At 40.3% G+C, this 70,428-nt stretch overlaps 1 protein-coding gene across 3 annotated transcripts; it reads left to right on the top strand.

The window, feature by feature from the left end:
• The first annotated feature begins 10,426 nt into the window (after window positions 1–10,426).
• Window positions 10,427–45,055, top strand: ABCB5 (ATP binding cassette subfamily B member 5). 3 transcript variants are annotated; one of them, XM_052800389.1, is made up of 28 exons: window positions 10,427–10,525; window positions 11,597–11,684; window positions 11,801–11,849; window positions 12,890–13,043; window positions 13,490–13,556; window positions 13,792–13,983; window positions 15,113–15,284; window positions 16,320–16,444; window positions 18,873–19,047; window positions 20,026–20,139; window positions 21,000–21,110; window positions 23,479–23,604; window positions 24,886–25,089; window positions 26,328–26,498; window positions 29,071–29,232; window positions 29,726–29,965; window positions 31,969–32,115; window positions 32,538–32,642; window positions 33,433–33,510; window positions 34,514–34,597; window positions 36,550–36,753; window positions 37,605–37,705; window positions 39,049–39,189; window positions 39,671–39,824; window positions 41,522–41,719; window positions 42,636–42,842; window positions 43,848–43,994; window positions 44,530–45,055. In XM_052800389.1, exons 1-28 carry the CDS (start codon window positions 10,459–10,461, stop codon window positions 44,725–44,727), a joined length of 3,981 nt encoding a protein of 1,326 aa, XP_052656349.1. In that variant the 5' UTR covers window positions 10,427–10,458; the 3' UTR covers window positions 44,728–45,055. The 3 variants fall into 3 exon arrangements, 1 of the variants encoding a protein (XP_052656349.1); XR_008237060.1 differs by lacking the exons at window positions 36,550–36,753; window positions 37,605–37,705; window positions 41,522–41,719; ... (1 more) ...; window positions 43,848–43,994; window positions 44,530–45,055 and having other exon boundaries at window positions 39,671–39,813; XR_008237061.1 differs by lacking the exons at window positions 34,514–34,597; window positions 36,550–36,753; window positions 37,605–37,705; ... (4 more) ...; window positions 43,848–43,994; window positions 44,530–45,055 and having other exon boundaries at window positions 31,969–32,068; window positions 33,433–33,507.
• Window positions 45,056–70,428: the final 25,373 nt, after the last annotated feature.

The following is a 70,428-nucleotide window of genomic DNA, read 5'->3' as shown; positions in this document are numbered from 1 at the left end:
CTAAAGATCCTTTAAAATGAAGTATTGCTTCTTTGAACATAAGTTATTTTACGGGCCAGTTAATTAACTGATGTGCTACCTGAATTTATTCCTATACTAAGTTATTCCGTAGACAATTATGAGACCATTCAGAAGCTTCAAATAGATTTCGGTACTATAGCAGAGGTAATTTGACATCCTTTTGAGAAGAATAAAGAAGAATTAGAAAATACATGGCAGCAGTTACAGTTATTTTTCTCTCATAATCACAGGCACATAAAGTAAGATCAATATATTTCAAAAGCTAGTCTCTGATAGTCTAATCTTTTCTGGCAGTCTGTTGCTAACTAGAAAAGCCTAATCATTTCCTGAATCTTTAAGAGCTATTCAGGTATGTTCTTGTACATTCCTTGGAAGCACCAGCTCCTCCTTGAAAGGAAATATCCTTCATCAGACCTTTTTGATGCCCATGTTAATTTAGGTCCAACCAGAAGTTCATTAGAGTTCTTGTAATCTGTTTAGAAAGTAGTACAACAGGAGGACGGTTCGGTGAAAGCCTAAGCATGACTGTGCAGTGACGCATAGAGAAATGTAAACTTACATAACTAGTTTAATATTGCAAACACGGTTAGAGCTAAAAGTTCAGCACTGCATGAAAACAGTACAGACAGTCCTGATCTAGAGCTTACATCAACAGGACAAAATCCAGGATCTGTACCTCACTAGTCCCCTTAGTTGCCTGAGCAACTCCCCAGTCCATGTGAAGGATTTCCTTCACTCTTCTGAGTGTAAATTGTTAAAGATTATGCTGGGCAAAACATGCTCCTAAGCTCTACTCACCTATCAGCTGAAGGACTGGATTGGGAATTTATGGGAAAAGGAGGCAGTTTTAGATCCCAATCTGCAGAGTATGCACATAAGTAAGGTCAGTGAATACTGTTACTTCTCAAGTGGAAGGAGGAAGAAGTAAAAAAAAGGAAATTGTAGTGATAACTGAGAGTTTACCACATGGTACTTAAAAGGGGAGGATATTTAGAAGATGCCAGCATGTTCCTTTTAAGCCCTGGGGTTTGACTAAGACAGCTTTGGAGTTCTTGCTCTGCTTCTCATCACAAGCTATCGATGCAACAGACAGGAGTAATGCTTTGTTCCTCCCCTCAGCCCTGTCATTCAGTCTTGTTCCCTCTGAACCAGAACTGAGTGCCGTGGTAGCCACCATCAGGACTAGCCACCATGGACACGGAAGCCTGAAATGCAGGAACCACCGGCTGGCAGAAATCCTACTGCTTTTGTTTGAAGTGCCAAAATATTTTTCCTCAGAAGAGAATATGGCCAAGTACACATGAATAGGCTGTCATGGGAAAAAAACAACTACCCTAAGGGAAAACAATATTGTGACCACATAATGCAACTTTATGAGCAAAAGTAACATCTTCTCTAACCCAAGAGATTTAAGCCAGGTTTATAATTAGGGTAATTTATTCTGGCGATCAGTTGGAGTTTGTGCACAGTAGTATAAGGCAGCTGGCTTCGGAAATTTGCCCCATCTCCTGTGTTCCAAGATAATTCCTCATTAATCCTAGGATGCCTTTTCCCATTCATGCTCTCAGGGACCACGTAACTTGGAGGTGACTATGAGGTGTAATGTTACATGATAGCTAGGATTGTCAACAACCAAGGCATGGAAAAAGGATTGGGAACTTCTAAACAAAGGAAAAATATGGTTTTGGAATGAGGGAAGTGGTGAGACCAGCTGCACAAGCAGGTGCTGCAGCTCTCAGAAGAGCTGACAACAGTGTGGAGTGGGGGGAGCAGGTGACTTAGGACAAACTGTGCTCCTGAACCGCACAGTATCAGCTCCAGCCCAGTCCTGATACAGCCACCCTCTCCATCAGTCAGGAGGTGTCCATATATGTTATTTAAACAGGAAGCCCATTTTTATTCATCTTCTTAAGAGTGTTATTTTAGTTAGGGTTAAATGCCTTACATGTATCTTCAAACACCTTCTGCCTCTGATTTTTAAACTTTCCTTTTTCTAGATTAAATAGTATCAGTGGAAGGTCACTGTCTATGCACATCTTTGTAAAAAAAGAAAAAAAAACAACCTCCATTTTAAGCATGGTCTGTCCTGGCAAGGGAAACACTCAGTGATGTGCTCGTGAGAGTCATGAAGTGCATGCTCGGTGAGCCCGGATGTTTACAGTGATTCCTTTAGATGAAAAGAACCACATTCACTGACCCTTGGGAGCATATAAACATTTAATCAGAACATCATTTGGTAGTAAACACATGCTACCTGTATGAATAACATTTGTTTGATTCAGTCATGTTATTTAAATTATATATATGTACAAAATGCTAGATTATTGGAAGGGGAGAGGCTACAGCAAAAGAGAGAGAGGTCCTTGCCCTCAAGATTTGGCATTGTGTTGAGAAATACAAATATTTAAAGGAAAGTAATTGTCACTTGGTAATTCCCCCCAAGAGTCTGAGACTAAAGAATAAATGAACTGAAATTCTCTGTGCTGCCCACACCCTGTCTGGCACTGCGCAACACAGTCAAAATATTGTTCAGGTCAAAGAAAGGGGCTTGGCTGGTACTACCCTTGTAGTAAAGACGTCTCATATTTTCTTCACATTTTCATATGTGAACAGTTGATAATTCACCATCACCTAACTTTTTGATGTGAGATGGGACTGAGTCCTTGAGTAAGACCTTTCAGAAACAGGATATGCAGTTTCTACCCACGAAACTTCATTCATCCCAGGTTTATGTTAGTAAAACACTATGAAATCCTGCCAGTGAACAAACTGTATCAGTAGTTATGTTTACCCTGCTAAAAATATCTAACTCCTGAAGAGGTCCATGGCCTTCACAGTTTCAACAGCTTCTATCCACTCTGCTCAGAAGTAGCCCCTCTGGAGTGGACTGGCCACGTTTCTACAGCCTACCACTTAATCTGAGTTTCCTTTGCATCTCATGTGGTGCACCCAAAACCCTAAGACATACTGATTACTTCTTGTCTTTTAACAGTCCATAGTGCTGTGTATGAGTGCTGAGCTGTGCCACAGTGATGTTACACAGAAAGCAAAAACACGGAGAGATATTTTTATAGTCCAAAGTGAAGGATATGTATTGCACGCTCCAGGATATATCATGACAGTGTGCAGAAATGAGAGCACAAGGACCATGTTCCAGGATTGCAGAAGACTGAAAGAACCCAAACTCTCTTATAGAAATTAGTTCTTGGGAGCAAACTCAGGAATCAACTATTCTCAAAACCAAACCCCACTTTCACCTGTAAGTGAACTAATTGGTTCATTCCAAAAAGAAGCCTGGAAGTTAATATGTACACCACCAAAATGACCCACCCCAGGATACGGACTAAGTAGTAAAGTCACTCTGCCATTTGTCCAATTTCCCATCTCTCACCAGCAGAAACCTTCACCAAAACTGTCACCAGCTGTTCCACAGACTCGGTTTATACCTAACCTCATGCCTTTAATCAAAATACAAGATGTACCACCTTTGTTCCCTTTTGCCCTTCATTAAGTTTATCAGCACAACAGAGAAAATAGAGCCAGTGAGGATCTCAGAAGACAATTTCATCTTTCCACAATCCTCAAGGCCAAATCATCTATACCAAATTTTACCTTATAGACAATTGCTTGACTTGACCTGAAAAAAAAAAGGAAAAAGAGAAGAGAAGAGGAGAAGAGAAAAGAGAAGAGAAGAGAAGAGAAGAGAAGAGAAGAGAAGAGAAGAGAAGAGAAGAGAAGAAAAGAGAAGAAAAGAGAAGAAAAGAAAAATCAGCAATCTAGATGCCAACAGCTCCATCAGTAATCTGGCCCAGTGCTTAACAATTCATAGAGTTAATGCCATTTTCCTAATATCTATTTTTTGTCTTACTGTAATTCAGTGCCACAGTAGATATGGAAGACACTGGATTACATTGGTTTTGCAACAGTCTGTCATATTTTTCTAAAATGAATTGCATGTTTTCCACTACACCAAACCCAATTCCATCTGTCTTTCCTCAGAGGTCATGTCTTTTATACCCCTTCAATTTCGCTTTCTTCCATAATTCCTATCACCCACATCTTTCTTGAAATAACCAAAATTAGACACAGCACTCCAGCTGAGGACTTAACAGTGCTATGCAGAGAAAACACTACTCCATGTGTTTCGCATATGACTTTTTTGTGCTTTTGTGAATTTTGCTTTTTTCACAGCAGTTTGACATTGTTGGCTTGTGTTCAGTTTTCCATCCAGTATATCTCCTAGATGCTATTCTACAGAAAAGCTGCCTACACAGTCATTCTCAACCTCTACTTATTGATAGATTATTCCTACACAAGGATCTTGTGCTTCTGCATGAAAGAATGGCCTCTTATTTGTGTTTCAAGTCCATAACTAGTTTGTATTAATTGCCAACTCTTTTTATCCCCTTTGCCCTTAGACTGCCTTTCCATGAATAACAATAATCCTATACTCAAACTTACTGTCTTTATTCAGTTGTTGTCCCTCTCTTTTTTCTAAAGAATCATGAACTTCATAATCCCTTCACCATCCCTTTCATGCAAATTTTCTTCCTTGATCACATTCTACTTCTCAGGGTGCAATGTAGAAAAGTCCACCTCCAGTTACTTCTCTCACTTCTTGAAAGATAATTTTGTTCCCGGCACTTTCCAAGAATTTAGGAGGCATTTTTTACTTCTGCCCAACAGATGTCCAGGCATGTAATGGTCTCTTTAGTCTTTTCCTTTAGCTAGACTAATGAAATATCATCTTGCTAATACTCCTGGTCTGATGGACCAAAACCCCTTGGTTTGTCTTCCTCCTGATACAGGGAAGGCCTTAGAATAAGTAACTTGCTTACGTAAGGCAGGTCCTCCTCCCCTTCCCTTTCTTTCCTCCCTGTCTTTCTGAAATAGGTGTATAACTTGACATTCAGCCCTGCAAATTATCTCTATAGGTCTTTATAATCTTAAGTCACCATTTTGAAAATATACGAAGCTTTCCCTTTTAAGGTATACAAAGTGTTCAGCAGAATGACTGCCTTCTGTGCTTCGTATGATCTACTTATATCACTCTAGTACTTAGAAGAAAAAAAACGGTATTTTCCCTTCTTTTATAGAAAGCAATGCACCACATTGACTTGACCTTTTTTTTTAAAGGCCTACTTGCCTTTAATTATAGTAATTACTTGAGAAATCTGCAAATTCTTCACACCTACCAGTTAAGTCTCTCCTAAAACAGATGTGCAAACTTTATAGGAGAGAATAAAAGGCATTTCTTTGGTTTTGGTCTTTGAGAAAATGTGTACTATGGAGAACTTGTAAAACCATTTCAGCCTCAACAAATTCTTGCAAGTTGTTCTGGTTAGAAACAATTATGATTAAACAGCTATCTTTGATGTAACTCTGTTTAGTTAAAAGAATCAGACATGTTCCCGCTCCCCAGTTTCCCGAAAAACACCAATGTTTTGCTTGGTTACAGCATTAGGACAACATAGCTCAGTCTTTCTCAGAAAGTTCAAGAAGTGTTGTGACATATTTCTTTACTCTACGTGATTTTTAATTCTTCCAGCACTCACCAGACTTTCTCCACCCATTGCACCAAATCCGTGATAGCTCTGATGTTGCCAATGCTATAGTAGTATACACATAACTTGGTTTTCGTTTGGAGAATTACGACATTTTAGTTAGCTGCTCCCTGTAAAGAAACCAGAAAACTTCTTAACTTCTAGTTTGCAAATGTGATTAATATCCCCAAACTTTTTGACTAGTTTAACCAACAGTCTAATTAAGCTTACCTTAGTCATCGGAATTTACCCCACTCCCGTTGCCCTAGCTGGTATTCTGAAACTGTGGGCTTTCTATTTTGTACTACCCCAGCTAGTTTTAGCATGGATCGCTGTGACAGAGAATGGAGAAAAAACCTATCTCCTCTGAAAGACACAGAAGCCCACAGCTGCTCCACGAGAGAGACCTTTTCATTCCCTGTGGGTACTCAGTACTGCCAGTTTATATAGCCCCACTTGGATCAGGAAGGCAGTGATGGAGAAAACCCTACCTCTCCCCCTTCCCTCAGAAATTAATTAAGCTTAGGCACAATCTTTCTATTCATTTTTATATTTACAAAAGTTATCTATGTAGGATATATTCATAAGTCCCATATTCATAACCCAAATGGCCAACATCCATAACCTATTAGTAAATTCAGTGAAGAACTTTGGGTGATAATGGGCCTCTCCTTTTATGCCCACCAAAATATGACCCTATCTGAGAATAAGGCTTCAAGTACTGTGCCATGACTACAGCTACTACCAGTGGTTATTAATAATATCAGTGTTGAGCTTGACTACAATACATACTTGCCTGTACTACTGTAGATATGTGGGAGTTGATTACAACTAACAGTGACTAGCCCACAAAGCCTACAAGACCTACAGTATCCTTGTTCCGTTTGGTCTTATTTCTGACAAATAAATAAGAAAACAGGACTTGTTCTTTTTATTTTTCTAAGTTATTCTGGCAAGGCTTTTCTGACTGAATCACAGGTGCAACACAGATGCAAAAGTCACAACACAACTGACACCAAAGAGCAGTAAGGAAAGATAAAGGTCTTTTATAGCTCCATCCTGTTAATTACAACCCAGCTGCATGGAAAAAGTAGGGGATCAGCTGTGATTAAAGTAAGGGGTCAAATACTAGCCCTGACTCCCCACATGTGCCTTGTGGGTGCAGGCTAGGTGTCTTGCTGGTGCTCTTCTGGTCTGTTGCCGAAGTCAAAAAGCAGTAAGCAGCTATGACGCCTGTAAAATACAATACACCTTCTTTGTATTTGATTGTTATTTTAAGGAAATATTCCAGTAAAGTTGGGTGTCTGCTACTTTTGCGTACCATACGTTGTATTCTTTTCAGTGTTAATGCTTTGCTGAGGAAATGAGTTCTTATTTCCAGCTTGTGTTTTGGGGTTTTTTTGGTGGGGTTTTTTGTTTGTTTGTTTTTAATAATGTTGTGTTTATGGTTAATGGTTCTTTAAAGTACATATCTTTTCTAGTTCAGTCAGTTATGGCTGGTGTTAATAAATGATACTTGACTGTGTTTAATTTTGCTTTTCCTGTCACTGACCGCTTTTGGACAGATGAACCAAACACATGGAGGCATGGGTGTATATTGTCTGTTTGGAATGGAATACTTTTCAGATGCAGTGAGTATTTTCCAAAGTTACACAAATATTTTTGGATAAAAGAAGAAATAGTATTTCCCCTCTAAATCACATTGTGATATTTTATCACAAAGTCCTGCACCCCCCCTGAAAAAAAAAAATTACGCTACTGTAAACTACCATTTCTTGTGTTGCTTCTCTGCCTTCTTTTATTGATGGGAGTCTTCTCTGCTTGAAACATGTGTGTTTTAGCCCAGAACTTTTGCTTCTGCAAAAAAGCCAGATTGTGCTAATTTATTTTTTATGTAAGCACAGAGTAGTTAGCTGTAATTAGACTATGAGTCCATGTTTCTCAGTAGGTTAGATCAGGAATCTTTCTGCAGGAGACTATTTCTTACTCCTCCTTTCATTCATTTTGTTTTTTAATCTGTTTGTTTATGGTTTGAGTTTTATCCCCCCCCCCCCTTGGAGATGCTCATTAGCCTGCATAGAGTATACCATCACTCCCAAAGAAAGAAATGGGGAAGGGCGGCAAGAAAAGGAAACAACTTTCTTCTCAACAGCCCACGTTTCTCTTTCCTGCACTAACAGTTGCTTGCCCTGCTCACCTCGCGTACCCTTTTTGGACTAACTTTTCTATGCAGGGGAACTCTGAGGCTTTTTCTTACCAGGCATGCAGTGTGTAGAGCAATGGATCTGAGTTGTAATTGACTCTTTGTTGGCACTCTGCATGAATAACTGATAATGAAGCTTTGAAAAGTGAAAGTGTCTGTGTTTCAGAGGTACCAAACACTCCCCAACTGCCAGTAATCCCGAGTAAGATGTGTGGGTACTTAGCAGCTCTGAAAACTGGTCCAAGGGAGTTTTGGGGGTTCCTACCACCTCCATTCTTCTACTTTGCTGTCTATGTGCTCTGTCAGCCCCACACCTAGCATCAAATCCAGGCATTTGCTTTCTAGGTGGGATGTCCCTATGTTTAAAATTTTAAATGCGATGATAGTTTCTTCTGAAAATAACAGTTAATCGCCTGTTTTAACAACAACTGAGACATGGTGAGGAGTTGTTCTTGCTCCCATTGAGATGAATAAGAAAAAACCTGTTGCCTTTGGTGAAGGAAGTACTGCATAGAGCTGTGACAGTGGTGGTGACAGTGAAGAACTTCACCTTGCTGTTCTGTCTCTTCTCCTAAAAATCTGTACATTCAGATTCTTCATGGCAGCAGAAGCCAAAGCTTTTCACTAATTTTCTGGAACAGAGAACACAGCTGTGGATGTGTGTTAGGCAGGCTTAACACTGAGTCTGTAATATAAACCCTGGGTAAATGCTAAAGAGGTAAGAAAGTACTAAAAAAGTAATAGGTCTGACATGTAGGAGTTTGAATCTAACTGAACACACAGGGTCCCAGTGGGCAGGAGATGGTGATGCCTACTAATGCCTTGTCTTCTGAAGTTCTTTGAGGGCATCGTAGTAGCCACCATGTAAAATGCAATCTGAATCCTGTGGGGAAGGCAGAAAAGGGAAGCTTAAATGGGGCTGAATCCTGAACTTGTTACTTGAGAATAACTTCAGCAGAGTAACTAGTTTAATTATCTGGGACCCAGCTTTGGGATAGTGGCATTTGAAAGGATAGGAAAATAAGGAGGAGTTTATTTTTCATTAATACTAAAGGTGTTACTGGAAGCAAAAGATACAGATTCCAATGCGTGCAGGAGGGGAAGCTGAAGACCTGTTACTTTTGGGGTTGTGCAGAAAATCTAATTTGTTTACCTGATCTCTTCAGAGAGGGGAAAAAAAAAAACCCAAAACAAAACAAAGAAAAACCAACCCAAAAACACTCTGGGCTAACCCAAAACAAGAAAGAACCTTACTTTTGCCAAAGCAAAACCCCAGACAAATTGTGGAGAAGAGTTGGGAACTAAATGAGCAAAATGTAACGCTTAGCTTCTCTAAAAGCAATAAGGAATTTAGGTAGCTTTGATCTTCACGTCCTTTAGAAGTGGGAAATGAAAATACTTCTTTTAATACCATTTCTTAGTTCAAATTCACCAGCATACCTCTACTCTTAGTTGCGATTCCCCAAATGTGGCATGACCTTAGAGATCACAAGCCTGAATTTTTCGCTGGCCGAGCGACTCCTCTCCCACTACCCCCTCACCTCTGCTCCTCAGCAGAGTTTCCCAGGGCAAAATCCTTCTCGTTTTAGTAACGCCGAGACTCCAGGTGGGAAGACACACCCTGACGAGGCGGTCGAGGGGGCTGCTGAGGGCAGGCGCCCGCCGGCCGAGCTTTCTCTGCGGACCCCCCTCCTTCCCCGGCGTCTCCCGCCCGCCGGCGGCACCGACCTTCACCTGAAACCCGAGCCGAGGGCGGCGGGGCGGTGCCGGCCGCTATAAAGCCCACGGCCGGGGGGCGGGCAGCCCGCCCCGCAGGGACCCGACCCGACCGGGGCGGTGGGGGGGTTCTGGGCTCCGCACCAGCACCAGCACCAGCACCAGCACCGCGGCGGCCGAAAGGGACGGCAGTCACCCAAACGTACGGGCACAGCGTGGGTTGTAAAGGTGAGCTGAAGTAACGCGAGGGAAAAAAAACACAGCCAGAAATTATCGAACAGGATGTTTAAAAAAAAAAATATTTTTTTTTTTTAACGTCAGGTTGATTATGCGTTTTGCTGTCATTATTGTTTTAGCTTTCATCACATTCATGTGTGGTGGTTTTTGTTTTGTTTTGTTTTTTAAACCTGTTTGTGTGACGCATCAAGAAGAAAAGCCTAGGGAAACTTGGAGCATCAGTCATCTACCGCCTCTAAATCCTGCGTAGCTGGGGTATGTCATAATGCATCCATGTATATTTAGTCTTTATCGTTATAATCATGATCGTGTTATGACTGTTCAATAAGTTTTAATCAAACATAAGATAATGAGAGAAAAACCTCTATTCTATAATAGATTATCCACAATAATTTGTGGATGATCTATTCTATAATAGATCATCCACAATAATTTGTGGATGAATGATCTAGGGATTTGGCATAAAAGACTACTGAAACGGGCTACTGAGTAAGGTTCCATTGTAATGGTTTGTGCTGTTCTTAATATCTCGTTAAAAGTAGTTCTTTATCATGCTGTTACATGGGGGTTTTTTAGTCATTATCTTTAAGTAGGACAATGTTGAGATCAAAATGTAATGAGTCATGGAAAAAAAAACCACAAAGATTTTAATGTGAGCTCTTTAAATATGTAGTATTTTGAAATGTTTTGTTGCTTATTTAATACAGGTTTTGATTAATGTGACTTTATCTCATAAGCATGCAACAAAGAACAACAATGAAGGACTGTTTTGTAAATCCCACAGAAAAGGACCTCTCCGATGCTGGTAAGCCACAGGCATGAAATCCACGTGTGCGTTTGAGGAATATATTCCACAGCTCCAAATCTAAAGGTGCATTATAAGTCCTTCCTGATTACCATAGTGGCTTTATAGGAGATAACACAATGAGTTTCCAGTGAACTAAAGCCACCACCTAGAAAACGTTTATGCATGAATCATTTCACCAAGTTCAACAAAATTCATTTATGTGGGTAAAACTAGTTAGGTGGGTCCTAGCCTGGGCATGAAAATGCTCCTAAGATAAGCTCATTAAGGAGGAAGCACATTATTGCCTTCAAATGGTTGTCTAAACCAGTCTTTATAGACTGACTGACATTAAAAACAGTATGTGGAAAATTCTATTCATAGTGATTCAGCAGTTAAAGTTAATGTAAATGTAAATTGGGGGTGGCTGGTGTGTGGAGCCCTTTTCTCCCCGTGCCATTCACAGCTGGCTCCCTAGTGTGGTTGCTCATCAGTTTCTTTATCCATTTGTTACATCTCATTTTATGCGTTTAGAATCGTAAGCTTTCTGGGGTAGGATTCCTCTTTTGTGTAGATTTCTAAAGCCCCTAGCACAAAGGAAGTGGGACATGTGGCAACTACTGCAATACAAAGAAATAATGAAGATGGTTATTACAGGCAAAGACATGATTCTTTAGTTAACTTGCATCTATTCCGTGTTACCTACAGCAATTATAACCTTCGCTATAAGCAGTTCCACTTATTTCAGTAGGGCTTCTCCTTGTTCGCATTCAGTTGTGTAGGTGTTTGCAGAATTAATAATTCTTGCTTTTAGTCTTTGATAGCCTTTCTGTATAAATATATTTTAATTGTAAAAATGAAGTTTGTTTCCATCTTGGAAATGGAGCTGGAGGCTTTTTGCTGGAGTAGAGGAGATGAACTGAAAAGAAAGGAAGTTTCAAGAAAAATTCACCAAGCTGTTCCAAGAACATGCAAAAAACTAATCTTTAAGCTTTAAATGCAAAAGAATCAGCAGGGAAAGTTGCAAGAAACTGGTACGAAAGATGGGTTGTTATGTTGAAAAAAAAAAAAAGTCTGCTTTTTATTTCACAGAATCTGCAAGCAAGGGATATGACAGCCCTTCTTTCCAACATGATGAAAATCTTGAACAAAGTGACCAGTTAAAGCCCAAGAAAAAAAAGTAGGTGTTCTTTGAACTTAACACGTTGGCTGCTGGTGTGCTGGGGGGGGGGGGGGGGTTAATATGGCTTTTCTAGAAAACACTCGTCTTAATTAGTTTTTTATATTTTCCTCTAGGAAGGAAAATGAGAAGCCAGAGAAACGAGTGGTTGACATTTTTCAATTGGTTGGTGTCCAGTTTGATGGTCTGCTTTATATTTTCTTTTCTATATTTGTCACTGAGTTGTTTATGAATTGCAATTAATAGGCAGTCAAAAACCGGAGAAGAAGCCTGAGACCAACTGATGGTAGACCTCTTTAAACTTTGGCCCGTTAGGTCAGATTCCCCCCTCAGTATATTGGTAGCACTGACAGCAGTTCAACCTTAGTTCCATTGGAGGATGAAGCTCACCCCTGCTGAGACTGATCTAGGACATACATACTGCACAGGCCCTTGCCTTGGCTCTATTTATAAAGGATTTATCCTGTGTTTGCTGAGGGATCTGCTCTCTGAGAGCACCAGCGGTATGGTTTTGTGTCAGTTTGCATACAACAGCTATTCCCAAATAACTCTTACACGTGGACTTGCTTATGATGAAACAAGAGAAGTTTTATTTTCTCTGGTTTATTCCATGTCCATTTACACTTTGGAAGAGGGTTAGGACAGTCAGGAATAAAATGTTCTGATTTCAGATTAACCACATCCAGGAATAGCTATGGCAGTTTAAATTCACATCCTTCTTTAAATGAAACAAATGTTCAAGGGTAGACAAGCCTTAAGATGCAATCTCTGCTGCAAACTTTTTCTACTGGTAGATATAACCCAGGTGCTGGTCAATAACTCACTCTTGTTTACATTTCAAAGGCATTATCTTAGTAAACATGTAACTTACTGGAACACAAAATGCATTATATTGTACAGAGAAGATCATTGCTTAGAAACATGTAGGACATACACTTTGGGGTTTTTTTCCTGCTGAGTTGGGGAAGAACCATGTGTCCTGCCAATATTCCCTTAGCAGCCTTACTGAGTAGTGATTTAAAGATGTATGGCACCTACTACAAAATTCTTATGTTCTGAGTTTACCTTCAGTTGGAGTGTTGCTGCTACTTAGAATACGTAGGTAGAAACAAAGCATGTTCTGTAAGTGTGCTGTACTGTAACAAATATGTGAACTGTCAGGCATAACTTCACTTTTTTTTTTTTTTTTTTTAATGCTCACATAGTTTTGCTATGCTGATTGGGTGGATGTCCTTTTGATGGTAGTTGGTTTGATCGCAGCTGTTGCAAATGGTACTGGATTGCCACTTATGATCATTGTCTTTGGAGAGATGACAAACAGCTTTGTGCTAAGCGGCGTGAAATCAAATGTGTCAGAAGGTAAAAAGTTAAAATCAGACTTCTCTACGTACCAGTTATGTTTTGCTACAGGAGCTAAGATTTTTTTCCCCTCAGACTATGGACTGGTGCACACCTAAACAAGTATATAATGAGCAAGATTCATCCTGCTGCAAATGACCCAATCATTTTAAACAATCTTTAATAGCTAGACCAGGACAAAAGCAGTGCATTGGATGTGGTCTTTATGAATTAACTTCAACTTTGGTGAGATAGAAAGGAGCAGAACCACCTTCTGTATCATCAGTTATCAGGCACTAATTACTACAAGTTCCTTAAAAATAAATGTGTATTTGCCAAATGATTTTGTATTTTGCAAAACCCCACTTGCAAAATACAAAACATTCCCTAATGACCCTAGATTGCCATGATTATCTTCTGCATATAATACTTTCACAAATATTACTACTTTTTTTCCCCCCACACAGATACTTCAGTAAATAGTTCCAGCTGTCCATCAATTCCAGGCATAGATATAGAAGGTGAAATGACAAAGTAAGAGTCTTTATAGTTATTCTGTTAACAGAGTACTGGGGGATTTTCTTTTACTGTGTTATCCCTTTGAGCAGAAGCCAAATGTTTGCCTTCTCAAAAAGGCTTCCCAGTAATATATCATGGGCTTCAGTATTTACTTTGATGGGATAAATGAAGACTAATTGTTGCTTGGTGTGTCCAACTTCTCTCACAAGTTACAGTGGGCATCATATGGGCTTTTGTTCCCTTATCACAGGTTTGCTTACTACTACGTGGGAATTGGCTGTGCTGTGTTGATCCTGAGCACCATCCAAGTATGGACGTTTTTGATTGCTGCTACAAGGCAGACAGCAAGGATCCGGCAGAAGTTCTTTTTTGCAGTGCTCCATCAGGAGATGGCTTGGTTTGATACTACCCAGATAGGAATGCTGAACACCAGACTGACAGAGTGAGGGCTCTGTTCATTTTTTACCCCCATAAGTATGACATTTAAAAGAAAACTGCCATTTATCTTCTATGGAATAACCTATAGAGAGTTAAAAAAAAAAACAAAACTCTACACCCCAAACAAACCCAAACCTAAAGTGTGAAATATTACAGCTCTGAGGAAGAAATTCATTATCCTTTTCAGCATCGTTTGTGCAGTTTCTGCAATATATGCATTGGAAAGGTTTTTGCTGTGAAATGCCTGACACTGGCTTTCTAATGTCCATGAAGTATGTGGCAGACAGTACTAGATAAACAGCTCTGCTGTCTCCAGCTAGTTTACAAACACTGAAAGCTCTAACACGTTATTGAATGGAAATGAGCTTGCATTTACATTCAGCCAGATCTCAGGCTGGAATCCATCCAGTCAGTTAAAGTCTTTGGAGCTTTTCCATAGACTTAAATAGACCTAGGGAGGAGGACTGTATGCCCCAAGATGCAATGGGATTATATGCATGAACACAGGTTTTGTTTTTTTTTTCTTCTGGATTTTAAGGTAACTTTGGACAGAGCTGTGTCCCGAAAGGTGTAAGAGAAGCTTAAATGAAACCATTCTCAGCTCTAATATCTGTATGTGCTGGGAAGAGAAAATGGGGAAGGAAATTTGTACGAAAAAGAGAGGTTCTTCCAAGTAATGGTTGTCCTGATAGAATGGATATAACGCTTGATCTGAGTCTGTAGCCAAAATTAAGAACATAAAATGCATGAGAGCGCTGAGTGGAAGGAATAATTTGGAGATGGTCACAGGAGTTGAGGAGGCTGTTTGGCTGTTTGCTTGTATTGCTCCATTTGGATGCTGGATAAGGAAACTAGGTCATTTATGACCTAGTGACAGGACATAGAAACAACAGAGAATGATGGAAAATACAGAAAATGTGTCCTAAAAAATAGGAGGTTTCTGCTGTGTTTTGGCCACACAGGAGACTAATGGTACTGTTCAGTAGCTGTGGTTAGAAATTTCACTGTGCCAGTTAGAAAATGGCAAAGCTTCTGACATCAGGCCACACAGCATGAAAAGGAGGGGGAGGGAGTTAGAATGAAAGGCATTCAAAGCTAACAAATCTTTTTTTTATTATTATTATTATTTAAAGTGACATCAACACCATCCATGAAGGCATCGGAGACAAGATCTGTATATTTGTACAGTTTTTTGCCACATTTCTGGCAGGGATTATTATAGGATTCATCCACGGGTGGAAGCTGACACTGGTGATTTTGTCAGTCAGCCCTCTGCTTGCTGCATCAGCAGCAGTTTGGTCAACTGTAAGTGTGTGGGATTTAACAAACACAGCAAACCAGCAAAACTTTACAACTCTTAGGCACAGGAAAGGGGGAGAAAGTGGGAGAAACCTAGTGTGGTTTCTAAGTTGGGAGGCTGGCCCCATGCTTACTTTATGATTTCCACTCCTCCTGTAGCTTTTCTCTGGGTTCTCAAGCATGTCCTTGTAAGTCATATTCCTTCTGTCCACATCCTGTGTCCCCGTGCCACGTGGCAGGAGGGTAATCTGCATCAGAGCACCTTCCTCGTACAGAGATTTCCTCGTGCAGAGTACTAGGGAAGCCCAGGCACACGCTTGTGACCCTCACACTTCCCTCTGAACACAAATGCCTTTCAAGCTGTTTCCATCTGCACATATATGATACCACATCTCTTGCAAATAATTTACCAAGTTTCATGCTGTGTAAAGAGTAGACCCTAGGACATATATACAGCTGCTGCATGTATATATGGAGTGGTATGAATTAGTGAAATATCTGGAGAGGTCTCCCTTTAAGATAGGAAAACATTTTTCCCCTTGTGATCCATTGTAGCCACATTAATGGGTACGGCTTGTATTCCTGAGTAGTTACTTGTATATAATACTAGGGGTTTTTTCTACTTGAAGCATTTTAAATAAGCTAGGAAGAAGAACGTTAGAAGCTGTAAAGCGACTACCTTGCTTACTTCAATGTCTACCGGTCCTCTAGTTTCTGAACACCTCAGGTACTCCCCAGAGCAGCTACAACACACCTCCCTGACCCCACACGCATCATAGTGTAGCTCATAGGCTGTCCTTGGCTTGGGAGGAAGGTGGATCAGTCATGAAGCCCATCTGATGCTCATGTAGTCTTTCACTGTAATAAGGACACAATGAGAGAATGAGCTGGATTTGGGAGAAGTTCGGGGCACAGAGAGGAGTTGACCCCTCTTTCCTAAAACCTCGTCTTGTGCCTTGAACATTGATCGTTCTTATTCACCAACACAGCGTGCATACCCTTTCAGCAGGCTGCAGTAACATCTGGTTTTCAACTTTCCAGCTCCTGGCATCCCTAACAGCTAAAGAGCTGTCTGCTTATGCCAAAGCAGGAGCTGTGGCAGAAGAAATTTTGACAGCAATCAGGACGGTTGTGGCTTTCAATGGACAGCAGAAGGCATCAGCAAAGTAAGTTTTGAATAAGAATTATATTTAAAATACGGAAAAGGAGTTTGGCTCTGGGTTGGGTATGTGGTTTGTGGGTTGGGTTTTTTTTTGGAGGGGCAGGGGAATGAGGTTCTCCTTAGTGTCATTTTATCCTTCTGTAAGTGTACAGCTCACCCGAACATAAAGATGTGTAAGTAGACCTAGTCAGTGAATACAGGCTACTTGGTGTTATCACTGCAACATAGACTGAAATTTCTCCTCTGATTGAGATCCGGAGTTGAATTTAAAGTGAAAGTGGTGGGAAGGTTATCTTTACCTAGTAGTCAAATGCAGCAAAGCATGCGATTAATTACTTAACTTCTAGAACATGTGTGCTGCTGTTCTGATTTTGATTAATGAGTTTATATTTAAGCTTCACTGGATAACAGCCTGAAGTAAAATTGCATCACTGGCTTTTATTACTTTAATGATTTGCAGATAACACTTGTAGTTGACCTAATCCAGTGTTGGCCCTAGTCACACGTAAAAGGTGAGGTGGATAGGGCTGAGCACAAATTTATTCACATATGTATTGGATAACTCAACAAGCATAAACAATAACATTCAGTATACAAATACAGGGCATCATCCCATGCAGTTGGGAAAGGCAAACCAGATGACCTGATCCATATGATCCATGAATCTCTTCTATCTTTTACAACTCTCATGTTTGCCCTGGTCTTGTGCAAAATTTCTAAGGTGATGTTAGCCCTAGCTCGGGGTCCTACAGCCTGCTCCTGCATTTGTCTGCTTCCAAGGGTTGAGCTCTGACTATCTTATAGCACTGTATTCTGCTTACTGGGATTTGTCCTTGAGTTGCAACAATATTAAGACCCTTTCTGCTTACACAGTAAAGGTAAAAAAGCCCTAAGATGGCCTAGATCAGTTGTCCCCCTCCTCTCCATCTTCTTCTTGGTCCCTGCAAATACCAGTGTCTGAAAATCCAATGGTAGGAGCTGCTTCAAACTACTTTTTCTTCCTTTTTTTTTTTTTTGAGGTCTAGAGACAAAATAACTGAAACCCAGATAACTCCATGCCAGTAAGGCCTTTCCTTTCCTCTGTGGTTGACCAGTCAGTCTGTTCCACAGCTCCACCTCCATTTAGTGTAAAAAAGACCATGGAACTGGTGGGTCTCTGAGGAACATCTGCTAGGGACAGACAAACTCCTACTAGGGACTGACTAGGTCATTTGCAAACCGTGGACTGTGACTCCTACGCAGCTCTTGAACCAATGGCCTCTGAGTTAAGAAAAGCAACCTTTTACTGCACAGTGCCTCCACTAACCGCAAATGTTTGCACTTGCGAGGGACCTTCAGTCATCTCTTTCTGGCTCTTCCTCTGTAGTTGAGTGATCATGTGTACTTATCACATTGCTTAAATCCAGTTCTCATTTCCCTGGAGGACCTATGATGCTTCTGACTCCAAGGTAGGCCTCGGTTTTAAGAACACAACCAAGCCAAAACTTTTAAATATATTTGAGTAACAAATACAGCATTAATACCATGTGAACTATTTACATGAACAAAATTAATGCACATTGTTTTAAGATTCCTTTCCAGCTGACTGAATTTCATGTCTTCCTACTATGGGGATGTTTTGTATAGAAAACCAGTGTTAGGAAAAAAGTGCAAGCTGCTATGCAGATCACTGACAAGTATAAAAATACACTATTCCTAGGCTATGCTTTCCATAATGAGCTTAAGTAAGTGAAAGCTATTAGCTGGAAACTATAGATGAATAAATACGAACTGTACTTAGAAGAAATAATTCTCACATTGAACTTGTCAGTCTTTATACTGGTCATCTGTGTCCACTTGTTTGCTATATTGCCATGTTAATCAGTAAACTAACATAAGGCAAAGATTCCTGACTTCCCAGAATGGCCAGTAAGAGAACAACTCTGGCATCAGAGGGAGCTCTGGCTTCTATTCCTTTACCTGCCTTCATCCATAGAGCCTGGGTTTGGGGTTTTTTATTTTGCCTTTCTTAAATGTGGAAGACTAAACCTTACCTTTGATAGGTAATGTTAATCAAACTTTTTCAAGGTTTCCTTTCAGGACTAATGCAAACAAACAGCTCAACAGTGGCATCGTGTCTTCCATCGTAATAAAGAAGTCATGCTACTCAATTGTTTGCTAAATATGTCTTCCATAGCAGTATGGCAATGTTGTCAGCATATGTCAGAGCAGATTTATTCAAAGGAATTATATCCCTACTAGTCCCCTGTAAAAAAAAAAAAAAAAAAACAAAAACAAAAAACACCAAACAAAAAAACCCCTGTGTTCTTTTTGTGAGACTTTAATTGCTCTTATGGCAGAAATCCTTTTAATTAAAAAAAGGGCACTGGGAAATATCAATCAGAATGGCATGTGGTGCCTATCAAATTAATGGTTTCCTTATCCACTTTCAGATATGATGCTAACTTAGAGATGGCTAGAAGTGTTGGAGTGAAAAAATCCATTATCACCAACACATCTCTAGGTGTTTCACAATTTCTTATCTTTGGATCCTATGCACTTGCATTTTGGTATGGAACCAACCTCACTGCTGAGGAAGAAAATTATGACATCGGCCGTGTGTTAATTGTAAGTACAGCAATGCGGCTTTGAAAAATGCTCTGTAACTTCAAGAGAATAGTTATGTAAGTGGTGTATATAATTATCTCTATTTTCTGCCAAGTGCTTGCTAAATTAGCTGTTAGAGAGTCGCTTGGTATAAAAGAACTGAAAGGAAGGTATTTATCTTACCTAGCTTTTGATATAACAAGTTTGAACAGGGCACCTTGAATTCCCACTCTAATCAATGTAGAGGCAAAAGTATCTGCACTTTTCTCACTTATCTTATTCATCCTGCCCTACAATAGGGTCCAACCTAGAGCTGGTGGTTAGGGAGCAAAGACAAGTAACCTGGACTACCAACAAAATTCTAGCTAGACACTAGGATTAAATGAATCCCACAGGTGTTCTGAATGTGTACTGGGAAGTCCTCAACATATTTAGCCACAATGTCTTCTCTGCATTTTGTTGTTGTTTACTTGCAAACATTTACTGTACGTTGCCAATATGTCCAAGTTGCTATTCATTTGAGGATATTTAGCTATCTTCTTGCCATCAAAAGTTTGGCTACATGTTTAACTTTCACGCTCAAGTGACTTCTGATGTCCTGATTCCTCAGTATGGTTCTTCACAGCATGTCAAGTTAATTGTGTGTTGGTCCCACAGGTGGGATTTCAGTTAAGAAAATCTGGACTAAATTTTGCAAGGCTCTTAACTTTGGGAACATCTGGAAAGCAACAGAGAAAGATATTTGTTCTATTTGTAGATGATAGGAAATGCAAGAGCATCAAAAAGAAAAGCCATTCAGGCCACAAAAGCATGCATCAGTAGTTACCATTCACCCTGGGAAAATGGAGAGTGGACAGGAGCAACTGTGAAATGGACCTTTCACTTTTGTATTTAATTTTCCTGGGAAGGCTGCACTAGAAAGTCTTGGACATTTAACAGCCGAGCACTGGTGAGACTGTAATCGCTGCCAACTGCAATGCTTCCCTCCGTCTCCTGCAGGTGTTCTTCTCTGTGCTCATCGGAGCCTTCTCCCTGGGCCAGGCAGCTCCCAACCTGGAGAGTGTGGCTAATGCACGTGGGGCTGCCTATGAAGTATATCGGATTATCAATAAGGTAAGTATCTAAGTGGAAAATAAGCCTTTCAACCACACTTCATTTTTTCCCTTTTCTTTTTTTTTTTCTTGAGAGATGTAACAAAAACACTCAAAAGCCCCTAAACCATAAACTCAGTAGATGCCTACCACTGAAACCCATAATATTTCCATTCATATGAAGAAGACTGCCTCTTTATTTGTTATGATGAAAGTTGGGAAACCTGGCGTGTGTGTCCAAGATTTATGGATGGGGTCTTTCTCTGAAATTAGACTTGCAACTCCAGAGGGAAAGTAGTAAGGCACTATACTGTTTTTTTTAAAATGTACGTATGCACAATTTCAGCTGAGCTGTTTTTTTGGGGGGAGGAGGGTGTTAGTGAGGAGAGGATTAATAGTGCTCTTGAAAGCTATAATAACATAAAGCTGCAGTGCTGAGGTTACTATGAAAAGGGGTTTCCACATTGTTACTATCTTGGTCTTGCTGTGTTATGCAGCAATTGGATATCTGTGTATATAAAATATTTTAAACAAGTAAGACTAGAAAGTTCATGCAGAAATGGCTATATCGTTCTTGATGTGAGTATAAAACCCTCCTATATGGATAACTGAGGGCCATGTTTTGGCTGTAAGATAGTACAGTTAAGTTCTGCGATTACAGATTTTCTGCTGTGGATTTTGTTGCATTTGAAAACACCCTATATTCATCAAAGCAGAATTCACAGTTAGATGTTCCCCTGCATTCAGCATCTTGTGAGTAAAACAGTGTACTGCAGTATAAACCAGCAGCTAAGAAAGTAAAGGAGAGAGCAAGGTATCCAGCTGAAATAGCAGTTCCAAAAATGTAATAACCAGCAGTATATTTTAAAAACCTCTCTCCAGAAACGGCTCATAGACAGCAGTTCTGAGGAAGGCTACAAACCAGACAAGCTCATAGGAGAAATTGAATTTAGAAACATCCATTTCAGTTACCCATCCAGACCTGATATTAAAGTAAGTGTTCATTTTAGATTAATCTACTGTACTGAAATTCTGAAGCCTATGTCAGTATTATTTCTATAATCTTGTTATTGTTGTTGAATGCAAAATGCATTCCTATCTTGGGAGATTGTGCACTACTGGGAAAAAAAAATAATGTCCAAAGACAAAGCTCTAGATCTACTGCCACTGGCTACCTGCTCACCATTTTCCTCTGCTGGACAAAGCTAAGAAGAATGTGTTGCTCCTAGTCTGTGTGAACAAGAGCTCTGTTAAACCAAATAAGATTTTTCAAGATCTGTCATTAAAACTTCCAGACCTTACACAGTTAAACCAGGAAGTTGCTCTTTCCAGTCCTTTGCTTGTTCTGATTTGCTGTGATATCCCATGTGAAAAATGACCTGTGAGATAGGCTGTACAACAATATGCCATCAAATGGATTGAAACATATCATCCTAAATATACATTTGCAAGTCAAATGTTATTTTGGGCAGATGTTAAAATTGCTCTTCAATAAACAGATGTCCCTATTCTTTGCCAGTTGAACTTCCCTTAGTAATTCTGTATTGCGCAGTGCTATGTACTTCATGTCATGGTGATCTGCTTTTGTGGTGATAAAGTTGGTTTGACCTCTCTAACATATTCAACATTTTATAGTCTTTTGAAGATATTGACAAAGGTGAAAGGAAAAGGGATTTGCTACTCTTGTTACTTGATGAAGAAAAAGGTAGAAATAGAGATTTCAAATGCCAACAATTAAAAGCTGGACATGCCGCTTAAGGGGTGAGAATGGGGAAGTTCATATCACTGTGGCTATTTCTTCAGCTCGTTCTTCTCACCTCAGTCATCTGAGGTCTGTCCCATCATGTATCAAATCTGTTTCCAGGACACTGGGGCTGCTGAAGGACAGACCCAGAGCTAGGCTTTCTGCCTAACTGAAGTCAGTGCAATGCATCTTCTGTCACTCTTGGCTCAGAAACCAGAAGTGACAGGGCAGACTCTTCATCCTTCCTAAAAACCCCTTTTAGCTGAGCCACTTTATGGGTCTGTAAGACAAATGGGAGGGAAATAAGAAATATTTTGTCATCCTTCCCAAATCTACTGAGTCAGCAGCTCTCCCCACTAAGAATATCAATGTTATTTAATAGAGCCAAAAGGAATCAGCAAAGATGTGTAGAAGTTATCCACAATCTCTCAAGCAATTGATGCAACACTGTGTAATCTCCCCTGTCCAGGCTAAACCAAAGCAAAAAGATCTAAGGAGTCTAGTTACTGTCAGTTTTAATCTTGACAACACCTTACCTGATGAAAGTGAGTTAGAAATAGCCTATCAGGTGGTTGTGACTACTTGCATCTGGACAAAGTATAGTATCCAGAATATAGTTCCTGCTTGATAATGCAGGCACCAGGGTATCAGCTTCTTGCAGATACAAACCATGCTGGATGCAACACAGGGAGAGAAGAGCAATATTGCAACTATTTTAATCTCTCATTGCAAAAACATGTGTAGGCAAAATTATAAATCAGCCTGGTATAAACAAGAAGAGTTCCCATAGCAGCCAAATATTTTGGCAACTACACAGCATTACTCATATATGACATGGATATCTTTTGAGGTAAAATGTTCCTAAATGTGAAAATGGCAACAAAGATATTAATCTGTAACTACTCCCCAGGTTGCTGAGGCTGATAACAGTGAAGGTTGGGATTTATTAAGGACTTTCCAGCAGTTACTTTGTCAAAATAGCCATTTATATTCTAAAAATAGAATAAAGCAGGCTTGTTTCTCAGCATTAATATTTAGCACCTTAGAAATATTTTTCTGTGAGATTCATAACTAAATGTTATGCCATTGTCTAAGCATTGCAAAATGGAGGACAGCATGAGAACCTAAGACCCTGAGCCTGCTACCAGATCACACAAATTGTAGAAAATGAACTACCAAGTTTAGAGTACTGTGGCTGTGTCTATGCTAGTTGAGTGTTCTGGGGAATTTTCCCAGGCACTGGAATGCAATGGTCTATGCAAGGGAACTCTTAAAATGTTTCTTGACATAAACTTGGCCTGTTCCAGTTATCAATCTTCTCAAATAATTCCCAGGCTTAGTTTGGTAGCCAGAAGGATCCAGGGACCATCCCCGAAAGGCAGGTTGCATGTAGCCATCCTGTTTCAAAGGCTAATACACTTCACAAGCATAGATGCAGGCTCTTTCATATCGGTGCCCCAGAATATTCCCAGGTACAATTAAGTTACTAATATTGGCATACCTACAGACTGCACCTCTTACTACTGCCTTGATTATTGCTACAGTTACCTTGATAGACTGTTCTTTAATCAAACTTGCAAAACTAAGATATAATTTTTTTTTTTTTTTCCCTCCCAGATCCTTAAAGGTCTGAACTTGAAAGTTCAAACCGGGAAGACCATTGCTTTAGTTGGTGCCAGTGGCTGTGGAAAAAGCACTACTGTTCACTTGCTGCAAAGGTTCTACGATCCTGTCCAGGGAGAAGTGAGTGCCTGAAAGTGAACTGTAAAAACTGAGAGCTATTGGGATAAGCACGAGTCTCCCATATTGATTGAACCTTGATTTCTATTTTTATTTTTTTTATCAAATTTGAGCATATCTCTGCATAGTTCAGCATTTCCACAATTTAAATTTCAAATTAACTATCTTCTACTGTTGGCTTGACTTCATTATTCTCCTCCTTCTTGCAGTACTATGCCAGAAGTAGTAAATACCACAAATGTTTGAAGAGATGCAAGATCTGAACTTAAAATTATTTTCATAAACCATTGGCTTTTAAGGTTCTGTAAACTTTTTTAAGCAAACAGTGCTCTACTGTATTTTGCTTCCTTTTCACTGAATGTAAACTAAAACCTGAAGAGAGTTTTCCTATTTTAAATGGTTGTTTTCTTGGCTCATTTTTCTCTATCTGCTAACCCACAGCAAAAGTTTCCATCATTACACATTGTATGTCTGCTCTACGACCAAACACTAGATCTGGTCAGTAAATGATAAATGTTTCTCATAAGAAACTTCCAAATGAAAAAAGGATAAAAATAAACAATATATTTTTAAGGAAAATGTTCTTTTTATACTTAATATTTGAAGAATGCTACTTAGTAGTTGTTACTGCTAGTTGGAACTAGGTAAGCATTTCAAATATTAAATGCCGAACTATCATTACATAATGTATCAAAGCAGTTATCTATTATCAACACAGTTGTTTCTTAAATTTAGTGGTTTTGTGGTTGTTCATTCTTGCCCTCATGCCTCAGTTTGCTGTTCCTCCCTGTGCTAATGTCAACGTTTGTAGGACCACATTGCAAATGATCTAGGTTAAAAATAACTTTCCCTTCCTTTTTAGTCAGCTTGGATTATTTCTTTGATCTGGTGTAAAGCACAGCCACAGAGGCAATCATGTAGCTGCAACTGCAAGGGCAGCAAACTGGCACGGGGGCATGAGAAAAGGATAAAAAATATGCAGGGAAGCTGGAAAACTCTTAAGCCAGCTTGGACAGTTTGGTTATGGGGCAGGGGCAGAGGAACAACAAAAAAACCCTGATGTCTTCTCTGTTTATGCTGTTCCTCACCATTTTCTAGCTTGTGCAGTGGATGGAAAAACTACAGTTGTAACTTCTCCCCCAACATAGTTTTCTACTAAAGACAATATTTTTCTTCTTTTTTTGTCCTTGTAGATGATACTTAAGTCAAGTAATAGTAATTAATTGATTTATTATGAACAGAATGCATTTCCTCAACTTCTTTGGCATACGCTTTTCCTCTCAGATTACTTTAGATGGTCGGGATATTCGGACGCTTAATGTAAAGTGGCTACGAGAAAATATTGGTATTGTGAGCCAGGAGCCTGTTTTGTTTGCAACAACTATAGCTGAGAACATTCGCTATGGCCGAGAAGATATTTCTGATGCTGAAATTGAGCAAGCAGCCAAGGAAGCCAATGCTTTTGACTTTATATCTAGACTGCCTGATGTGAGTTCATGAACTTCTTTTGAGTGTAAGAATGAAAGGTCTATTTAGGCCGGTGTCCTGTTTCTGAGAGGGAGAGCATGGGAATTCAAGTTGTAGTATAACTTCCCAAAATATACTTACAGCCTCCAGCAGCTTTCAGTTCAGGGACTTTCTAGACCAGAAATCATGCCTTTGTTTGGCTGCCATCAAAGGATTTGTGCCTAAATCTGGAAAAAAGGTCAATGGCTTAACTCAGGAGAAGGGAAGATTTGCAGCTGTATTACCATCCCTACCCATCTCACAAGGCATGGGAAGAATTGGGCTTCTAAAGAGAAGATCCAGAAATCCAAAACCCTTTGTCAGGAGCTGTCTGCACATTCGGTAGGAAATGGGGGTTGGAAGTAAATAAGTATGCCTTGAACCAAGGCCATTTTTAGCAGCTGGGATCTTGAGCTCTCCCTCTGCCTGAGATTCACAGCTTTGAGCCCTCTCCTAGCAGTAGGTACCTTACTCCTTTCGGGGTGGGGGTGGGAAGTGAGATCAGTCATTCAAAACACATCCTCAGGAACGGATGGTGACATGTTCTTCCTTTTGGTCCTGCAGTTAAAAAGATGCGGAAAAAGTGCCCACATGGGATTTGATGTAAAATTCTTCTACTACCTTAGAGAGCTTGGCCCCATCTCTCAAGCAGGTGCCATTTCTAGCATGTCAGTCTGTTCCAAGGTTTCTTCTTCTCGGGAAGAGTTATTTGATCATATCTACTCTTAAACAGCTATATAATAAAACACTGCAGTGGACTTTGAGACTTGGCCCTTTGGAGTGAGTGACAGTGAGCAGGAACCAAGCCATGGCTCCAAGGGGGTGTCTCGGGTTCAGAGCAGGCAACGTCAGAGGTCCTGGTGGGTCCTTATGACTCCAGCCCTGTTGGAAAGGTAGGCAGTCCTCAGTAAACAGAGAGATGCCTTTTACAGACTTGTCTTGAGAAAACCCAGGGTTTGGAGCACTCTCTGAGCAAGCAGTGAATATCAAGACTTTAAAGAACCGTAAGTTCAAAGTTAGGCATGTAAAGTATGTGATGGGGGTAGGAGGGCTTGGCTAAGGGCTAGATGGATGGATGTAGTAGCATGTTTGCTCTGCCCATGCTCAAGTCAGCCAGATAAAGCTACATCTTGTCTAGAAACTGAGTACCTATGATGGCACAGAGAAGTGAGGATTTCATTTGAGATGTCCCACAACTTTTGTTTTCTTTTCTTTCTCAGAAATTTAACACCATGGTAGGGGAAAGAGGGGCTCAGCTGAGTGGAGGACAGAAGCAGCGAATAGCTATTGCCCGTGCCTTAGCAAGAAATCCCAAGATTCTTCTTCTGGATGAAGCTACATCCGCACTAGATACTCAGAGTGAATCCATAGTGCAAGCAGCTCTTGACAAGGTAGGTGTAATGTTATTGAAGCTACCAGTCGCCATGAAAACGTGCAGCAGCACTTAAGAAAAATTAACGTACAATTTTCAGTGCAGGTTTCCATTGGAATCAAGAACACTGGAAAATGGAATTTGGATAGATGTTTCAATTTCAGTTTTTTAACAGGGAGTTTATACACTCAAAATTTTACTTTGGAATCATGTCTATTTGGGTTTTTTTAGCACACTTAGTCATGTGTAACTGTAACTTAGGTCTCCTGCACTCCCTTCCTCAAATCATGGTTGTTCGTTTGCTGGTGAAATATGGATGACATCTTATCAAGGCAAGGTGTGAGGACTGAATGGCCTTTTTCAGGTAGATTATAGAAATGTATAATATAGTATTTCCAGTATTAGTTCTTCATTGAACAGTTGCTTCATAATTTTCAGAAAGCTCTTGGGATTTAGCCATTTTCTTTCTTCACAGAGACTGAATACAAATCACAGAACAAAAACAGAGCCTGTTACAAATACTGAGTCTCTGCCCCGCTCATGTTTTTTATCAACCCCACAGCTCTAGGATGGGTGCTACTGTGGAGCAGAGCTTTCAGAGCTTGTACCCTGCGCCTCTGTCCCATCAGCTCAGGGTGCCTTCCTCGCAGTCGTCCTCCATCAGCAGTTTCCACCAAGATGTAGTGGAGCCTAAAGGCTTTGGTTAAAAGCAAAATTCATGGTTGGGCTGAAACGTTTTTTCTTTTATCTAATATTTATTTTAATGTATTTTTAAAAGCTGAGTGAAAAGTCCTGACTTTCATTTCAGTAATTATGCACAGAGAGATATGGCTTACAAGTATGGCTCAAGGGAAATACAGAATTTACCACCTTCATTGCCAGTCAGTTTAAACCTGAGGTAAAATGTAGCTGTTGGTTATATTCACATGACTATACTGTTATTATCAGTATTGAGGTAACATGTGGATGCAAAAATAATATTAATCTAATCTAATTTGTATATAAATTATATTATTGTTGCAAAGTTAAGCACTAAAATATTGCAGCTTCAGCCATAATTTAGCTTTCTTCTGCATGTTCTTTAATTCAATGATCAAATACTAATGTTTTCCAGAAGCTTATTGCTTCATTTATTGCATAACATAGAGGGAGATCACTCAGTTAAGGGGACTGTTCTATATACTCTTCCTCATCCTTCAGCACGTTCCCAGAACACACCAAAATGAGCCCTGAATCATAACTTACTCATCTTTTCACAGCTTTTTGAAGTCCATCAGTGTAGTCCCCAAATGGGATTTACAAATTTCTTCTGAACATCCCTGAGTGGAAAAAGTGGTGCTAATATTGTTCGTTATTTTTACAGCTGAGGAGCAGAGATATTAACCTCACAAACGCACACTGTTTCTGAGCAGTCATATGCAGATGCTTGTAGTCTTCTGTCTTTCAGATAACTTTGCATCTTTTAGAGCATATTGCTTGTTCTGATCGCAGCTCCCAGCTGCAGTGGTGAAGGCTCCGTGCCTCTGAGCTTTAGGGCACAGGCATGAAAACTGCACGGAGGTAGACCTCCTGTGACAGGCTTTGAGTGACTTGGTCAGATCCATGAGAATTTGGTGGGAGGTGTAGGGAAGACTCCAAATCTCCATGGAAGCATTCATCTACTGAAACTTTCCTCATCTTCTCCACGCTCCTGTTCCTGTACCCACATGACGTATAACTTCTGCAGCAAGTAACTTCCAGCAGGCTCCTTGACTGCAGAATGTATTTGTTGCGTGAGGTCCCCTTGGGTTTCTCCTCCTGCCCCCAAGCCACTGTCTGCTGCAGGCGTCAGCAAGGAGGGAAGCCGCTCTCTCCAGCAGCTGCAAGCTGGCCTGTGCTCATTTGCTGCAAGAGGACTGTGCACGCCACTGGTCTGCATGTGGGAGCTGGAGAGGGATGGAACATGTAACCTGCAGATTGAGGCTTCAGCAGCTCTCCCTGCCAAATCCCAGCAGGTCCCTGATTTGAGGTGTAGCTTATTTCAAAAGACTGGGAGAGAGCTTTAGGGAGTGGCTAAACCCCATTTCTGACTGCAGATGTGCTCCACTTCTCTATGCTTTCCTGCTAAGTCTTGTCAGAAGTCCTGCTAATGTTATACTTCCAAAAATATGCATGGACAGTATATAAAGAAAATATCCTTTCTTTATATACTAGCTGTCCTAGCTTTATTTTGAGAAAGATCTAACTATTCTCACTGCATTTCCCTCCCATGCGTGCATAGAGATCAAAACACTTCATGGGCAACTTCAGCTCAAACAGTTCCAGTTTGGTAAAAAGTCAAATAACCTTAATTGTAGCCTTTAATACCTGCATTGCCTGTCTAATAAGGTTAATGTTGTTTCCTCTGCCTGAATTAGGCAAGTGAAAATGTCCTTAGACTGTTAAACAAGGGACATGAAACCAGGAAAAAAAATCTTTGATTTTAGAAGAAAGAATTCTTTTTGAAGTTTGGATTTATTCTATATTATAAACGCTGAAAATAACTTTGCTTTATTTCTCTGCTGTTTTCTTGTACATTTTAATGTAAATTGCTTTTGTTGTTTTTCTGTAAGGCTCGGACTGGACGTACCACCATTGTGATTGCTCACAGGCTGTCTACCATCAGGACTGCTGACACTATTGCTGGATTTGAGAAAGGCATTGTGGTTGAACAAGGAACACACAGTGAACTCATGTTGCAGAAGGGAGTCTACTATTCTCTTGTAATGCAGCAAGTAAGGGCAAATTTATTTATTTTCTTTCTCCATTTCACAAAGTTGATATGCGGAGCCATTTTCTCTTAGTAGTTCCTGCATGATGTCCAGCTGGCAGCTGCTCAGTCACTCTAGTCTGGGCATGGACATAGGCTTGGAATTCTTGGGGGTTTTACCCATAAAAGTGTTTCACATTTACACAATCCAATATGTCAAAAACATAAGTGTGTTGAAGGCACAGACTACATAATTATGGCATAACCACAGAATTATTAGATTCCAGGTGGATTCCATAGACTGCTTAAAGAAAAAGAGAAAGGGGGGGAGGGGCGGAAACAAACACCACATCAGGACCAAATAGTCTACTGCTTTGCCATTACAGACTGAAATATATGTGGCCTATAGGCAATAGAGATCACATGATTGAAACAGCAGTACTCATGAGAAAAAAAGTTTACTCTTCCTTCTCCCTGCTCAAAATACCTTGTGATTATATATCCTGAATTCTCACTAGGGTTGTAGTAATAATGTTCAAGATGATGGGACATCAGAAGAAAATGAAGACACAGGGGATGAGGAATATGAGGAAAATGACGGAAATGATCTTGTGGAGGAGCTGACTCTTCAAGATCGTTTTGAAGAATCAGTGATCTCTGGGAGAGGCAGCATTCGAAGAAGATCCAGCAGATACAAGAGCAAGAGGTGCTCTTCTAAGAAACAGTCCTCTGGAAAAAAGAAAAAAAAAGAGCTGGAGGTTGGTATTAAAACTTTAGTTTAGAATTTTAGTAATAACATGTAAGCATAAACACAAAGCCCATAATTTTAATTACTTTTAGATAGCTGACTGCCATGCAACCTTTAGTCTAGTGCTATTACCATCAATACTCACCAGGCTGAGTATTTGTCTTAGGAATATGCGATCACGTACATCTTACCAAAAAACCTCATTTTAATACTGTTGACTTAGTGTGGAGCTGGAAAAAACTTGTGCTGTTCATTTGTCATGCTTCATAAAATTACGTGTATTATTTCAGTGTTACTGATGTTTTAATTCTATCTAATCAAAATTAGTTGAGAGATTTCATTTGCAGGATTTCTTACTTCCTGGTACTCACTGTCAGAAATACTGGTGGATAATGTAATCCCTGGGGTGTGCATACCAAGTTTTAAAGCACTTTGGAACATCATATTACATTTATGTCAAAAGAACAAAAATATATCAAAACCCTAACATTTTGAAGTGTATTGTAAATAAATGAACCATTATTCTCTCTCTCTCAGTCTTAGTATATCCTTTAAAACATCCAGTTCTGGAGGTTTTTAATCAGATAAAACACTTCAGTTGACAAATGTCATATAGAAATAAAAGTCATACAAGAAGATCAGGTTTTAGAACAAGAACTTTGTTTTGTCAAAGTTGAGTAAAACTTGCTCATGGCAATCAATAGGAGCAGACTTCTAGTGGACTCTGGATCAGAGTTTAGGTAGGCAGCTCAATAGAAACTTGATTTTGTTTTTTCCTATTTTGTACGGCTTGAACCACAGCAAATTGGGTTTTTTGCATGAAATGTATTGGAAAAGTTGTTTGGTGGTTTTGGAGTTTGGGTGGGTTTTTTTTTTTACCTGACTTCAGGACCCTTGAAGTGAAGAAATAAAATGTAAATTCTGAAGTAAAACCATGGATCCTTTTAAATCTATAGAAGTTAGGACCTCATCTGTAATACAGCATCCGATTATTTAAAATACTTATGGAAGCCTTAGCGTAATTTGTATTTATCAGTATTCCTTCTCACTAAAATATAGCTTCCAACTCATACATATTTCAAATAGTATGGAGGAGCTGGATCCATTCCTATTGTCACAAAAAAGCCATGCAATTTCAAAAGATACTTTTTTGTCTGTGTATTAATACTGCTTAAGACCTCAGAGGAAGTAGTGGGTGTTCATACTCAAGACTTCAGTATTTGTCACATTCACAAAAAAATTAAGCAATCAAGCATCCAGCAGTTGTAATTATTTCAGTAAGCTCAGCCCACTTTTATGGTTGAGGCTTAGCCACCCTCATTCAGCATCCAAAACATGGGATAAAATAACCAGGAATCAAGAGCAAATTACTCATAATCCTGCCTAATATTTTGTCTCATTTCCAATGTTTTCATTTCTTGCTTTTCCAGAACTCCCCCTGTGGAGGCATAGGCACTTGAATAAATTAGTAAAGCAGAACAGGGCACTTCTTGTACTTTCAAAGGAGATGCAGGCTAACTGACTGTTACATATGCCTCTTTCATGCTTTTGGTAATGATGCATAGGCTATAATTTGCAAAAGAGAAAGATGACCTCTCCAACCAATTGTATTACTGCCAGCCCGCTAGCATTTAGCTGGACCAGAGGGATCTTTTCTGTGCTCTGAACAGTGAGACTTTTACTTCTTTATAAAGACTCAAATGTTAGTTGCCATTCATGGTGACCAGTCCTAGCTGACTTTGAATTAACTGTCCTGGCCCTTCTCTACTCATGACTTGGCCTTTTGTTAAATTTTTTTGCCTCCAAACTTTCACAGTGCAGTTGAAGTTCTAGGACATGAAACAGCAAAGCTGCAGATATCCTGTGTCTTGGCTCACTCTGAGTGTGTAGAGAGGGCTTTCAGTAGTTTACCAAGACCGTTCACTTCTCAAAGCCTAATGAACACCCACTGTCTGGGGAATTTCATATTCTGCAACTTTCCAAGGAAAACCTGCAGCTTTCCCTTTCCTGTAGGAAGAAAATCTCCCTGCTGTGCCTTACTCAAGAATCCTGGCTCTGAACAAACCTGAGTGGCTGTATGTACTGCTGGGAGTGATTGCTGCTGCTGTCTCAGGTGGGGTCCATCCTGCATTTGCTGTTATATTTGGAAAAATCATTGGGGTAAGTTAGGGGGGTTTTTTTGCAAATGGACGTTGCAGTCCTGAGCCTCCCTCATGCTCAGCCAGTTCTCTCTATGTAAGACTCAGGGTGGGATTCAGTGCTATAAATGGATCCAATGAAAAATGGATAAATGTTGGTGAAGTGACCCTCTAGAGGCAGAGCCCAGCGGAACTGCATCTGACTAGCAGAGGAAAGGAGGAGCAATAGTTGAAGCTGAGGGAACAAATTAGTGAGATGTAGGTTAAATGGAAAGCTGGACTGTCTTCTGGCCCTCAACAGAAAGTTGACTGCAGACTGATTTCAGGATCCAGGATACTTGCTAAGAGAAATTGAAGTAGACAAGCTTCTTGAGATGAAGGCTGGTTTATGTAACTGGTGCTCATTGTCTATGTACTCATTTTTGTGTGTTTTTTCTTGCATAGGCTTTTCAAGAAACAGATCCAGAAAAGAGGAATAAAAACACTTTGGTGCTTTCTTTAATGTTTCTTTTACTTGGAGTGATTACCTTAGCAGCATACATAATCCAAGTAAGTGTCACTACCCTGAAACGTTAGAAGTTCTTAACTCCCCAGCAGGCTGCAGGTATAATTCATATCAATGCAGTCTGAGAAGCAAAACACCAATCAGAACTTACAAAAACACGCAGAAATGCCAGGGTTCTTCCTGAGATATGTGGGTTTAATGGATGTGTTTACTTAAAGACATACGTCCGTATTTGCTGTTGGTTTAAACAAGCCACTGAAGACAATGTGGATTCAGCACGACTGAAATCAAAGTTGAGGGTCTGGGCTTAAAAGGCAAAGTTAAGACTGACACTTCTCATTGACAGTCTATAGGCTTTTGCCAAAGTAAGTATAAAATAGTCTCTTTCCATAGCAGATGGTCTTTTTTCATACCATCAAGCAAACTCCATCATTTGCTGTCCTCTTATGACTGCTCCACAGCTTGCAGGAAACAGTTACTGCAGATTGATGTCCATATCATAAAATCCATTGGTATGACTACTGTGAGTGAGTGTCTCTGGTAGCAGTCAGAGTAGGGGGGGCCAAGGACTAGATAGGCTGATTTATCTCCTAGTGCTGCTGGGGCATACGAATAAGGCATTACAACGAACCTCCTGCCTTCTTTGCCATGTTGCTTCCTTTCTGTGGGAAAATAGAGTTTCAGGTTCCATGAATGTGAACAACACTTTTCCCGAGACTTATATATGCACAGGGGGTTGTAGGAGACTTTCTGGTGTCATTGCTTTTGTTGTGCAGCTTTGTAAACAGAGTTAAAACATCAGATGAGAAAATATGACTCTCTTTCCTCCCTCAGGGATTCATGTTTGGGAAGTCTGGGGAAATACTAACAATGAGACTGCGCTCTTTGTCCTTCAGAGCATTACTTCAGCAGGTATGAGTTATGCAGCTAGGGTATCACGAGAGCCAGATGGCTTTTGCAGACCATTACAAGGCACACATTGGGTTTTAATTGTGTGGTCTGGAGAAAAGAAAACAAAAATATGTCTCTTCTACCACTAGCTTAGGAAAAAGTACAACTTTTCTGAAAATCTCCTAATCCATGTGCAATTTGGCTCGGTGCTGCTACTGCAAATAGTTTACTTTTGAAGGACTGTCATTGCAAATGTGCATATTTCTGGCATGCTAGTATGCACACAGTTTGCAGCTGTTTATTTGTAGCAAAAAAGCAATCCGATAATTTTTTGCTGCAAAAAATTCAAATTGCCCTATTGCATCAAGAATTACCCATGAGAAGAATAAAGTTACTTATATTAAACCCTTCCTGCTAATTTTTGCGAGTTCATGTTACTTGCATAGAAGTTTTGAGAATGCATAATTTGGCACCCCACACACCCATTGGGGACAAGAACCTGTGTGTTTATAGAAACATCTGAAAGGACTAGGAGAGGGAAAATTAGTGATTTAAAAAAAAAACAACTGCCATAGCCTTTGGAGGTAAAAGGGCGTAATTTCCTTTCAGTATGTACAAATATAGATGAGCAATTGCTCTTCTATAGTTAATGGAACAGGTAATTTGTAAGAAGAGAATAGTTAACCTCTTCAAGGCCCAAGGAAGGACTGAGTGAAATGGGTTTATAATAAAAGTTTCTAAATAGGCACATTCAGAAGAACATCACAGCTAATAACACTTTGATTGTGAACAATTAGATGTTCACAACAGAATAAGACTTTTTAAGCTTTTTCTTTTAGTTTACTTGGAAGATGCTGACTACAGAGAAAGAATTTTGCAGTTAGCCATCATGACTTGTATTTCCATTTCCCACATGCTACCTGAGCTGGAAATGTTTGTTCATTTTACTAGTAATCCTGATAGACCTGAAATATGGTAAGAACATGTAATTTTTTGAAAAAAAAAATAGTGTATTTTCTTGCAGGAGGTTGGATGGTACGATGATCAGAAAAATGCTGTTGGTGTTCTGCTAACTCGGCTTGCTACAGATGCTTCCCAAGTCAAAGGGGTATGCTGATTCTTTTTTGTGTGCTTTTTAAATATTTTTTTTTTCTTACAAATATTAATTGCAATTGGCAAGGGACACTGAGATTATTTCAGAACACAAGGTAGTAAATCTACCCCACAGACTGGCAGATGCATTTACATAGCATGCTGTTGACACCTTGGAAATGGCTTCCCAGCTGATAATTTATGAGAACTATCAAAAATCCAGCAGATGTTCATGTACCTTTCATTTCCCTCCCTAGAAGTCTTTAAGCTAAACATATAACTGTAGACCACTTCATCATGCAAAGTGAAATCTTCATATGTGCTGGGGACCAGAATCAGTGGACCCCAGGTTTTTACACCCTATGATGGGGTGTCACCTGAGTGCTGTGAAAAGGTTGCATCTGCAGATGGTAGAAACCCTTACTGACCTTAATGAAGAGAATTCTTCTTCCCATCCCCACCAAACGTGCTTCACACACAAGCAGACCAAACAGTAAGAAATGGCCCAGCACTAGTAAAGAACACCAGGGAGGGTGATGGCCAAGGGAGGGAATGACTCAAGGCACTGGTATGGGAGAGGTGGCCACTGGACACTGGCAGGAGAATATGGCAAATTCTGCACAATTCCTCCTACTGCTCACCTCATCAGCAGTCCCTGACCATCTGCCAGATGTCTCTCTGTTTCTTCCCTTCTTGAAAAAAAGAAATCACTGCGGCACTTGTGGAGGAAAAGTTTACTGGTTTGTTTTAAGATGTCTTTGTTTCCTTCAAATTTGTACATCAAAAACCCTTTAATCTCTACATTTTTCAGTCTCTGTAGACTTTTCTTTCTCTCTCCTGTCCTCCTGCCTTGTGGGCTTGTAGTGAGAAAATAGTCCTTGACAAAACTTAGTCATTTTCATCTTTTAAAGTTCCAGTTTCCTTCAGTGGCATTGAACTATATCACCCTGCCAGGGCAGTAGAAAGGAGAGGTGCACAGGGTCCCCTAACTACAAAAGCCAGTTGAGGGCATGAATTGGTCTCCAAAGCTATTGTGTTCTCTGGAGCGCTACAGAGTGTCAGTAAGTACGTACCGTGCCTCACGCTGCGCTGGCTGAAGTTTCCAAATCCATCTTTATGTGCAGCCCCTAGAACATATGGCAACAATTCACCTTGGCATTGGTTTAATTATTACTATTTTAAATTTTATTGAACAAGAAAAGTCTTTTCAGGGCAGAAAAGTCTTTGGCAAAAGAGAGAAGAATTTTTGCTTCCCGCCCAAGGATTTTTGTTTTTTCCATCAAGCCAAATTTTGGAAGATGAACTGTTTCCACAGGGCTGTTTTCAGACCTTTTTTCTGCAGATCAGAGCCCACCCGGAGGCTGGATGCTGATCATCTCTCATCTTAAAAGTTCTCGATGAAAAGGTTATACAGGCTGGGAGGAGACAGGAGTTCTTCAGTATGAGTTCATGTTTCCTGCTCATTATCCCACTGAGATAAAGCATTTCTGCAGGGTGGCCAAATCCAGATTTTTTTCTGAGAACCCAGCCCCAGGTGCAGCAATGTGAGAACTTGAGGATGAGTAGTTTCCACCACTGTTAGTGGGACGGGTCAATGGATGGCTGTTGTTAGAAGGAAGGCCCTCTTGCCTAATGCTGGGCACCCAACCGCCAGCCTGCCCTATGGTGACAGAGGCCACAGTCTTCTGTGCCTCAGGTAGTGTGGGACATCCCAGATATGTATTTCATTTAACAACTATCGTGACCAACTGTTTAGACTACTTTAACCTCGCTTGAAGGCCTGAAGGCTGGCAGGTACAAGGAACGTCTAGGAATGGTTACCTAAGTAGGTGCATAACGTCCACGCACGTGATCGTGCATGGTTTCGTTTTCCAGCTGAACCACTGCCTTTGACTATATAGCAATTTGAAGTGGTGATGTAAGTAACAAAAAGAAAATCTAATGATGGATATTTGGGGGTTTTCTTAGGCAACTGGAAGCCGACTTGGACTGATGACTATGACTGTCTTTACCCTTCTGACTGCCATCGTTATTGCTTTTGTGTACGGCTGGCAGTTGACTTTGCTTATCCTGGCCTGCATTCCTTTTGTTATTGCTACAAATGCTGCGAGAGTTAGCTCTGTGTCTGGTCATGCCGCAAAAGATCAAAAAGCTTTGGAAGAGGCTGGAAGAGTAAGTTCTCCAATTTTAACTACAGGGTTATGGCGTGAGATCACTTTTAAGGACAACACTGTAACTATATTACAGCTGACTCAATTATCCAAGATAAATGAAGGGGGGAGAGGACAGGACAGGACAGGGTGGAGGATGAAGGGAATGTTTATATATCCCCAAGAAAAGCAAAACATAGATAACACAAAACATCTGTAAATTAGACTATAAAAATGCATTTGAAAGCCTCCATAGCGGATTTCTGGGCAGGGACAGCTGTAACAGCAGCAGCCCCAGCACTGGTGTGCCTTGTGCCTAGGGTGAGCTGCGTAGCTCTGCACTGCTCTGTGCTGTGGCCAGAAGCGTTGCAGGGCTGAGCCACCAAGCCCTGATATTGCTACATTTTATTCCATCCCCAAATGCAAACCACTCATGAGCTCAAGAGTTTGAGGGTACTGCCTTCATTCACCTGATAGCGCTCTTCCAGGAGACAGAAGTAGTCTGTGCAAAAGTGCAATCTGTGTCCGGGTGATGGGGGTCTGTTCCTGTTTTATTAAACAGGGTGTAATTCATCAGGATCACAACCCACAGGTTAGGGCAGGGGCTGCTGACGCTTCCTGCGTGCTGGCCCAATGTTCTGAACTCAAATATGTTGTTGGCTTCAGCCCCACCTTGTCTTGTGACCATGGGGTGAATAATATTGTTGCTTTGGGCTTTCCATCACCTGGTAATAGACCTTGATCTCCTCTCTTAAGCAAGCACTTTCTGATCTAAAATAATAAATGCTAGAGAAGAGATCGAGTGTTTAGGAGATATGTTGTAGATTGCAGTTGTAAGGGATTACCTCTTATTTGTTTTATCTCCCAATTTAGATTTCAACAGAATCAGTTGAAAACATAAGAACTATAGCTTCACTGACCAGGGAAGAAGCATTTTATGCAAGATACATTACTAGTTTGAATGGTCCATATAGGTGGGATTTTTTTTTTTAATAATTCTTTCTTTGTATATTTTAGTCTTTCAGATTTATTGTAAATACATTTCTTGCTGTCGTGTCCAACACCCAAAAGATTGGGAAGGATATCAATAGCCGTTTACATAGTTTTGAAATTTGTTCACTTGCTATATTTTAATATACATTCTTAAACGCAGAGTGAAAAAAACATTTGCAGGATTTGCCTTTTCATTATGCAAACACTTTATAAACTGCATGCTCTGCATATGTGTTACAGAATATTGTGTTTGCCTGTGTGTGCCTAAAACATAGGACATATGTTCACTCCATTTCAGTGTATTGCATTGATACTAGTTAACTCAGGAACTGACAGTTAACTCCCATACCACACCCTTTATAACAGAAACCAGTTTTATTCCCCTCATATGACTTTGAAACCTTGAAATGAACTTCATATGTTTCTCTTGTTTGACCTCCACTGAAATGCATTCACATCATCAGGGATGCCAGATTTTTCTAGCTCCATTTTGTTTAAACAAAATAGTCCCAAATCTAATTTGTTTCTTTCTTCCTTCAAGGTAACTAATATAAAAGAAGGAATTGAAAATGATGTATTGTATAATCTGTCCTCAGCCAAAACTGTGTTAAAATTCAGTGTCTGGTGAACTGGTAATACCCCAGATATGGGCAGGATGCTCACCTGGACTGTCAAAGGTCTCTGATTTACAGCTCAGACTAGAAAGGAGATCTCCATTTCCTCAGAGAGCATCCTAAACCATGAAGGCAGAGAGTCCTCCAGACTCTGATTCAGTGTGCATTCAATTAGCTACGCAAAATGAAACTTCTCCAGAGGGACGGGTCGAGAAATAGAGGCTTAGTCTGCATCCCTGCGGGGATACCCAGCAATACGTCCCTGCTCCGAATCAGGATGAGAGGTCTCTGCTTGGATGGGAAAACCTGGTGGAAGCCCACAGGCGGCTCTTAGGCTGGGCTGGAGCCTACTTGTTTTCTTAATAAAATGGGTCATATGTGGTAGTTATTAAATTTTTTTTTTTTTAACTGCTCTAGTGGCCTGCCCTGCTATAAAAAAGCAAAGGGAGAGATTCAGGATAGCATAACTGAGGATGAGAGATCTCATTGCTTTCTGTCCTAAGGACAGTTCCATGTCACGATGCGGGGTGCTTTTAGGGTCTGGCAGGGGTTGTTTGTGTGTGTGCATGTGTTCTGGGCTGATTTGTTTTGTTTTCAGGGGGTAAGCTGTATTGCTTGAAAACTTTAACCCAGAAATCTGGCCATCCCCCAGCCAGTATCTGCTGTTTCTCTTTTACAAGTTATTTATGGAAAGTCTCTTCCTTTATCAGAGATTCTCTGACAAAAGCCCCTTTCTATGGATTTACCTACGGAGTAGCTCAGTGTACAAACTACTTTATTGATGCGGCAGTCTTCAGATTTGGGGCATGGCTCATTGCCCATTGTCTGAGCAACTTTGAAAATGTATTTATGTGAGTATACTTTATAAAATGAAAAAAAAAATTGATACATGAGAGAGTGTTTTCAATGCGTGCACATTATTTCATCAAATTACGGAGGTAATGGGGTATAGAGCTATTCAGGAATTCAGTCTGGTTGGGAGTGCAGTTTGGGCAGAAGGGCTGTTTTGGGGAAAGGTGCGTATTCAGGTAGTGAAGCAGCAAGTGTAAGTGTGTGGCCATGCTCAGCACACCTACTCTGGAGAAGTCTTTGCTGTTTGACGTTCCTTCCAGGCAGAGGGTATTACCTAGAGAAGTGATGTAACACCACTGCTCATCTATAAAGTAGTTATAGGAACAAATAGAATTTCCTAATACTGGGTGACATCTTGGGGGGTGAGGAGCTTCAGAAATGTCATAATCTAAAGATGCTAAAAAACTTTATTCTGAAGGTTTGTTTTACACGAGGCATTGTTCTACCTGAAATGAATGATGCTTTGTCTTTTATTTTTAGAGTCTTCTCTTCCATCATGTTTGCAGCTATGAATGTTGGTCAGTCTGCTTCACTGGCACCAGATTTTGGCAAAGCTAGAATGTCAGCGCAAAGAATCTTTCAGCTTTTGGACAGAAAACCTCAAATTGACAGTTACAGTGAAGGTGAAAAATTGGTAAGGGGGTTTGGGGGATTTTTTAGTTTGGTTGGGGGGAGGCAGAAAAATACTGAAACAAACTAAATTAGTAATGTTTTATTGTCTGCAACTGTATTCATAGCTTCATTTTTTTTTTAGGGTGTTACAAAAGACAAACATTATATTAAACAGTGGTACTAACTCATTAATTTTTTTTAATGGACCGTATTATTTCTTGTTTTCAGTCAGAAGTGTATAGCCTTAAATGTAGTTTTGCTCTGAATGAGCTAAAAAAAATACTTTCCATTCTACTGACCCACATTTTAAATGATTTCAGGAAAACACTGACGATGTCAGTTCCACTAAGAGTTGCATTGTCTTTGTAAGGGTTTACAGGAGAACTAAAATACAAATGCATTTTTCTACTTTTTTTGTAGATGAGACTAGTTCTTTCAGAGACAGAACAGTTTTGCCAAAAGCCATCCTCTTACAACTGTGGAAACTCTTACAAGAAAAAATGTGATCTTGTGAGGTCAAAACTAACTTAATGAATAATCTGTTTTGCTCTAAGGGGCGGGGGTGGGCAGGGAACAACAAGGAAAAAAACAACAATAAGAAAAAGAAAAAAAAAACCCACACTCAAAAAATCCCCAAAAACTTGCCTCTAAACCAAAATTGTCATTAAGGACACTGACCTCAGCACTTGTCAAATTTCTGCATGAAATGTTTTCAGATTACGTGATCTGGAAGGATTACATTTGCACATCCATCTAAGTTTAAAATGAACTTCCCGCGTAGGTTTTAGATGGTAGCCCCTACTCAGGAAGCCATAATCCAGTTTCTATAACTTTAAGCTTATACACAGGATTTTCAGCCTTTAAAGTTATGAGCATACTTACATATCTTCTTGAACCAGGTCCTCTGGCGCAGACGTTGAAAGATTTGGCAGAAGATCCCTAGTAAAATAAAACTTAAATGAAAATATTTCTAGTATAGACTAGACTTGAATACCGGTGATGCCTGTGACTTCAGCAAAGCAAAGCTTTGAGCCCATTAAATTAGATCATCAGCTGCTGCGAGAGCACTGTACTAGTTGTGCTGCTAGTATGTACACAGGGCTGGCTCCTACCCCAAACAGGAGAGACAATAGCATTAGTGTGTGCCCCCTTTCTTCCACTTGAGCTTAAAAATTGACCTGGCTAGAATGGCTAATTAACAAATATCATTGCTTTTTAAAACACAGCTTGTCCTCCATGCCTGTAAATTACCTACCAAAGAATTTAGCTCTGGTATCTTAATAGCTGATCTTGATCTTGTGTTACATTCATTTAAATTGTGCTACCTGCAGTGTGAGATCAGGAAAGCAAATGCTGTAGTTTATATCAAGAGTAGAAGTGCCTCAATTACATGTGTCAGAAATGAAAGATATTTAAGTCTGTTCATTTGTCTAAAGATATTTTTTTCAAAGGTGAAGCGAGAAACAGATACAAGAGATGCAGACAACTCCTTCTCCAGAAGGATCTAGCAACTTACATCTGCAAGTCATCCCATAAATAATGATACTGCACTCAATCCAATATGTTATTTAAAAGAAGAATTTCAAAAGCAGTTTTGAAAACACCCTCCCAAACTTTCTTGTCAGTTCTCTCACTTTAATAACCAAGTCTTACAAGTGTTATTATAGTTAAAGCTAATAAATGCTAATACGAGCACGTGAACTCTCTATTACTTTTCAGAGCAATTTTGAAGGCAGCATTGAATTCAGAAACATCCATTTTGTATATCCAACAAGGCCAGAAGTTCAAGTTTTGCAAGGCCTCAACGTGAAGGTTAACAAAGGACAGACTCTGGCATTAGTAGGAAGCAGCGGCTGTGGCAAAAGCACATCCATTCAGCTCTTGGAGAGATTTTATGACCCTGTGGAAGGACAAGTGGTAAAAATAGACTTGTGTGGCTATTAATAACAATTAAGTCTACAGAACTCTTTATCTTCCAAGGTTTCAGAGGCTTTAAACAATCCTGGCAATACCTCTGGTGAGATGCCTTTTTCAGAAGTGTGGGTTACTGAGGCTGCGGTTCCAGTGGAGCTGTAGACAACCTCAAGACCCCTCTCATTGCCTGCCCTGTCCATTTCCCACACGGACCAGCGCTGGCACCCGTGTTGGCACGGTGTGCTGGCTCAGGGCACAGATGTCACCAGGGAAAAGAATGACCGTGTCAGACCGCATTGCCTCCCCAAAGCTGCTCACAGCCCGGTCACACAGGGGCATAACGTTCATGTCGCTTGTCAGTGTGTTAGTCATCTTGCTGATACGAATTCACACATGAGGGACGTAGATACATGCTTCAGATAATACAGTGTAATCCCGCAGGGATGCTACTGCATCACCGTCAGAAGGTGGCAATGGGCTTTTTGATGCCATCCCCGTTAATGGGTATAGAAAGTCCAGAGAAACCTCCTTGGAGGTTTTAAGATTGAGTTAGAGGCCTATGGCTGAGAATATTTATTGTTGTGTTCAGTTTCTTAGGGATAGGCTTTCCCGTGAGGGTCCTGGTGCTGCTTCTTGTGGTCAGTAGGGCTGGAAGGATTGCAGGGACAGCCTGTGACCTGCACTCTGTCTGCTGGGAAATGGAAGCAAAAACACACACAACATTAAAAACTAATGAAAGGAAATATTTCATCTATACTACTGGTTCTTTTCCATTTTGCATGCAAAATGTACTTGATTTCAGCTGGGAATCTAACACGTAACAGGCTTCCTCTTACAATTTGCATTTCCTGTTTGCAGTGTGTCTCTGTGGATGAGCTCTGTAGTCAACCTGACATCATTTTTCTGCTGCCTTTTCTAGTTAGCAGATGGCTTTGATACCAGAACTTTGCATTTACAATGGCTGAGGTCCAGACTGGGCCTGGTGTCACAGGAGCCCATTTTGTTTGACTGCAGCATTGCTGAAAATATTCGATATGGAGGCAACAGTAGGGTGGTTAGTCAGGAGGAAATTGAAGAAGCAGCTAAAGCAGCAAATATTCATACCTTCATTGAAAAACTGCCAGAGGTAAGAGATAGTGGTCTCTTCACAGTGAGATTAGGTGTTTGGAATGATATAGAGAAATCTAGGTGATGCTCGCTTACACAGATCAAATTAACATTTTTGTTTTCCTTAATAAGAAAATGTATAGAATTTATGTCTAAAAATGTCAGTGTGTTTCAAGCTTAAAATCCTTCTTAGTTTGTTCAAAAAAACCCAATGTTCCAATTAATATAGTGGTAGACAAAGCAGAATATGAGGGGGGGGAAATAAGAGGACACTCTGTACAAATAAGAAGTCCTCATAATTTTTTTGACAGTTTCTTTGTTTGACAGCAGAAACTTCTCAAGTTACTCTCAGAGAGAGGGTTTTTGTTTGGGTTTTTTTTTCCTAAAATAATTCAGTAAAACTAAATGCTCTATTTCTAATTGGATGGGCATGCACAGGGAGTGTTTCTTAACAAATACGAAGGGGCAATAAATCAAAAGTGAATGACATGGCATTTGACCTTCATGCCTGCCAAGAATTTAGTTCTAACAAGGAAAAATGCTTTAATGGTTTTTCACTGTAGTTCTGTGTAACTTGAAAATGATGTAATGATGCTGAAAAATATTTCATCTTCATTACTGCTAATGACATTTGGGATTCTTCAGTCACAAGTAATGCAGGATCAAGTTCTTCGTGCATATGTCAGTAAGCATTAAATCTCTAATTACTCTTACGATTATATGCTCATGAGCAGATATCTGTGGACACCTTACCGCTGTATCACTGGTGGTACCATTCAAGACCTATTCTAACCTTTGGGAAGTAAATTTTCAGACCAGGTATAAATATGTGTGGCTGTATATATAACTGTTTATACTAGAGGTCTTTATAAAACCTTAGCTTTATTAAAACCACTTGCACCATTCTTTTCTTTCAAGATGGAAATACCTAATCGTTTTTATAGCCATGCATAAAACTTTACTTTTCTAATCTTCCTTCTCTAAGAGTATTCATAGGCCTTCTTTTTTAATTTTTAACATCCAGAAATATAATACCCGGGTGGGTGAGAAAGGAACACAACTTTCCGGAGGTCAAAAACAAAGAATAGCGATTGCCCGTGCTCTGGTTCGTAATCCTGCCATTCTGCTTCTGGATGAAGCTACCTCTGCTCTTGACACAGAAAGTGAAAAGGTGGGTAATGATTATTATGTGAAATATATATGTCTATGTACCTGGCTAGCTGATTTCTGTAGAATAAAATCAATGCAAACATGTTGCAAATGCTCAGCTGTGAAACAACAGGGCAGATGTATCCCAGTAGATTTTCCAGCCGCAAGCTATGAATTGAACAACACTAGGAAGCTGTGATTATCTACTAAATAAACAAGTAGAAAACCCCAAAACTTTAAGTGGAAAACACCACGGGGAGCTGATACTCTTCAGCTGTCTTCCTATTAGCTGTATTTGATGGTAAATACTGAATTTGTGTTCTGAACCAAACTGGATGCCTAAGAACCCCCTTCTCAATGTCTCATCCTCATTCGATCAGTCTCGTTGACCTCAGCGAGAAACCCTGAGTTGAGTAAGGGTCTCATGTATGCAGTGACTTGTATATCTGTGCGAGATATAGTCAGGTGATAACAAAGAGTAAGAAATCAAATGTGGTTCCTGTGACAAGTGAAGGCTTTCCAGGTGCTAACAGCATTTTCACAACATCTGTGTGCAGATCGTCCAGAAAGCTCTGGATAACGCCCGGCAAGGTCGAACCTGTATCGTCATTGCTCACCGCCTCACGACTGTACAGACTGCAGACATCATTGCAGTGATCCAGAACGGCAGGGTGGTTGAGCAGGGCACCCACAGCCAGTTACTGGCAAAGGAAGGACACTACTATGCCCTTGTAAATGCACAAGTCTCTAATTAGTACTGTTTGCAGATTTTTTTTATTTTTTTTTTTTCCTGGGAAGTCATGAAAAGCTTACAGAGAATTAAAGTTGGCTGTGTCTGTGCTGGTGGAGCAGGGACCATGTGTTGCAGCGTGGTTGCTGTACCCAGTAGCAGTACCAGAGTATCACGGTGGTTAAGCATCATGGATAAGCAGTAAGCTGGTGCCTGTGCTTGCTTGCCCCTTGGGTTTCTTCACCAGCCAGATGCAGCTATAAAGTCGTCTTAATTAAAGGTGACCATCAATTCTTACTGACTGCTGAGATTCCAAATGAAGGCATTTGTATTAAATTTAGAGAGAAAGTGTTGGATGTGTGGGTTTGTTGGGGTTTTTTTCCCCACTTTATGCCACATATCTACTATTACTGTGCTTCACATATTTCTTGGAGATTCAATATTCTATTTCAGACAATAATTGTAATAGTTACAAGCTTTCCATATAGAGATAAACTGACATAAAAGATACCATTGTTTCATTTAGTATTTTTCAGTTGCTGACCTAACAGAGTTTAATCACTCTTTGCATCCATCAGGGTAATTTCAAAAGTCTTGAAGAGGAGCTAAGCTTGCTTCTTTTGGAGTGGACTCATGTCAGCCATGTAAACAACTTCTCTTTAAAAAAAAAATTAAAAAGTGGTTTTCAATATGAGATCCATTATTTTGAATAGGCATGATGCTTAGGGACATGGTTTGGTGGTGGACTTGGCAGTGTCAGGTTAATGGTTGGACTTGATGATCTTAAGGGTCTTTTCCAAACTAGATGATTCTATGATTCTATGGATAATTTTAAACATTGTTTGAAGTGTTGGCAAAACTCATTTACACATGTGCTTTAATAATTGTTTATTCCTCTGATATATTCCTCAGGGTGCTGCAATACATCCTTCAACAGCTGAAGAATATGTACTGTGGAGTCAGAGTGACTCAGCAGCTGGGTTTTTTTGGCTGGTTAAATTGCAGCATTTTAATTTTCCAAGGCTTTGCACGTGGCTTTGGGTTAGGATTTATGGCCTGGAGCAACCTGCAGTACTTTATAATTTCCACATAACTCTGCTCAATTGCAGCAGACAAAACTTACAGTAATGACTATCTCCTTTGCTCATTTCAATTGTTTTCCGGCATCAGGATCCATGAGGGGAATAAAAAACACAAAAGAAAACAAATTCTAGTCTCAGCTTTGCCAAAATAAATACAGTCACTCTCCCTCACACAGTTTTTCTCAGGGACTGTTGCAAGAGGAGTTATCATTCATTCAGGCACCCCTCGTGTGACCTCTTCGCTTTCTCGTGATGTGCAGACACTGCAGGAGCTGCTGCCCTTATTACATTCCCAATTATCCAATGTGGGCTCCAATGAATTCCCTTTTCCATTTTATGTTTCTGCACTGGAGTTAAAATTACAAACAGTAGAGTTTGATTCTCAGTTTTGAAAATAAAATGTCTTCCTCCTTAATCCAGGCATCTTTGGGGGAAAGAAAGAGTTATTTTGTACTTTTGGGTTAGATGCCTATATGTTTTTCATTACCATTGTGATGAATAATAAATTTTTGTAATATTACAATCCATTACGATCTATTGCAGCAATAATTAAGATGAAGTAAAAATGGGCAATTAATTTAAATATATAAATAGAAGAGATAACAGTCACTAAGCTAAGGCTCTGTAACATAATGAATCATGTAACATCTGGGGCTAATTAATGGACCATCTTTGTGGAGAATACTGCAGCCGCATCCATGCAGATAACAAAGAATCCAAAACATGCTTCCTTCCCACCAGCTTGGAATTATTTACAAGCATAGGGGCAAGTGGAGTGAGGAAATAGGCACTATTTGACCTGCAAGGTGCTGAAAGAGCTGCAGCATGGTCAGCCTAGAAAAATAAGTTCTGTGACTTGTGTTTCCCCTTATTTGACCTTTCAGAGGTCAACATTACCTACCATGGAAAGAAAAGTGATTACACTTGCATCCCTTTTGGCATGTTCCTCACCCTTGTTTACACAGAGCATTCTCATATAATGCAATAGCTGGACAGAGTCAGTACCAGCTACGTATGTTAAGGATCGTTCCTTATGGAAAGGTAGGTGTGGGTTTTGCTTGCAGCCAGAAGGTACAGGTGCCAATGTCGTGATAGTGGGAGCGTGTGTGCTCTGCTCTGGGCTGTGGCAGCCAAGCAGGGAAAGAGCGGTACCTGACAGCTGTGCCTCGGGAACATTCTCTGCTCATATGTGATTAAAAAGGGGAAATGGAAAACACAGTTGAAGTAAACAGTGTTGATTTACTTAAGTTCACAAGTGAGATGTTTTGTAATGTACGAATATATTTTACTGATTTATCTCAATACAAACATACTAAAAGCCACCCATTTCACAGCCCTGTTTAAAAGATCAGCTGGAGACCTGAGAAAAACACCAGACAAAAGCAAGTCCTACCCCACACAAAAGAGATGGTGAGCAAGGAAACAGAGCAAAATTCCAAACATCTGTAAGAATGACAAAAGAGCACACTACTGCATGCCCACTAAAAGACAGACTGAGCTGGATGACTTTACTGACTCTATGAGAGATAAATAGATTAATATGCTCAGCTTGTAGGCACTAATAACAAACTCTATGCTGTGATGGTTTATTTCAGACCATCCAAGTCACCTTCCCAGCTGGATATGCCCATAGAGCTTGCAGACGGGCTGTGCTCTGATTAAAAGCAGACCTAAATTCAGAGACAAATGTATGTTAAAAGCACCTTTTCAGCACCAAACCCTACAATGATATACAGATCAAAAGAATTAGCCCTGACAGAAAAGAAAAGCCAATGAGGATATCATAAGAGCACAGGATTTCTTGGTCCCATGACTCTCTGTCCTGTGCTGCCATCTACCCCAGGTGCCAGACTTAAAAGAAGACTTCCCTATCTGTGCCCGAGCAGGGGCTAGTGTTCTCCAAACATGCCCACAATATGGTGGGTCACTGCTGGTGTCACTGGGGACCTCACCCCTAAAATGACTGCCACGAGGAGGATAGTTGTCCTGGTTTCAGCTGGGATAGAGTTAATTTTCTTTCCAGTAGCTGGTATAGTGCTATGTTTTGGGTTCAGCCTGAGAAGAATGTTGATAACACACTGATGTTTTCAGTTGTTGCCAAGTAATGTTTATACCAAGTCAAGGATTTTTCAGCTTCTCATGCCCAGCCAGCAAGAAGGCTGGAGGGGCACAAGAAGTTGGGAGAGGACACAGCTGGGACAGCTGACCCAAACTGGCTAATGGGGTATTCCATACCATGTGACGTCATGTCCAGTATATAAACTGGGGGGAGTTGGCCGGGGGGGCTGGAATCGCTGCTCAGGAACTAACTGGGCATCGGTCTGCAAGTGGTGAACAATTGCATTGTGCATCACTTGTACATTCCAATCCTTTTATTATTACTATTGTAATTTTATTAGTGTTGTTGTTATTATCATTATCAGTTTCTTCCTTTCTGTTCTATTAAACTGTTCTTATCTCAACCCACGAGTTTTACCTTTTACTCTTCCAATTCTCTCCCCCATCCCTCTGGGGGGGGGGAAGTGAGTGAGCAGCTGCGTGGTGTTTAGTTGCTGGCTGGGGTTAAACCACAACAATAGTGATGAAGGAAACACATCAACCCATGCTTTTCAAGGAACACTAAAGGCCTCATTCATGACTAGACAAGAAGCACTTAGCCCAGACACTTGCTTTATGCCAGCACTGGTCTAAACCTCCTATGGAATTATTAAGGTACGATGTCCAAAAAAGAGAGTGAAGACTTCAGAGAAGGCATTTATAAGGGATTTTGGAGAAAGAATTGTTTCTTAACCACTTAACTCCATTGTAGTATCATACATAGCTGTTAAATTTGATTAAAACTTTGCAATCATTAGTCTAGTTACAATGTTAATTACTAATGCAGACTGAAGCCCCAGAGATGGGATAAGTAGTTGACAGAAACATGTGAACTAGAGAGCACAGGACCCGATTATCTTTATAGCCTTGAAGAGTTAATTGTCTTCTTGTTTGTATGAGCATAGGCGTGCACCAGTCCCAGTGGGTGTGGATGTTTCCCATTCCTGGTTGTGCTATTTCAGTTTGAAATACCTGTCGGCAATTCAGGAATAATGCTGTTTGCAAACCAGTAAATTAATATATTGTTTATCATCACATGTTTTTTCCCAAATGTCTACTTTCCTCTGCAGCCTATAAAATTTCAATTTATATTCATCTAAAATCTGTAAAGTACCCATCCTCATAAAGAAGTTATTTAATAATGCTGGTTGTATGGCAAGAAGGAAAGCTTTCATTGAAATTGCAATTCACAACCCCTGTACTTTTAGAAACTATCTTCTTTTTTTTTTAAAAAAGGTGGGGAGAAAGAACAATTGGATTTTTCTTTAGGATCAGCTGAAATACTAGTTCATCAATGTGTACCTAGATTAGATTTATGAGTTTACTTAAAATTTGAAGAGTTTGCAAAATTCCGCTAAACAATCTGTGGCAGGCAATACCTAACCTGTCCTTTCTTGGCTACCATCAACCCGCATTGTACCGCTGACTTTTTACTTACGTGTTTGCAAGTGGGAATGTGCCTGGCTGAGGGAGAGCTCGGAGGGCTCCTCCTATGGAGCTGTAGGAAAATTCCTGTCACACTTGGGAGCGGGCCTATTTAAATGTTAATGGTTGGTGTTTTCACCTAATTAGTAAGGGAAATGTTAAGAAACTATGTGGGATCGTTAAGGTCTGCTCACCTGACATTGCTGGAGGGTTTGAAGTGAAACTGCTCTCCTGGACTGTGTCTGCTCTAGGAAAATAGCTGCCCTTGTAACACCGGTAAAAAATAGCCAGATCTTGATCTGCTAGATCCTACAATACAGATATCAGTAGGACAGCTGATAACCAAGTGCCGATGGAGTTTGGATTTCAAGGGTTTATATCTTCTCTGGATGAGGCTTGTGCCTCTCCGTTCACGAAGAAGCGTTTTGTCGCAGCAGTGCTCCAGCTTTGCCTGCATTTATGGCTCACCCGCTGCCTGCTACCACGGGTGCTCTACCCAGGGAACTCGTTTTTTCTAAGGAGAAACAACCAAAAGCAGAAGAGTTCATACAGTTTATCTGAAGCCGTGGTTGTGTCTTGCTGAAGAAGGAAATAAAGTGACAGCTTTTCCAAGTTTTTCTGTTTGCAAATGAACTTGGGTTATACTGGAGGAACATGGCTTGGCAGTCACTACAGCTATATCCAAACTGTACATGAACCAGTCAAGACAGCGGATGAAAGTCAGTACATGACCTCTTTCTGTGTATCCATACTGCTGTATGTAGGACAAACTTGACTTCTGTAGAACACATCTTCATGTCTGAGACATTAAGGTGTTTCTAAGATCTTCAACGTAGTTAGGCAAGAAGAGAAATAGCTAGGCAACAAGGCCACAAACCACATATATGTAGTTTCTTCTTGTAAAATATACTAGAGGGGCACATTTTGTTAAGTTCTGATCCTTAGGTACTTGGAAAGGACTGATAGGTTTCCACGCAAAGGTAGAAGAACCCAGTGCCTCACTATTCTTTAGCAACCCCCAGCTGCCCTATTGTCGTGGTTTAACCTCAGCCAGCAACTAAGCACCATGCAGCCACTTACTCACTTCCCCCCACCCAGTGGGATGGGGGAGGGAATCGGGAAAAGAAGTAAAACTCATGGGTTGAGATAAAACCAGTTTAATAGAACAGAAGGCAAGAAACTGATAATGATAATAATAACAATATTTAAATGACAATAATAATAATAAAAGGATTGGAATATACAAGTGATGCATAATGCAGTTGCTCACCACCCACCAACTGACACCCAGTTAGTTCCCGAGTGGCAATCCCCCCAGTCCCACTCCCCCCAGTTTATATACTGGGCGTGACATCACATGGTATGGAATACCCCGTTGGCCAGTTTGGGTCAGCTGCCCTGGCTGTGTCCCCTCCCAACTTCTTGTGCCCCTCCAGCCTTCTTGCTGGCTGGGCATGAGAAGCTGAAAAATCCTTGACTTGGTATAAACATTACTTGGCAACAACTGAAAACATCAGTGTGTTATCAACATTCTTCTCAGGCTGAACCCAAAACATAGCACTATACCAGCTACTACTAGGAAGACAATTAACTCTATCCCAGCCGAAACCACGACACCTACATATAAGCCTTACCACAAATTGCCCATCACCCTGACGTTTTCCAGGGTTATGGCTCGCCCTGACTGTTCTTTTCCAGTTGCCTGGACTGCTTTTCCTCCTCAACCACCTTCCCTAGCACACACCGCAGATGCTGCACCATGTGATCTGATGCAAAAGGACAGACAGAGATGAGAGGGGAAGTGCCAAAAGCAATAGTGATGCAAAAGGATTACTTTCTAAAATTAACAAAAATTTCTCAGCAGAAGACTGGTCATTGCTCTCAGTAAGTGAATCATTTAGACTGGATTGCTTCCATCTGCCTCTGTGCTGTGATTTGTCATCTAGACTGCAGGCAGCTCTTATCTACCTGAGAACCGAGCAGTCATCTTCTCATTTTAGCATTTATTGCCTACCTGGCTCATCAGCAGTTACATCCAGAAACTATTTTCTGAAGCATGTCTTTCCATCTGGAAATAATAACTTGTTGTGCCCTTAGGGAAGCTCACACATCCGCTTGAGTTATCCCCAGCCTGTCCAACGACATCAGTATCACATGCTCCAAAGCAACCTCCTAAGCCTTCCTGTAATTCTCCTGAAGATGCCAATCTTTATTTTACCGAATGCTTTCACAGAAAGATATTTTAAAGTTGTGTTAGTTTAACAAATAGATTTTGTGGACTTGTTTGGATTGACCATTATATATTCCCTTGCTCTGCTATTTCCATAGGAGTAACATCTTCATTTCTTTCTAATCATTATGAACATCATCTGTGACTTCTGCCCTCTCCTATGTTGTCCAAAGCAAAACCACCTTGCAGTTAATCACCACTAGAATAGTTCCTTTTGTTATGGTCCTTGAGATTTGAAAGAATGACCTGAATATGGCTATTTTTGTGGAAATAATTGTTCAAGTTCACCCCTGGTTGCAAAAGGATAATCCTCAGTATTTGATCCACCATGGGCAGCATTCCCAGAAAATGCACATAGTATTCTACCAAGAGGGAAACGAGGAGGAAAGAGGCACTGCCATGGGACACTTACCACTCAGCTGCAGACATTTAGGGCTGAAACAATCAATCAAATTGCCTTTACAGCACTCTAGGATATGACTCATCTGTTTCCAAATGTCCATCTGAGCATACAGTGAACTGCACCAGGGAAGTACCTATTTCTTACCACAAATCTAAATGGGGAGTCTCAGTTTTTGTTCAGATGATACATTTACTAGGTGAAGGGAGTTCCGCTCTGAATGTTTGATCTTTCTTAAAGAGATTGCTAGGTTAGCTTATCAGTCCTGCAAATAATTTTTGGAGGTCCTGACCAGAAAGGCTCTGGGGAGCGCACTCTTGCAGACAAGGAGTGCTTCGAGGAAGAGGAAAGGCCTCTGCAGTGCAGGAGGGTGACGTTTCTTTGTCTAGGTATTAGCAGTGCAAGAAGGTTGGAGTGAAGGACAACCGTTCAGGAAACAGGAATTATTTATCCTGAATATGTAAGGTGGAAAAGAGCTTTACGGATTGCAGAAGCATCCAAAATGGCTTGTAATAATGAGTGAATTAGCAGAATCTGAATTTTTTTTCCCTCTTGAATGGCATGAGGGGAATTTTAAACAAGGAGTTAACATTTTCAGGGATCAGAATAAATGGTGTCTCTCTGACAATCCCATACATTGCCTGTTTTTTTATGAAACCACACTAAAAATGGTAAGTGGAGTTCACGTTTTCACATCTGCTATTCATATGAACATACACCTGGCAATGTAGTGTGCATGTTGCTTCAGGGGAAACTCAACCACACAACTATCACTTTGTACAGCACTAATGGTCTTGGTTATAAACCCAGTACATGTGTTTTATTTACTGTAAATGAAGTGTATGTCAGCAACACTGAATATGAAAATGGAATTTTAATGGGCCACTTTTGTGATGGTAGAGCAATGTGAAGAGACATCTGTAATGTGGTTTACTTTTTAATATTCAGTAATGTAGTTTTAGTTGGAATAAATAGGGTTCCCAATAAAGACTCACATGACTATTTTCTTCAATTTCTTATTTCACACATACTTTGAGACCTGGAGCAACTTTTTCCATGAATTTTTGCCAATCCTTTTGGGACTCTTCCAGTGTTATGTTTTAATGTTTTCTTTCTCTCTCTTTTTTTTTTTTTAATATCTTAGTACCTTGCTATAATTATTTTACATGTATACATTTAGTTGCACAGTGTGATAATGTGTATTGATTCTGATAAATTTGTCTCCATCCACCATCATTAAAAAATGTTTGCATCTATCACTTCTTGTTTCTCACAAATAAACAGAGTTATGGATGTGCTTTTTCTGAGAGAAAATGTCTAATCTGCCCCATTTATGGAAGAAAGGAAAGCATACACTTTGCAATACATATCAGTATACTTAAATTACTTGAAAATGCATTTATAGTTTTATATTTATAAAATATATATTTGTATATATTTAAATACATTAGAGATTGCTTCATGATGAGAAGTTTGGAAAGAATCCAAACAAAAATTCAAATGAATCATGGGAAAATTCCATTTGCTTTCAGCATTTTAGTTCAATCTTGCAGAGTCAAAAGTAGCTTTTTCTTCTGACAGTCATCAAGCTTTGATGATGCAATTTCTCTTTTCAGTTTAGTCAGACACTTAAGCCACCGCTCTTGACTCACATACTGCACTTGCCCACATGATGTTAGTTACTCACGCATATTTATTCCATTTTTCAGTAGATAAACCTTTGTTAGCTTTTATGTCTAGGCCTTTTAGCCGTACCTCCTGGGAAAGCAATTAAACTCCTTGCACTTGAAAAGCCCAGACAGCTCATGCTATGAAAGCAGCAGCCCGTCTGTCTGGACCCCAGAAGCTGCCCCCTGGCTTCCATGAGAGATGGTATTACGAAAAGCTACACAAACCAAACCAGCTTCTCTGCAAACACTTCTTACAGCAAAATTAAACCTCTCCTCATCTCACTCCTTTGCCAGAGGCTTGCTTTATTCCAGAAAATATAGCTTTTCTGTGAAGGCTTCATATTTTTATTCTTCCCCCAGCCATCCCACAGTTGCACATCGTTCTCAGAAAAACACAGGGACAGCAGTGCACTGCCGCTGCTCTGGACCCCAGACAGTGCTAAGAAAATGCTCAGTGCAGAAGGAGCCTAGAAGTGCCACCCACCACCCTCACATTGAGTGTCCTTAAAAACTATCTCAAGCCAAGAGGAGCACAGCTTATCCCACCCTAGTCATCACTACATAGCTACTGCCAAGCATCAGTAAAGAACTGTATTATGTGGGTGACATTTAGAATGCATTTCGTTAACGTTCAGCTTTTGCCACGACTTCTTTAGCTTGTTTTCATCTTTATGGGGAGTATAGTACATCTAAAAATTTATTTTATCCTCTTTCCTGTTAAGAACACTCAATCATAATGCCACCAGGACTGGCACATTCACATATGTTTATAATAAACTGTGCTAACACAACTCATATTTAAGCTGAGTCTCATTTTTTTTAATAAAAAAACCCAGAAGCACAAGGAAAAGAAAACAGGCATTGATAAATGGTTTTTAATGTTGCATATAACAGGTTGTGTTATTTGACTGTGTGCTTTGTAAATAACAGAATATTGTTTAAAACTATCTACTGCATATTTTTTTTTTTTACATCCATAGTTCTATTTGTTTTCCCCCAAATCTGATGGAATTTCCTTCACGCCCCCCATTTCTTCTCAGATTGCCCCACATTTTAGTCAATCTCTCAGCTGCAAACACTGCTATAGACAAAGAAACGAAGCTGCCCTGGTAGCTCCGTCCTTCACTAAGACTAGCAAGGGCCCACTTAGTGAGACCACATTACCTGAGGTAATGTTTCCCTGGAAACAGAGGTACACAAAAAGTGGCTTGCTGTGTTTCATTTACTGAGGGGGAGATAAAGATGGCCAGACTGACTGTTAGAACTGGAAATGTCTGGGAACTTCCAGTACTGACATGCAGTTACTGCATGTAATCCCAGTTTGGTGGCAAGTCAAAGTCAGCAGGGGTTTTACTATAATTGTTACCATATTTATTATTTAGACAATTGCCTCTAAAATGTGCCGGCTTCTTTCTGATGAGGCGGGGAGAATCCTGTCCCCAAATGAGATCAGTCTAGCAAAAAATAAAGCAGGAAAAAACCCCAAACCTTAAACACTTGGAGTACATGGTTAGATGAATACACACAAGCAGAAACAGCTCCAAATCTTTCCTCAGGACTCGGCACTCTTTTAACCTTCCAAAACACTTGGCAACCATTAAAGGTTGAGCTGAATGATAGTCAGATGTGTGTGTTTTCTGGAAATATTTCATGAGGCTGGAGGGGTAAAGGATGTTCTACAAGGACATTAGCCATACGTCTTTCATGTGGCCTTCCCTCTTTCAGCTCATCTCATTCACTTGTCCTATCTTGCTCCAGATTAAATGGCAAACCTGTCAAGAGAAGGGGAGGTATTTCCCCGAGTTTTTTATGAAATGACTAGCACCGTTCAGCTTCAGTCCTGCCTGAATACTTCCAAGCACATGAAACACAATATTAAAGTGTCTCAATCAAAGAATTCCTACACATGAAAAGGGTAAGCAAACTCCAGAAGTGGTGAGTAATGATGCTACAGGAAACTAACAAAAGACAGAGGATTTCTGTTGGGTATGGTTGTTCTCTGGGTGATTAGTAGTAGAGATTTCAAAAGGTCATATTTTTCTAAGAAGCCTTGTTATGCTCAGATCACAAGACAGGGGATTTTCTCCATCCAGGGACAGCTGAGATAAGCCATCTGTCTACCCAGTCCGAGGTTTCGAAGCGTAAGGGGCTGTCACAGCCCCCCGAGACTACACCAAGAGAGCCTTGAGGAGACAACAGGGAGGGGAGCTATGTCTGCAGGACCGGTTACTTTGTTAGATATGCCAGGATCAGTGCCAGGGTATGTATCAGACGGTTTCCAAAACCTGCTCAGGGTCTTACCTGACGTTGTTAAATTCTGCCACAGCAAGTTCCTGTCTAGCAAATTGCAATTGCAAAACCATTGCAAAGATGTTGTCCCCCAAATTGTTTTGAGGGAAGCCAGAATGAAAACGCATTAATTAAAAAATTATTTCAGATAAGCCAACAATTTTGAACATTCATTCAAGCAGAAACTGAAAGTATTATTTCTGTTTTTAAAATCCTTTACTAGAAACAATTTCTTCAGGTAAAAATCAATATTTTTGTTCTAGAAATGTTGAGATGAAGAGCTTTACCTTCTCAGCAACTTTTCCTGGCTAAAACCATTGTCCATACTTAGCTGTGAATAGTTTTAGCTAACCTCTGCTGCCCTTCTTACTGAATAAAGTACACATCCAAACCAGATCCCCTAGTCCTGTTTCTAACAAACTGGAGATGCAACTCTGGCAGATGACTCCTGTGACGACAGGAACCTGTTGGGTTGGGAGGCTGAGGAGAGGAAAACCAGATTAATTAAAAGAAAACAAAAGTTGTTTATGTTCTGGTTATGCTCTGTAGTGCATCGCATAGCGCTGCCTCACACCCTGAGTGAGGCTGCTCTGTCCCCAGCTGTGCCAGCCTCATCCAGGGAAAAGCGTTTGGCTTAACAACCTGGGTTGCACAGGAAAGTACTTGAAGAGCCCCCGTTGCACTGGGGAGGTCGGGCTGGGGCCCCAGCATCTAAAGTTGGCAGCAGGAAGATCTTCTGCGCCTTGCAGAGCCCTTCTCGTTGAGCTGAGCCGCGGAGCACCTGGCACCCTGACGGTCACCCCACCTACGCTCACCAAGTTGCTCAGGCAGGATGGGAAAGAAAGATTTATGGAAAATGGATGGAGACAGATGTGTGGAAGAGGAAAGGGAGGACAATGACAGGAAGCCACAGCTTCTGGTCCCCCGTGCTTTGTCCAGTGCTGCCCTGACCTCTGGCCGTGGTGGCTGACAGCCGCTGCCCGTCCTCGCTATGCCTCTCTCAGCGCTCGCCACACAAACACTTGTTTTGGTGTGACGAGCATGGCCATGCCGCTCTGCACCTGCCCAGCACAGCCACCACCTGTGCCACCCCAGCAGACCCCCTAAAGCCCTGTCCCAGGTGGGACACCCCTTCCACACCGCTTGTCCCATGGGAGATGGCTGGGGTCCAAGGCTGCTCGTCGTGCCCTGTATGGGCCTTCTGAGCAAGCCTTGCCCCTCTGACTTTCTCACTCATGGGACAAATTGGGTCTGGAGGAGAAAGGAGAGGTGTCACCTATGTTTTCATCCATATTTGGTTTGATTACCTCATTTTAATATTTTACTACTGAAAAAACCCAACACTCAACTTGCTAGTATTAAATAAAAAGCCACTCTTCCTCCTTCCTTAATACATGCCCACAAAACTCTCAGTGCTTTTTAATGCTTCAACAGACAGTCAAATATTTTTAAGTTGACATAAATCAGAAGGTTTTTAGGCAAAATAGGTCTTGAGCAATGTGTTCATGAGAAATTCTCTGAATCCCCCATGCAGGAAATGTCTGAGATTCCTGAGGAAGAGCAATATTAGCAGCACAAGGTGATGGTACTCAGTCTGTACCTCCAGCTTTTGTTACTGGGATGACAAAGGTTTCAAGGCAGCCTAAGTTTGAGGTATTCTGGCTTTTGACGTAAGTTTAGTAGTTCACATGCTCCAAGAATTAAATTCTAATAATTTACCAGAAATATTTTTTAATTAGGACAGAGTAAAGGGGATTTGGAAATAACAGCCCTGACTTAAATCCCTATATATTTTTTCCCTTTCTTTTTTTTAAGTATATACCTTGCAAGTTGCATATGATATGATATGATATGATATGATATGATATGATATGATATGATATGATATGATATGATATGATATGATATGATATGATTGAGGGAGGAGAGGAAATGAAAAAAACCTGAGGAGGACAAAAGAAAACCTTCTCACCCATTGGACCTTTCTGTGTAATTTACAAGGCAAATTCCTCAGCTCAGAGTCTTATCCGTGGGGATTTTCCACTTCCCCCACTCTTGAGGAGCACAGAGGCTATTGCACATCAGCACACACTTGACACCCACGGAGAACTGAACTGTCTGATAAGAGATTGCTTTTGTTTCCTCAAGCTCCCGCGAAGGTACTCAGTGCACAGACCAGTATTTGTATTACGCTGTGAAGGGAAGGATTTAGGCCAAAAGAAGCTGGCAGCCATGGCTTTTTAATGAGCCATGTGCTGACAGGCCTGGTTGTGAGCTGTTACAGATGTGTGCCGGACAGTCTAACAAGATGCAGGAAATTCAGGAGGCCAGAAAACCTCTTTGAATTTTCTGGTTATGCTGGTAGGATCAAAACTGTTTGTGTTCTACCTGGCATCACCAAACAAGGGATATGTTCGCTGTCCTTAAGAAAAACATTACCATTTGGGGTAAAGGCACTGATGCACGTTGATTGCCATAAGGGGGAATTAAAGAGGGGCTGAGTCATTAGCCAAGAATGAAAGCACAGGCAGGACAGGATCCTGCAGTGGCACATTAATTATAGTAACATTTTCTGAAATTCCCCTGACATATAACCAGAGGTGCGGGGACCACAGCATGAAAGGAGATGGCCAGGATGAATGATCTGGCAAGTAAGGGAAAGCAAACCCCTGGGAAGAGAATAAAACCCCCTGAAAAATTCTCCCTCCCCACAGAGAGGAGTGTCCAGCTGATGCGTCCAGCGTGGAAGAAGCACCTTTTCCTGGCGTGGAAGAAGTGCCTTTTCCTGGTGCTTTAGAAGAGGACTGTTCTGGTATTTCTCTCGGATCATGAGTCAGACGTGGGGGTTGCCAAAAAGCCATGCCAAAGCCCTGCTCTCAGTTGTATGTGCCCACAACACCACCACACATGAGCAGATGTTATCTCAGCGCCGAGACATGGGAGGGGCTGTGGGCTGCTGTGTGCAGCTCTGCGGCTCCTCAGTTTCACCTCTGTTATCTCTGTGGAGTCTGATTATCAACTGTATTGCAGATGGTATTGCTAATTGCCAGGCCTGCAAATTCGGACAGATCAATGATAAAGGTCTGCTTTTACTGTTATGTGACAGACAAAACTTATTTTTAGCTATCTAACTGATGAAGCACGAGCCCACAGATGCCCCAGTGCGCTTGCTCTTTGTCATACGGACAGGCTTATACATAAAAAAGCATAGACAAGAGTCTATGAAATGAAATGGGACGCATATACAGACCTTTCCCAGCACAGCCAGGTCGGATAGCATTTGCCAGAACTATAAAGCTACGTAAGATATGCAACAGTGACATCTATTGGCACACAAACTTTGTACAAATCCCTGCTTGTTTATTCTCCTGCAATATTTGTAGCATTAGCAATGCCATGAGTGCACATGCCATGCTGTTGCGATAGCACGCTGCCACTCTCGGGCACAAGCCCTGCAAGCTGGCAGGGCTGCTAGGTAAACAGCTTCTCCGGTAACTTGCCATTAGGATGCAAAGATACTTAGTTCCAACTATGAACGGCCTATTCTCTTTGCACAGTATGAACTGCAGATAGTTCGTGCTTCTGCAATCCCCACTCACAGCGGACTCCTCTTTTTGGTGTGGATTTTTTTTAAGACGTTTCCACTTGTGTAAACCTTCATTTGTAGCAGAAATGTTGTCTTGTGACATGTTGGGTTGGGGAGAGAGGGGGAAGACACTTCACTGCAAAAATTTCTTCTCTCTTGGGAACTCAGTGGTTCTCCAAGGCACAGACAGAAGCAAAACTGCCAGTAAAACTATGTCTTCTTTTTGGCTATAAAGTCCTTTGAGGCTGTGTGTTAAGTCCAACCCCAGGGAACTACAGTGATCTTCAAGCTCCAGATTTCCCAGCCCATGAAGCAATTGCAGAGTTACGAGTTTTGGAAGTCCTGGGTTAGTGTTTTTAGATCACTTGACTTGCCAGACCCATGTCTTCCAATGTGACAAAATTTACACCACAGGAGTAACTTTCCTGAGGAAGATAACTAATTCTCCTCAGAGCCCCAGAGAGTTTTGCAGGCAGTTCCTCTGCTGCATCTATTTGTCAATAAGCCTGTGCATTAAAAGGGTAAGTGAGATGCAGTCAAGGAAATAGTTAACGTAGGCATTGGAGACTTTATCACCTTCTCCTTGCCTGGCTGTGAACAATAAACATGGCTTTACTCCCTCTTTTTTTTTTGCCGTTGCACTGCACTCTCATCTTTTCCGATTTGGGGTGGCATGGTTTAAGTGTTTCGAAGTTTGCTTCTAACTAAAGCTGCCTGCTTACTGCGTGGCCAAAATAATGGTTCTAGCTGAGTATGTGGTTCAATAACTATTATTAACTCCCAGTAATCTTTTCCTATTTCTGTAATTGTACCTGAAACTGTGCAGTTCAATGCAAGAGGATAAACTGAGTTCCTGGAATACAGTGTGCTCAAGTATTTCAGGAGCATTGTTAAGTCAAGTTAAATCTCCAATTTTGTTAGTTTTATTAGATTTTTTTAAGCTTTCTTTCAATTAAACTATTTCTGATTATTTCAGTTGCAAGCAATTCACCTTGCACCGTGTGGCTCTGAAGAGATGTAGGGAAAAGCTTAAAGGATGAGGTATTTTAACCAAGAGACATTGGTTTTCTTTCCTTGTCCCATCAGAGACGCCTGGGAAAAAACAACAGAGATCCTATAAAATTGATTTTAAAGTGGATTTTAATTTCTATTTTACCTGTTTCTTGTAATAAAGTGGTGTCTAGTCAATTTTTATTGTATGAATGAGTTTTGAACCTTCTCATGCCTAAATCAGCTGTCTGTAAAGACACCTAAGCTGAGTAAGATCACACATCATTAACATTATGAAATCTTGTGTAACAAAAGCAGAGAAGGAAGAGACTGTGAGGACGCTGGCTTTCTGTTGTGGTTGCTGTCATTGCTGTTGCCCAGGGAGAAGTGGTAGGTGATGCACTCACTGCTAATGACTAAGAAAATAGAGTGCAAGCAGAGACAAATACTGCCTCTAGAAGAAGAGAGTAGCTTTCCTACATAACAATGCAAGAAAATCCCCAGTGAGCAGTCAGGTCAGTAAGCCTGCGGCATCAGAACTATCCTGGGTGAACAGTTTTATGCATGCACTACATGGTAATGCCCCCAGGATTGCAAGGTTGTCCCTTTTTCCTGAGTAATCATCCTGCTAGGTGTCGTTCTCACTAAGGAATCCCCAGAGCCAGAGCTGAAGACAAGGGAAAGCAAATTCACAGATGTTTTCACAAAGCTTCATTCCCTTTGTCCTTTTTTTTTCTTTTTAAAATTAAAATACCACTTTTATCCGAGTGTTTTCTATAGCTCTCATATATTGGTTGTATTTGTGAATCCAGACATGTGGGTTTAAAAGATATCTCCAAACTGGAGGCACTGGATCCTGATTATAAACTGAGTTACTGTTTTAGGAGCTAAAACGATACATACAGCTAAGATGGCCAACCATCATAAAGCAAAGGCAAGAAGCCAGAGTCAGAAGGGTACGTTGCAAATGACCTATATTTCTGTATAAAATGTCAGTCTAATTGCAATACTTTCTTCATCAATTCTGCAGATAACCTTGGCTTTTAAAGTCTCTGCAACTGTCTGGCTGCAGAGACAATTTACTGGGGTTCAGAAAAACACTTCATGTCTCCTCCCTAGCCTCTTTTTCACCCATGTGCCCATTCTTGATAAAGCTGGCTAGCACAGCATTGCATGGAAAGCCATCAATCAAAGCATCCATTCACCAGCATGCGGATTAGGGGGACCAACCAGTGAAAGAATTGTTAGAGTAATATTAACATGGAGGCAAATGTGAGGAAAAAACAAACAAACAAACAAAAAAAACAAACGCACAATAAAAGGGTAGTCCAACAGCTTTTCTACTTTGTTCCAAACATAGCTTGGTGTCTTTTCCTGAGGTATCAAAACTACTTTGAGCTTGGACTTGAGAAGAAGTCTTTATCTGTGGTTTTGTCCCTAAAATAAAGTCCTAACAGATACCGACACTTGTGATGAATTTGGAGAGCTGGCATGGACACCCATGGCTTGAAGATGGACAACATTATTGCAAGGAGAGACAGACATGCAGTTGTGGGGTTTTTTTAATTCCTTAGCTTTTTCCAGTATGTTCTGCAAAGACTATGCTTTGATAGGACTGAAACACAAGGTCCCCCTCTAGCAAGGCTCACCCATGTGTTTTGCTGAGATCAAAGAAAACTGCAGAAGAAACGTCCTAAAGAAAAAGCCTATTCCAAAATGCAGCATGTCTTTCCATAATCCAAGTACAGCAACTTTCATAATTCTGGAGAGAAAAGGCTTGTCATTTAAAAATAGATTATTATATTGTTTCAGAAAAACGTCTTCCTGCTCCAAGCTCCATGCTGTCCTCAGGAACATTCTCCCCATCATCTAAAACTTTCTGGTTTAGGAAGTAGGAAGCTGATTTTTATGGTGCATGGCCATAAGTTTTATATTCACTTTTAGCAGCAGGGGAATGTTTATTTCCATCAGAATTTTCTTGCAAATTCGCTAAGCTGTAGGAAAAAAAAGGTGTGAATCCAGAAAAGCTTCTGTATAAAATTGAGAAGCTATCCCACTGAACTTATGTTTTGGCAAACTATTGATTATATACTCAGAGCCAAACATCTCGCCAAGAACCACAGATAAGATACTAATAAGAAAATCCTTTCAACATGTCATTTGGAGAGTTGCCAGAATTTTCAAATGCTGTAGGAGTCAAGAGTATTAATCTTGGGGAAAGGAAAGGTCTGGGTGGAATCTGTTCAGAAAAGAAATATCATTTGTTTGTATTTTAAAGGAAAAATACAAAAAGACAATAATCTTCATAAGCCTAAAGCAAGTCTGTAAGCATGCAATTACACAACATGGAAAAATTGATCATAGCTCTTTTTTTAAACAAGCTACACTCTAAAAGCAAGGATTTCATTAATTCATTAAGAAAATACCATATACTGACCCAAATTTCTGTAGTCTTTCTGCAGAAACACATATATATCCAGCCAGAAGAAAATAAGAATTTCATAACACGTACATAGTGTATAAGTATATATCACATGCAATGATACATTTAGTACATTTAATATATTACATGTGACATAATATATAAATATATTATAAATATGTAGTAATACTTATTTTATTACAAATACATAAAAGTGTATAAGTAGGTCCATCACTTCAATTGAAACAAAAACTTTAAAAGTCATTTACAAAATTTTGCTCCTCATGGCAGACTTTGCTCTAAGGCAGGCATCATTAATCCCTATAAGATTGACAGACATTGGTCTTGAGCTACTATATTTTGTCAAAAAGGGAGATTTTTTTTTCTTTCAATTTTCTTGTTTCTCATTAATCTTTTTAACTGTCAGCTTCTCCCTCAGCAGAGGATAAAGATTCAGTTAAAAAAGAAATTCATTAGAAACTTCCTTGCTTCGGATGACTGTTGTCTTTTACTGCTTTGAATAGATCAGAGGTTGCAGGTTGCTTAGCCATTGCCACTTCTATTTGCTGCTTGGACATCTACAGCCTTCCTCTGTGAATACAGAGAGCAACATTTTGCGCAAAGCCAGCTCGCATCACTGCTAGTTGAAATGAGAGGAGACAGCAACCATCTTGGCTGGAAGAACCTAAATAAAGTAATACAAAAGATACTAACCTTAGAGAAGTATTTATAAAATCTATACGTTATACCAAATCTGCTGAGTGTAACGACAGAGGAAAGTGAAGGGAAAGATACCTGTCAAATAGAAGCATTTTTCAGAAGAGTGTATTTCTAACCATAGCTCAATCTTTGCAAATCAGGTTGTGTGCTCTACACTTCCTGTGTGTTATGTCACTTATGATGATGTATTTATATGTGTGTAATTTATAAATTAACAGTCCTAGAAGTTCTCTAATACCAGGTAAAGGCACCAATGAAATAAAAATTTCTGGTCTGAGCTTCTGCCTTGTATGCAATAGTAGTGGCATGAGTCTTTAACAACCCGAATCTAAATCTGAATTTAAAGGAGTTACAGTTTTAATTCTAAGATGTCTTGTAAATGGAATATGCTAGTGACGGTGACCTTGTTTTCTTGTATTACTCCAGTAAATATTTTTTTTCTGGATTTGCAGGTCATATTCATCCCTGGTGTCCTGGTTTCAGCTGGGATAGAGTTAACTGTCTTCCTAGTAGCTGGTATGGTGCTATGTTTTGAGTTCAGTATGTGAAGAATGTTGATAACACTGATGTTTTCAGTTGTTGCTCAGTAGTGTTTAGTCTAAAGTCAAGGATTTTTCAGCTTCTCAAGCCCAGCCAGTGAGAAAGCTGGAGGGGCACAAGAAGTTGGCACAGGACAGAGCCAGGGCACCTGACCCAAACTGGCCAACAGGGTATTCCATACCATGTGATGTCCCATCTAGTATAGGAACTGGGGAGTGGGGGTGGGGAATCGCCGCTCGGGGGACTGGCTGGGTGTCGGTCGGCGGGTGGTGAGCAATTGCACTGCGCATCATTTGTACATTCCAATCCTTTCATTATTACTGTTGTCATTTTATTAGTGTTATCATTATCATTATTAGTTTCTTCTTTTCTGTTCTATTAAACCGTTCTTATCTCAACCCACGGGTTTTGCTTCTTTTCCCAATTTTGTCCCCCATCCCACTGGGTGGGGGGGAGTGAGTGAGCGGCTGCGTGGTGTTTAGTTGCTGGCTGGGGTTAAACCATGACACCTGGGTAACACGGAAAATTTGCACCAGAAACTTTAAACAAGTCATCAGTTACATATTGAAAGGTTCTCTTTATTTGACCTGGTGATTTAAAATTCAATTTTTGCTGATGTGGGAAGAGTTCATTAAATTAAATTACTGATTATAAAATTGAATACAAATTACACTTTCCCCTCATTCCTCTTACACATACCATTGATACAGTAAAATAAATTTAGGATTGCCTAAACTATTCACACAAGTCTAGAAGATGATGGAGTCATTTCTAATCAGTTTCTTCACATCCAAAAATATTCATAACATCTATTTTCTGCCAAGTAAAGCATGCGACGTGCCTCTGATGCACCCAGAATGTCTCAGACTGGCTGCCTCCGGGCAGAACTGCAGATGCCATTTCCTTTCCGGAACAGAGGTTATCCGGGCTGAGCATATGAGCTCCGTGACTGTGGTCATTTCCATTTCCGTGCTGTCTGCTCCTTTTGTGATTCTGCCTTTCCCACATACATGACATAATCAGCTTCCTGGAAAGCTGAGACTACTATTGACTTAGTAGTTTAGATCATGCCTACATTATGGAGTCATGGTGGAGGCGATTATAAATGATGGCCTTGCTGCTGCTTTCATTTTCTATCCATACATCTTAAGAACTACCTGATATCAGTCTTAATTTTCTGCAGCATATGAATCTGCTTGATTTGAGGTTATTCTCACTTCATCCTTATGATCCTGACATCTAAAATACAACTAAATTTGGTGATAAAGATATTTTTCCCTTCTCGTAGGTTCTTTGCTCACTCATAATATCTTTTTTGAGATGAGTATTTGCCCTAAGGCTGTTCAATTCCTGGTAGCTTTTGCCCTTTCTAAATAGAAGAACCTTTCAGGTTCAGTCCCTGAGCTCTACAGCCCAATTGAATTCACTGGATATTCAATCCAGCTGAATAAAATTCATACTAAACTTTTTCAGTTAGCATACTTCTGATCCTGATGAGTAGTGAACTCAATGGGGAAATGGACTGCGATGGCTGGTAGAGTTCCATTTGTCTTTCAATTTTAAAAACATGTCCCATCTATTGCTAACTTTGTGTTGTCAATCATCATAAAATTGGTTCAAGCGAGTTTTTCAAGACTAAAATCTTTGCTCTGTTGTTATGGTTCTGCAGTATTTAGATAGGGAAATTCATGGGTTAGTTACGCTCATACATTTTTTAAAGCGTCTTCAACCACTTTTTAATCACTGCCTTGGAGATTTCACTCCATTCCTGTTTCCCTGCATTGTAATTGAAAGCAAATAAGTGTACCAGTTTTTCTTGCTCTGCAGTGCTTGCTATTTTTTTATACTGTCAATCTTTCCCTCTCCCATACCTCTGACTGTTCTTGTCAGCACACTGGGAAGCTATTTGTGAAAGCTATGGTTGCTACTGGCTTTCATACAGGTGTATCAGCTGGGGCATCACCTGACCTTCTAGCATGGTTTGGATAAATGTACTTTGTAAAACTACATTATAGAGTTCTGCTGTGGTTTTATTTGCTTGCAGAGGCAAAACACAGAGGTAAGAAACTGCAGATCTGAAGGTGTATGAGGTCTCAAGAGGTTGATTTCAGAGGGTCCTTCATCCCTCAAACTTACAATGGCACAGGACAGCCTCAGTGGTGCTCGTGGGACCCTTGACAACTGTCAGCAGCAAAGGCTCAGGGCCAAAGTAGCAGTCATTGCAAGTCCCCCCTTGTCCACCACGCAAAAAGTCAGCAGCTTGGCTGGAGGACTTTGATTTAAGCCGGGATTTCCTGGAGTGGTTAGCACAACAGGCTACATCTTCCATAGAAGCTGGCAGGCAGGTAGTCTTTCTGTGTTTTTCTTATCGGTCCCTAAGACTTTAATTTCATAAAGTTTTGCACCAGCACTTCCAATATATCTTTTGCTATGATTTTTGCTTGGAAAATAAAGGGCAGCAGTATTATTTCTGCCTTTACATACAGCCTGAATAAGTCCATTTTTCTACGTTAACATTTGCTTTGCTAGACTGAAAACAGTACTCCTGTAGCTATCACAACATAGTAAAGGAATAATAATAACCCAAGTTAAAAATAGGCTCATGCAAAATAGTCCTCCATGGCAAAGGGCAGGAAATTGGTTGCAGGTGAACTAATATTTGTCTTGAAATGATCTGTAGCTGCTATTTGCTACGCAGCTTCTGCACGCCCCCAGGCAATTCTGGACGCCTTTGGAAAACCCTCTGAAGCTGCGTGCTGCACTGCCTATATATGGAGAGGCAGTGTGATTTCTCATGTTTGTAGCTCTTTGGTAGAGAAGAAATGTTTGACTTTATTGCGAGTGCTGTAGAAAGTGTATATTCTATCAGATGACTCATTTATAGTATTTCCCCTTTCTGAGTAGAGAATAAAGGAAGTGCATCCCAAAACAGGGAACTTGCATCAAGGCTTGTAAATTCTTCCGTCTTGGATGTTTTAAATAGATAAATAAAGGCAAAATCACACAAAAGGACACGTACAGTCCAGTACAGTGTAGGTTAGTATATTGGACATAAGGCTTGAAATAAGTTTTGGAAATAGATATAACGTTCTTGTTGCATTCCAGACGGACAGTTATTTTGTTCCTATATGTTGAAATTATGCTATTGCTCTTGCACAGGGAGGTATGAAGAAAATTGCAATCTCTTTTCTATGTACCCTATATACAAATCATGCTCTTGCCAGTCTCTCGCAGGTGAAATACTCCCAATCTTTCTCTCAACTGTCTCTGTGATAGATTTCCCCAACCTCTGGTTTTCAACAATTGTTCCTTTCACTCCAGTGTAGCTGGGAGTAGGGACACTACAAGCAATGGGGATGTCAGAACTGGTATAATACAAGAGCTCGTAGGATATTATATGTAAAGTTGTATTTTTTAATGATTTCTTATAGCTGCCACACCAACAGAAAATGTGTTCTTTACCAATTAAAAGATTTTCCAGTAAATAATAATCTCAACATTACTTTATTTTTGCAGGATAAATAGTCTAGAGACATGATGATGGGGAAAAAAACCACTAACTCACAAAAATACTCAAGGATCATATGGACGCCTGTGGTGAGTAGGTTTATTATTATCCTGTTCTGATTGACTTTTTTTCTTCAGTAGTTCAGCTGTCTGAAAAGCACTCCTGAACATTTTCAGAGCAAATCTTCAGAGCTGATACTGAGATCACCTAATAGTCTTAGTGTTCTCGCAAAAGCTTTACTGTTGCTGTGGCCACATTTATTCCACTGCAATTACTCACTCCCCAGTTTAAATGAGGTCAGGGAATGGCCCCACCAGCACCACTGGCACTGCACCTTTAACTGTCCTTACTGCAGTCAGCTACCAAGCAGAACTGAAGTATGAAGGGAAAAAAAAGCTATCTTGGCCATATCAAAACATATTTTCCTGTCTGGTGTAAATATGGTGTTAGTAGAATTGAAATGGTTTGAAGTGTGTGGGAGAGATGACAGTAAAATTCACTTTCTAGACCCATCAAAGCCAAAAATATGACTTGTGACATATTTGTTTAACAGGGGAACATGAACAACATTATGTGACTTCATGGAAAATTTAATTTCTAGTTTCAAGTACCTAAATACAGAACATCATAAGCTCTACAGGAACATCCCTATAGCAGTAAAGGAGAGTATTCTCAGAGTATTCGTCACAAAATACTGACTCATCTAAGCATCACATGGTTACTAAAGCCTAACCAAACCTCAGGTTGCCTTTCCTCTGAACAGCATTCTGCTGGGTAGAGCTGAACATTTTGAATCCACAGAGATAACTGAAGCTTGATTTGCTACTTGATGCAAGATTATAGATTAAATAATGATGTTTACAATGCAGCTAGATAAAAGTTCTCCCTGTGCAGACTGGAGGATGCTGCAAGTTTTCTGTAAAACTTGCTATAATAATTACTAATGTTAAGTCAATGAATATTTGAGAACTACATTCTTGTTGTCTTTTTGTGATAATCCCTTTTTCTCCACAGGAGATGAGTAATGTTGAAGACAACCTATTCATCAGTTTCTAACATTTCAGCCTATGAAGTATTCTAAGTCTAAACTTAATCATCTTTACATCTCACGTGGGCATCTAGAAGTTTGATGTCTAGCCTAAGCTAATCATTTAGGCTCCCTTTGTAATCAGTGGAGGCAAGATAAAGATGCCTCTGGAAAGGCTAAATGAAAGAACAGAAAATGCTGTCATTGGGGGTAACACTTCTGTAAGTGGGATTAAGTACAAATTAACAGAATTGAAGCCATTAAGGCATGCATATTCTCTCCAGATCAACCTGTAATGGGGCAAAATACACTCAAGCCTAAACTCCAGTGCCAGGCGCTCTTCCATGAAAAGCACGAGCAGTTGTTCATTCACCTGTGACCACTTGACATATACAAATATGTATGTGTATGTATATAGTGACTTCCTAGTTGTTACCTGCAGGCATGTTTTGCACACCTACCTAAAGCAGACAAACCACTACCTAACAAGGTGTTAATACGGTACCATATTGCCCTGTATGTCTGTCTCATTCAGAGACAAAAGGCCATAAAATGCAATCTTGCAGTCTGATAGAGAGTGTGACATTTTCTGTAGATTACCCTGGAGGAACATGATGTAAAAATCATTTAATTTAAGAGGTTTCTGAGAATTCATGGGCACAGTCAGCCAGCCAGCCATCCTTTTAGGATGACAATTAGAACAGGTGTAAGACATGGCAGAGAAAATATAACTGATGAAGAAGCTGTAACTGCAACATAGGAAGAAAATGTGTATGCTTAACCTAGTGGATTACCTGTTACAATATTCAAATATCTTTCTTCCTTGGAAATGAATTGACACAAAGTTCATTATTGAATAGAAGCTGGGGTTTTTTTCATGTATGTGGTGGAGTTTTGTGTGCTTATCTATAAAACAAGTTAACCCTAAAATTTAACTTTATCTCTGAACTCACTGAAATGAAAATCAAGGGGGGGAGAAGCACACTGAGAATAGAGAAGTGGAGATCAACAGGGTACTAAGTACAAAGAACAAAATCTAAAGCTAGAGCGCGGCTGAGTGAATGTAAATGCAGTTGAAAAGTTAGACTGACATCGGCGGGAGGGGAGTACATACCAGTCCCAAGTGGGTTACATCTGCCCCCTGCAAAACCAGTAAAACACAGGGATGGGGGGGTGGGGGGCGGGGGGCTGTTCAACTTAAGTCAAACACTGATTTTCTGCAGCCACCTTGTGTAGAAAATGGAAATTGCAGCTTTCAAAATCTTCGGTTTGGTAAGCACAGCGCCCTGCTTCAGCAAGATGCTCGACACGTGTATAACTTGAGGCTCATAAATGTCACTGCTATTGCCAGGGGACCTGCTCACGTGTGTTGAGTTATATCAGTGGGCAAACATTCTGAATTAGAGTGGATTTGCACTGATACTCGGTTTCCATGACTTTTAGATCCCATTTCTTTGCAGTTTGAACTCTACAGAAATCAAAGGGGATCTTTCCATTTATCCCTATGCTCAGCCAGGTCCTATTAAAAATTATTTGTTCACAGTGCAAAAAATGATAGATCTTGTACTCTTCTTTTTGAAAAGTGCTACCAATGTGGTTGAAATGGGAAACCTGCAGAAATCAGGGGTCAGAAACCAGGAATGGCTGTTGACTGAGTTTTAGAGTGCAGTCCTAAAACTCTCTTACTAGTTGACAATGCATCTGCTCTAGATGCAGAAAGCAAGATGCTAGTTCACATTG

This window comes from Harpia harpyja, chromosome 1 (assembly GCF_026419915.1).
Source record: "Harpia harpyja isolate bHarHar1 chromosome 1, bHarHar1 primary haplotype, whole genome shotgun sequence".
Classification (NCBI taxonomy): Eukaryota; Metazoa; Chordata; class Aves; order Accipitriformes; family Accipitridae; genus Harpia; species Harpia harpyja.
Note: the sequence above shows the minus strand (reverse complement) of the source record. Positions and strands in the feature narration are given on the sequence as shown.

Excerpts from the sequence above, each read along its gene's own strand:
- ABCB5 (XM_052800389.1), top strand. The coding sequence starts at position 10,459 with ATGCAACAAAGAACAACAATGAAGGACTGTTTTGTAAATCCCACAGAA. Across the intron at positions 33,511-34,513 it reads TCAGAGCATTACTTCAGCAG|GAGGTTGGATGGTACGATGA; the intron begins GTATGAGTTATG and ends ATTTTCTTGCAG. Across the intron at positions 39,190-39,670 it reads AACTTTGAAAATGTATTTAT|AGTCTTCTCTTCCATCATGT; the intron begins GTGAGTATACTT and ends TTTTATTTTTAG.